The sequence below is a fragment of the Nicotiana tabacum genome, chromosome 24, assembly GCF_000715075.1.
Source record: "Nicotiana tabacum cultivar K326 chromosome 24, ASM71507v2, whole genome shotgun sequence".
In the NCBI taxonomy this organism is placed as follows: Eukaryota; Viridiplantae; Streptophyta; class Magnoliopsida; order Solanales; family Solanaceae; genus Nicotiana; species Nicotiana tabacum.
This window is the reverse complement of record NC_134103.1, coordinates 7,800,964-7,873,052: the sequence shown is the minus strand read 5'-3', so window position 1 is coordinate 7,873,052 and position 72,089 is coordinate 7,800,964. Positions and strand designations below refer to the sequence as shown.

The following is a 72,089-nucleotide window of genomic DNA, read 5'->3' as shown; positions in this document are numbered from 1 at the left end:
GAGAATACTCTTGACCCCATATCACCCCGAGTCCTCCAATAGGTCAATACTAAACATCATGAAGAAGAAGCTCGAAGACGCCAAGGGACTGTGGCCGGAAATACTGCCAGAAGTATTATGGGCCTACCGAATAACTCCATAAATGAACACAGGAGAGACGCCCTACTCTTTGGTCAACGGAACCGAGGCAGTAATACCAATCAAAGTCGAAGAACCCAACCTAAGATACTCCCACGAAAGCGGCACGAGTAACGACGAGAGCAGAAGGTAGGAATTCGACGAAGTCGACGAACGAGAGATATGGCCTACATAAGAATGGTTGACCAAAAACATCAAGCAGAACGCTATTACAACAAGAAAGCAAGGGTCAGGCCGCTCAAAGTCAGGGACTACGTAGTGAAAGCTAAAACTCAAGCGAGCAAATATCCCAGGGAAGGCAAGCTGGGAACAAATTGTGATGGTCCGTACAAAATCACAAAAATCAAATAAGGGTTCGTTCCAACTAGAGACAATGGAAGGAAAGCTACTGCCAAACAATTGGAACATCAGCCACCTCAAATACTTCAACTTCTGAGAGAAAAAGTGTCCCCCAAACCGTACTCTTTTTTCCCTCACTTGAGCTTTGTCCCATTTGGGTTTTCTCAAGGAGGTTTTTAACGAGGCAGCGAAGGGAACACTTCGAGTTGAAGTACGCGAAGGTAGGTCCATGGTTACTATTTCATTGCTCAACCTCTCAATACTTTCTAGATCGACCAATGAAGGGACCAGATAGACTGGGACTGGAATGCCAGCTAATACCTAAGAATCTATAAATTTATCGAAGTATGCAACAATGTCAAAGCAATAAACTTTATGTTTATCAGGACACCTTTTTCATATTAAGGTTACATTCGACCCCGTTCGAACAAACACCTATCGGCCCTTGGCCGTAATGTAACAAAAGGTTATGTTCGACCCCGCTCGAACAAATACCTATCGGCCCCCGGCCGTAATTTAACAAAAGGTTATGTTCGACCCCGCTTATACAAACACCTATCGTCCCTCGGCCGCAATTTAACAAAAGGTTTTTGACTCGAAAAAACACTTATCGGTCCACATCCGTAATCTAATGAAAGGTTGTGTTCGACCCCGTTCAAGAAAACACCTATTAGCCCTCGGCCACATCTCAAAAAACAATAATAAACAACGTGTAATCAGCTTCAAGGCCACGACCACCTAAAAGACAACACCAATGAGAGAAAAGAGCAAAACAGCCAAACAATAGAAGCAAAAAACATACAAGGACAGAAAGTAACCATAAGAAGGGAAAACGACGCAGAGAATAACTTTTGATATTTTCATACTTAAACATTTTACAAAAGCCCATGAAGATGCTGGCAAAAATAGAAAAACATTTACAAGGCAAAAATAAAACTACTGATCGCCACCATCGTGATCTTCAGTACCTTCACCACCTTGGCCACTGATGCCCTCGCTATCTCGATCCCCCTCACCATTGCCGCCTTCTCCCTCAGGATAAGCGATATCGTACCGGGCGTCCCCTTCAAGCCAGTTTATGCCCTTATCCTCCCACTCACCGACCCAAGGCGTAGCAGGATCATACTCGCAAGCAACTCGAGATTCACGAGCCTTAACGTGAATACCTTCGAGGGTAGCCTCCGAAACGGATTCCGCCACATACAAATCTCGGAAGACATCCAACTGAGTCTCAGCGTGAATCCATTACTCATATAATTTTCGAGGAACATTGGGAAAATTTGAAGTACGAGAAAAAGGTGGTTGTGAAAGCAGTTGGGCTTTCTCAATTTCCAAAGCGGCCACCCGATCATGAAGGACGGAGTTATCCTTCTCCAGCAGCTCCGATCCTCTCCTCTAGTCTATTTTTTTAGCTTTCGCCGTGGACTGGTCATTCTCCTGCTCGGTCCGAAGAGTCCTGATCACCAACTCAAGCATCTCCGACTTCCTCCGAGCATTCAAACGGGAGGATTCCGCCTTCTCAATCTCACTCTGCTTCTCAAAGACTTCACCATTAAGGGACTCCATCTGAAGATGACATTCTTCTAACTGCCCCCGCAGCTCAACCACTTGTGCTTGAAGGTCACTGCATTGGGCCTCCACGCCCCTACTGACTCAAGCTCCTCCTCCCTACCCCTTAACGTCCCCTCAAGGATACTACACTTCTAGATGGCTTTCACCAGCTCATCGTCATTCTCCTTCAACTCATCGCGAAGGGCCTGCATATCGCCACCTTCATGAAACCGCCTACGAAACTCTCGGTACTTGTCGCGATACTCGATCTACTTATTTTTTAACCTCACAAATATTTCTCTATGCCTTTCCTCCCTCCGGGTGCTCTCAATCTCCAAAATCCCCTTCTGCAATCACAAAAAGAAAAGAAGTAAGTCATAAATGAAAACACCCCAAAAAGAAAAACAAAGACAAAAAAGAGGAAAAGGACAAAACACCAAACACTCACTCTAGAGCAAGACCGGAAATGCTCCTCGACAAAGCTACGTCATCTAACTCTTTGAGGGTCTTACCCTCTATCTCGAAACAAAGAGGATCGAGGGCAGGGACTACGTCCTCGGTGTTCTTCAGTAAGTCACGATCCATAGGGATTGAAATAGTTCTCGTAGAACCTCCAACCTTATCTCAGGTCGGGCAAACACTTCTTTCATCATCTTCAGGTCGTTCGTATCAACGTATGAACCCAATTCATTACCCTACTCTACAACACCTTTACCTCTGTCGTTGGCCGACAAGGAAGAATCAGCAGCCGGTCAAGAAGCCGATGCCTCCTCTCGCCTCAAAGTATCGAAAACGTTAGCGGTCGGCCCTTCTGCCTCCGTCACCATAGAAGGAAGTGGCATATCCATGCCGGCTTTCGCTGAACTCAAAATCTTGGACCCTGACTCGATATCTTCTCCGATGATAATGGTCGTCGCCTTGTGTAGTGAAAAATCACCCTCCATTAAGTCAATGGCCCGGGTGACCCCTCCACCACCATCTACAGACCTTCTTATGAGTCACCAAATCCTAATCTCCATGCAAAGGCCCCTCGTCCTCATCGATAAGACAAAATACCTGAGGAGCCGAGATTTCCGTGGCTGAAGTCTCCACGACCAAAGGAGGGATAGATTTAGAAGTAGCAGCCGTCGAAGAAGGGACTGGATGCCGAATAGAAGTAGACATAGTCGAAGGAGGGGTGGGAGCCGAGGACGTAGCGACTTTCCTCTTTAGGAACACGGGGGCAGGAGCTTTCGACATGCTCGAAGATCCCCTAGCCGAAGCTAGGCAAAACATAGGGAAGGGGGAAGGTGAGTAAAAGTAAACCAAAGGAAAAACATAACTAAGACACCAGTAACAAAGGGAACTTACCAGTCGATGGGAGAGCAGGCCCAAACTTCTTGAAAAAATCGGACCACTCACGGATCCCTACGATGTGAAGGAGGAGCCTACCAACCCAGTCAGAAATGTCTTTGACCAAAGGAGGAGGCGAGGTCTTGGATGCATGAGAAAAAGGCAAGAAGTCAAAGACCACGAGCTAGCACAAACAAAAACAGACACATACATACGAGGAAATTAGGTACTTACGAGTACAATTCCATGTCTCAGGAAAACCGTCGATGTTGTCCACCACGTCCTCGGTTCTGGCGAAGAAGAAGTTGAACCAGAATTGGCAGTTAGCTTTGTCATCCATTTTCACCACCAGACACTTACCTCCTCAGTGGCAAAGGTCCAACATCGTCCCCCTATAAAAGCTAGGGGCGAACAGATGTATTAGATGCCGAAGAGTCAGTTCGACCTCGACAAGCTCGGCAAATTTGGTAATCATCCGTATAAGCTTATAAATGTACAGCACAAGATGAGCTGGGCAAATGCCGTGATAGCGACAGAATTCCTCTGCCAATAGAAGGAGACAGAGAGAGTAGGCGACTTGGAAGGGATAGGCGCAGAAGGCGCAGTATCCAGGACGGTGGACCTTCACCGTATCCCACCAGCTAGGATTAATTCGATGTGATCAGGAAGGCCGAACTTGGCCTTAAGATCTCCCAATTCTTTCTCTGTCATCACTGACCGAAAGGCCCCAGGGTCGGCATCAGGTGATTTGGAGAAGTCAGACCTTGTATCAGGGTTGCGAGGAAATATCTCCTCCACCAACGGGAAACTTCCATCATCGACGGCGACAGAAACATCTCCTCGTGAGGGCGAAACACCATCGCCAAAGGGATCGCATCACTCCCCTCACTAGACTCAGAAGGCATGTTAGACATGTTTTGATGAAATAAAGAGAAGTATCGAACGATGAAGAACTGAGAACGAAGGCAAGTCACTGGAACAGAAAAAATAGGTTTAGAGCAAGGAAAGAGCAAGAGAATAATGTAGGGTTTCAAAATAAAACTTGAAACTTCAAAATCATACCCTAACAGCCCTATTTATAAGGATCTTGGTTCCAGAACCAAAATCGGCTCATCATTACCTGGCACCAGAACCGAATGACGTATGACGTCTTGACGTCACCCTATTTAATCATGACGTATGATGTCACCCTATTCAATCATGACATATGACATCATGACATCACCCTAATTCGTAGACAGCATAACTCCAACAAACCGATCGGGAAAATGGAATCATTTGAAATAAGCGGCCCACATAGGGCCACGTTGCTAGTTTGTCGTAACCACCACGACCTGCATAGCTCTCTTGATTGTTTCGACCCCAACAAATAAAATCCGATCATCGAGCCCGCCTGAAGCCGGCCTCAATAAGAGGAAGGACTAACTGTATGGGTCAAAATCTATCTTTATAATATTTAATCCAAGATAATACTAAGGGAAGAGTTCCCAAGTCGTCGCTTGTCGAGATGGACCAAGAAGCAGCAAAGTATGTGGTCGAAGAGTCAACGAGAGCCGTAGTCGAGGTGTCAACAATGGTCGAGGTCGAGGTCGAGTACCATTGACAGAGCTCTAACGACTAGTTTTCAAGATAGGATATTAAAGAGAATATTCTAGTAGATATTCTCTGCACTTGTACTATTAGAGTTTTTTAGAAACATGCCCCATATAAATAGGAAAAAAAGACAATGATAGGATGCATGTGATATTCATTCGTAAAGAGCACATTTTGACTTAAAGATTCGGCTCTCACTTGCTAAGAAACAAACATCACATTTTTACTAAGATTCTTGTTCATGCTTTTCCAGTAGATCCGAGAATAAGTCGAATATTCAAAGATCTGTCTATCACTCATTGTCAGGAGGAAGATCCACTTATTTCATCTTTTATTGTGTGAATCAGTCACGACCCAAACCGATGGGCCATGACGAGTGCCCGAGTCCTACCTGTCGAACACCCTTAAGCATGCGTCTAAGATACAAACATGAATAACATCTGCTGAATTACAAGAATAACATGCGTGAGGGAAACCCATCCAAAAGACATATATACATATACGTGCGAAATACGTAGGGTGAGCCGATAAGGCTGCTATACATCCAACTATACATCCTGTCTACAGACCTCTAACAGAATATACAATTGTACAAGGACGGTACTGGGCCCCGTCATACCCATATATGTATATAAACATATCGTACCAAAATCAAAAGCATCTCCGGATCAAATGGAGCTCACCAACTCTCGCTGATCAAGGATCCTAAGAAAGGGAACCGAGAAATAGTGCATCAGTATGAATAATGTACTGAGTATGCAAGGTATAAAAATCAGTACATAAGAGACATAGATGAAACATGGAATAAAGAATTCCGCCTGTAAGTCTAAATAACTTTATAAATCCTGAAACATTTATAATGCCATGCACGTGCGTATAAATGTCGTGTCATGCATAAATATAGATGTACATAACATGATCAAGCCTTTGAAGGCATCTCATCATATCATCTCGACCACTGTGGGCAACATCATCAACATATACCAGCGGATCAGGTGGTGGTGCATATATAATGTCGTAACCTTTTTCCATATCCCATATACATATAATATACGCGTATATAATGCCATCCGATTATGTGTTAATATACATGTATAAATGAATGAAATTCATAAAATAAATATGTTAATAAGATCAATATACCTTTCGGATAAACTTTATCACTACGTATTTTTCTGAGACCCATGAACAGGAGATATAATAATATATCACATGGGGAATCAAGAACATAGACACCCCTAGTACTTCTATGAATAGAGTCATTTATGAAAGCTGTGCGTTTTCTCGTTTCATTTGTATCATTTGGATCATACCAAAAAGAAAGAAAGGATAGCCTTAACATACCTTAATTTCTCATAAGAACTCGAGAAGGTCGTAGATAAACATTCAAACTTGGATCATATTCAAAAGAATTATCCTCAAGGCGTTGGCATGAATTCCCAAAATGAATGAGTTAATCCTTAACTAAGGGTGTTGAACGTTTGTTAATTCCTTCTTCACACCAAATGAAGGGTGAATGCTATAATAGCCTTTCCAAAAATGAGAGCAAAAGGTCATTAAACGTCTGGCGTCCACCTGGCCATGTATTAGCGGTGGGAGTCCTACATTTATGACAAATAGTGCTTACTAAGACAAAAGATATATACCATATTCTTATCCCCACATTTAAGTACTTAATGTATATAAATTTCATTTACCTTATTATCCCATATTTAACCAAATAGCCACATAATAATTCCTATGTCTCATTTCACTTAAATACTAGTATACTTCATATACCTTACTATCATGGTCATATGGTATAGCATTAATCCCTAAATACGGGGTATTATAACTTGGACCGTATTTTATCCCAAATTGACCATCTTCAATGGAACTCATTTTCTTTGATATGTTTACCCTTTCACCTTCACGAATTTACTTATCACTTGTTATAAATAGCATAATACTTATACTCTCAAAATAATCTCATTCCCGAACTTACGTCGATTAACTTACGACGAAACTTTACTGTACGAAAATGCTAGATGTAACATCCTTCCCCCCTAGAAACATTCGTCCTCGAATGTTTAACTCCTCGGGATCGATATAAATTTTGGCAGGGTCGCCTTTATAGCAGTAATACTATCAATCCTTCATGTAGAGAACTCAATAATTCAACGCCACATATTGCCACAATCATCAATCACAACAACGGCCCCACATGACTAGTGAAAATAATTAACACAAGAATCCATACTCGTACCTTAAGGCTGTGATGTCTCAGGCGGACCCTTCTATGGAAGAGGAAATAAGTGAGGATACCTAGACATCATGTCTTGTTCGGCTTCCCAAGTCATTTCTTTCACATTATTGTTTCTCCAAAGTACTTTCATCGAAGCTACGTCTTTAGTCCTCAATCTCTGAACCTGTCTATCTAATATAGCAATGGGAGTTTCCTCATATGATAGCTACTCTGTGACCTGAATATCATCAACTAACACGACTCTAGAAGGATCTCCGATACATTTACGAAGCATAGACACATGAAAGACTGGATGTACAGACTCGAAGTCATAAGGCAAGTCTAACTCATATGCTACCCGGCCTACCTTACGCATGATCTTATATGGTCCAATGTACCAAGGGCTAAGTTTTCCTTTCTTTTCGAACCTCATAATCTATGCCCAATCGTCAACCTGAAACTCCAAGTCTCGTCATCGATTATCTGCATAAGACTTCTAGCGGATTTGAGCTGCTAATAGCCTTTCCTGTATAAGCTTAATCTTCTCGATCGCCTGTTGTACCAATTCTGGTCCTACTAACTTAGTTTCTCCAACATCGAACCATCCTATAGGCGACCTACACCTTCGTCCGTAAAGAGCTTCGTATAGAGCCATCTGAATACTGGAATGATAACTATTATTATACGCGAACTCAATAAGCGAAAGATGATCATCCCAGCTTCCCTTGAAGTCTATCACACAAGCCCGTAACATATCCTCAAGTGTCTGAATAGTACGCTCAACCTGTTCGTTTGTCTAGGGATGAAATGCTATACTAAGACTTACCTGAGTCCCCAATCCTTTTTGGAAGGACCTCCAGAAATTAGCTGTAAACTGAGCTCCTCTATCTGAGATAATAGATACAGGGACACCATGAAGTCGTACTATCTCCTTAATGTAAATCCTTGCGTAATCCTCTGCGGAATATATAGTCCTAATAGGCAGAAAATGGGCTGATTTTGTAAGTCTATCAACAATCACCCATATAGAATAAAACTTATGCTGGGTACGAGGTAAACCTACAATGAAATCCATATTGATTACTTCCCACTTCCAAGTCATAATCTCTATAACCTGCAATAATCCACCGGGTTTTTGATGCTCAATCTTAACCTGCTGACAATTAGGGCACTGAGCAACAAACTCTGCTATATCTTTTTTCATTCCGTCCCACCAATATATTTTCATGATATCATGATACATCTTTGTTGCTCCTGGATGGATGGAATAACTAGAATAGTGAGTTTCTCCAATAACCTACCGGCGCAGCCCTACAACATTAGGGACATATAATTGTCCTCGATATCTGAGGACCCCATCTCTTGTAGTTTTAAATGGTGTCTTCTCCTTTAGAGGGGTTGTATCTCTATAATGATCTAACACAGGATCCCCATACTTGCGTTCCTTCACTTCAGTTACTAAAGAGGATGTTGCCGTGTCCTAAATAGTAATTCCGATATCACCTGAATCTAATAATCGAATTCCAAGACTAGCTAGTTGATGAATCTCATGGGCTATTCCCCTCTTCTCTAGCTGTAAATATGACAGGCTACCCATTGATCTACAGCTGAGGGCGTCGGCTACTACATTAGCCTTCCCCGATTGGTATAAAATATCAACGTCAGTCTTTAAGTAGCTCTAACCATCTCCTTTGACGTAAATTCAATTCCTTTTCCTTGAAGATATACTGGAGGCTCTTATGATCCGTATAGATATCAGCATGAATGCCATATAAGTAGTGTCTTCACATCTTTAGTGCATGAATCGCCGCGGCTAACTCTAAATCGTGGGTCGGGTAATTCTTATCGTGTTTTCTTAGCTGTCTAGAAGCATAAGCTACAACCTTACTATGCTGCATCAGTACACAACCCAATCCAACACCCGGAGCATCATAATAGATAACATAACCATCAGTCCCTTCTAGGAGTGTTAGAACCGGTGCTGAAGTTAATTTGTCCTTCAGTGCCTGGAAACTCCGTTTGCAAGTATCAGTCCATTGAAACTTTACTCCCTTCTGAGTCAACTTTGTCAAAGGTGCTAAAAGAGAAGAAAATCCCTCTACAAATCTCCTGTAATAACCTGCCAAACCGAGAAAGCTACGAACCTCCGTCGGTGTCATGGGTCTAGTCCAAGTCTTTACTGCCTCAATCTTTTGTGTATCAACTCGGATACCCTCACCCAAAATAATTTGCCCAAGGAAAGCTACAGAGTTCAACCAGAATTCACATTTAGAGAATTTTGCATACAACTTCCCTTTTTGTAGAACTCTTAGCACCGTACGCAAATGATCTGCATGCTCAGTCTCTGAACGAGAATACACCAAAATATCATCAATAAATACAAACACAAATAGATCTAGAAAGGGTTTGAACAGACGGTTCATTAAGTCCATGAATACTGTTGGGGCATTGGTCAAATCGAATGACATAACGGGAAACTCAAAATGCCCATATCTGGTCCTGAATGTTGTCTTCAGAATATCCTTCTCCTTAACCCTTACCTGATGGTACCCGAACCTCAAGTCTATTTTTGAGAAACAGTTGGCACCTTGCAACTGATCAAATAAATGATCAATCCTCGGGAGTGGGTACATATTCTTGATCGTCACCTTATTCAACTGCCTATAATCAATACACATCCGTAAGGAACCATCTTTCTCCCTCACAAATAACACAGGTGCTCCCCACGGTGATGTACTAGGTCTGATAAAGCCTTTTTCTAGCAAGTCCTTTAGTTGTTCCTTCAATTCTTTTAGCTCTGCGGGTGTTATTCTATAGGGAGGAATAGATATTGATTGAGTGTCTGGTAATATGTCAATAGCAAACTCAATTTCTCGCTCTAGCGGAAGACCCGAAAGCTTATCGGGAAACCTATTAGCCACAGGGATAAATTGAATGGTTGGTGACTCTTCTTTCATATCCTGAACCCGAACTAAGTGATAAATATAGTCCTTTCTAATCATCTTCCTTGCCTTGAGATAGGAAATAAATCTACCTCTTGGCGATGCCGTATTACCTTTCATTCCAAAATAGGCTCCCCTGGAAATTGGAATCGGACCATCTTCGATCTACAATCAACGTTGGCATGACAAGAAGCCAACCAATCCATACCCATTATAACATCAAATTCTACCATATCTAACTCGATTAGGTCTGCTAATGTAGAGCGACCATGAACTACTATTATACAATCTCTATATACCCGCCTAACTATCACTGGGTCCCCAACAGGTGTGGATATCTCAAAAGGTTTAACCAACTCAGGTTTTATTCCAAACTTAGTAGCAACTAACGGAGTAACATATGATAAGGTGGAACCTGGGTCAATCAGTGCATATACATCATATGAGACTGATAATATACTTGTAACAACATCAGGTGATGACTCATGATCCTGTCATCCTGCTAATATATAAATGCAGTTCTGAGGACTGCTCGAGCTAGACTCTCCGCCTCTGCCTCTACTACGACCGATTGATGCTTGTGAACCTTGCCCGGGGGGTGTACTGATGATGACGAACCAACTATAGATCCCGTTGGCTGAGCTATACTTGCATCACCTCTCGTCGGATAATCCCTCATAACGTGGCCTGGTTAACCATAAGTATAACAAATACCCAACCCCATACGGTATTTCCCGGCATGCTGATTACCACACTAAGCACAGCGCGGCAAGGGAATCCTCATCTGACTTGACTCGCCCCTATACTGAGAACTTGAGGCCCTGGAATTCTGACCAGGCCTTGAATATATGGAACAATCAAATCTCTTACCGGGAAACTGAGGGGTGCGCTTGCCGATGGCTGGGCTGGATACCTCGGGTATTATTGTCTCTGACCACCTCGAAACTCACCAGAAGGACCCGAAGACCTCGCTATCTTATTCTGGGCCCTATCATGCTCACGATCTACCCTCTGCTTCTGCTTCTGCTTATGCTCCTCTACAGCCTGAGCATATACCTGAATACGATAAATATCCATGTCTGCCTGAAGTGAGACCGAAATACAATTGTTAAGCAAGTGCGGCTCCAACCCCATCACGAACTGGTGAACACGATACTCCATCTTAGATACAATAGTGAGAGCATACCTAGCCAACGAATCAAACTGAAGATTGTACTCCCAAACACTCATGTTACCCTGCCGAAGGGTCAAGAACCTATCAACTCTAGCCCGTTTAAGCTTTGGTGGCAGATAATGACAAAGAAAAGCTTATGTAAACTCCTTCCATACTGCTGGAGGGGTATCCTCACCTATGGACAAATCCCAAGACTCGTACCAATTAACTGCAATATTCTGAAGTCTATAGGAAGCTAGCTCAACTAACTCAGTCGCAGTGGCCTTCATTACCCTCAAAGTCCTCTGCATTCTATCAATAAATACCTGAGGGTCTTCGTTTGGATCTGCTCCAGTGAATACCGGAGGGTCCAAATTAATGAAATCACGAACCCTCGCACTAACGGACCTATTTGCATGACCAATACCTACATCCTGATGCTGAGCCTGTGCGGCTACTAATCGGGTTAATAGCTGAATAACATCTCTCATCTCCTGACCCGGTGCATCTTGCTGAGGAGCTAGATGTACAGGGGTGGGCGCTGGAGCTGGTGCCCCTCGGAACTCTTTTAGAAAGGGCGGGGTATGTGAAGTCTGAGATGGAATCTCACTATGAGACTCTCCCTGAGCCCTGGCAACTCGTGGCACTCGACTAGTAGTCTTACCAGCTACGGACTTTCCCTTCTAGGCAGCTATAGTCTTTGGAGGCATCACTGAAAATGTAACATATCGTTAGGAACATGAACTCTTATATCGCACGATCTAAGATAAGAAGGGAGGATAACATTCTATATGTCATGTAGCCTCATGTCTATAAGTTTGGTGCACAACACACCCATAAACAAGACTGTACTAGACACGGTCTGTAGACAACCCTAGGATACAACTGCTCTGATACCACTTTTGTCACGACCCAAACCGATGGGCCATGACGAGTGCCCGAGTCCTACCTGTCGAACACCCTTAAGCATGTGCCTAAGATACAAACATGAATAATATCTGCTGAAATACGAGAATAACATGCGTGAGGGAAACCTGACCAAAAGACATATATACATATACGTGCGAAATACGTAGGGTGAGCCGACAAGGCTGCTATACATCCAACTATACATCCTGTCTACAGAACTCTAATAGAATATACAACTGTACAAGGACGGGACTGGGTCCCGTCATACCCATATATGTATACAAACATATCGTACCAAAATCAAAAGCAGTTTTGGATCAAATGGAGCTCACCAACTCTCGCTGATCAAGGATCCTAAGAAGGGGGACCGTCAGCTTGTGTACCTGCACCTACGGGCATGAAATGCAGGCCTCGGGAAATAGGGTGTCAATATGAATAATGTACTGAGTATGTAAGGCATAAAAATTGGTACATAAGAGACATAGATGAAACATGGAATAAAGAATTCCGCCTGTAAGTCTAAATAACTTTGTAAATCCTGAAACATTTATAATGTCATGCACGTGCGTATAAATGTCGTGTCATGCATAAGTATAGGTGTACATAACATCATCAAGCCTCTGAGGGCATCCCATCATATCATCTCGGCCACTGTGGGTAACATCATCAACATATACCAGCTGATCAGGTGGTGGTGCGTATATAACGCCATAACCTTTTTTCCATATCCCATATACATATAATATATGCGTATATAACGCCATCTGGTCATGGGTCAATGTACATGTATAAATGAATAATATTCATAAAAAATATGTTAACAAGATCAATATACCTTTCGGATAAACTTTATCACTACGTATTTTTCTAAGACTCATGAACAGAAGATATAATAATATGTCACATGGGAAATCAAGAACATAGACACCCCTAGTACTTTTATGAATAAAGTCATTTTTGAAAGTTGTGCGTTTTCTCATTTCGTTTGTATCATTTGGATCATGCCAAAAAGAAAGAAGGGATAGCTTTAACATACCGTAATTGCTCATAAAAACTCGAGAAGGCCGTAGATGAACATTCAAACTTGGATCATATTCAAAAGACTTATCCTCAAGGTGTTGGCATGAATTCTCAAAATGAATGAGTTAATCCTTAACTAAGGGTGCCGAACGTTTGTTAATTCCTTCTTCACACCAAATGAAGGGTGAATGTTATAATAACCTTTCCAAAAATGAGAGCGAAAGGTCATTAAATGTTTGGCTTCCACCTGGCCATGTATTGGCGGTGGGAGTCGTACATTTATGACAAATAGTGCTTACTAAGACAAAAGATATATACCATATGCTTATCCTCGCACTTAAGTACTTAATATATATAAAATTTATTTACCTTATTATCCCATATTTAACCAAATAGCCACATAATAATTCCTATGTCTCATTTCACTTAAATACTAGTATACTTCATATACCTTACTATCATGGTCATATGATATAACACTAATCCCTAAATACAGGGTATTATAACTTGGACCGTATTTTATCCCAAATTGACCACCTTCAATGAAACTCATTTTTTTTTGATATGTTTACCCTTTCACCTTCACGAATTTACTTATCACTTGTTAAAAATAGTATAATACTTATAATCTCAAAATAATCTTATTCCCGAATTTACGTCGATTAACTTACAATGAAACTTTAACTTACGAAAATGCGAGATGTAACAGAATCATTCCTCCTATTTACTTAAATGTCATTTATTGTTGTTCATTATTATTGAATGTTACATTATTGCCCCTGATTCCGAAAATATTGATTATATGATATTATCATTGTCCGACGAGATCCACACGATATTCATTGCTTCTTTAAAGAATCTCATCTAAGGATATTATTGTTAGTTAAGATTAACTCGTGTTCACATAAATTTAATTATTTGAACCAAGATCTATATGTTTTGGTCAAACACTTGTCGTGTGAAATGTTGCGAACAAATTCATAGCCGGAGCTAAGATTTAAAATTTATTGACTTTAAATTTGACATCAAATTCATAACTTATTTTAGTTGCTATATTCACATTAAATACTTATAAATATTTAATTAATTTTCTATAAAAATTACTGAATTCGTTCAAATCTGGACATAATACTCTAGCTCATATAGTGTCTCACATGTACTACTATTGTTTTTTCCTCCCTCGGCGGCGGAAATTCCTAGCCAGCAACCAACCACATGTCTCTGACCCCATGCACAACTGATAAGTACTACTTTGTAACCTAATAGCCTATACAAACAGAATAAATAAAAAAAATAAAACTGTTCCTTAATTTGTTATTATTTGCATGTTCCGGTCAATACACGTCTAGTATGATATTACTAATTTACTAAAATTATATTGCTATCTGCTTAGTTGTTTGTTAAGTGTCCTTTTTTTGATTCTTATCTTTTACTTTTATTTATTAACTAATGACGATGTAAGCAAAATTATATTGCTATCTGCTTAGTTTTTCTTTATTCAGGATATACATTGTAGAGAGAATTGCAACAAGAAGATAGCTGAAAACTCGAGGAATTGATTTGAATTAATACCCTTAACTGATAATTTCTGATTATTTGTAAAGGAGGTGAGGGGGACTAGAAGATAGGCAGTTGTTTGTTAAAGTAAGGATCTGACTGTTCTAATTTTTGGATTTTATTTTATATGTACATATATTTTTTGGTATGTAAAACTTTTAATTACCAAACAAAAATATCTACTTCTTATTACAACTCGCCTATATGCAACGGCGGAATCAAAACTCTAACAAGGAATTCAAAAAAAAAAATGCAAACTTGAATGATGAATAAATGAACATTCAACCATCAAGATCTATATTTTTTGGTCAAACACTTGTCATGTGAAATGTTATGAACAATTCATAGCCGGAGCTAAGATTTAAAATTTATCGACTTTAAATTTGGTATCAAATTCATAACTTATTTTAGTTGCTACACTAATCGTGTGAAATGTTATAAACAATTTTAGTTGCTATATTCACATTAAATACTTATAAATATTTTATTAATTTTCTATAAAAATTACTGAATTCGTTCAGCTATATATATATTCCATTGAACCCCTTCAATTGTTCTTAATTTATTAACTCAAAAAACATTAATGTAAAATCGTGTCGGTCTATTATATATAAAAATTATATTACATTATATATAAATATACGCATATTATCTTCTTAAAAATATTAATACATAGATACTTATTGAATATTTTTGACAAAGTAGTGTCTGGTTGGAAGGATAACAAATTAAGTTCCAATAATTTGATGATTATCTTGTTCCAACTTATCTTCAATATTTTAAAACAAAAAGCGTTTGAGTGGTGTAGGATTTTTGCTTATTATATAATATATACGCTTCAAGCAAAGAATAATAATAATGATGTCTTCGGCATGTTTGACTCAGACACTATAATAATGAATCTCATGCAGATATTCCTTTCTTGTTTATTTCTGTCTCAAAATATTTGAACTTTTTGTTTCTGGAATTCAAATTAAGTGCGATTTTTGTGAATATTTAGATTTAAATTTTAACAATTTATTGATTTAGCTAAATAAAAAAAAAATTGAAAAAGTATCAAATATATTGAGAGAAAGAATAAATAATATTTTTCCTTCGAAAAGCAATTAGCTCTATTTGAGAGAGAGAGAACTTTGTTTCATTAAAGGTTGAGGCCACCATCAAAAAGAAAATATATATATATATATATATATATATATATATATAAATCATGCACGGCATCAAACTAGTCGTCGAAATATTGAATTAAGATTTGAGAGTAGGATGGTATAATAAAAAAGTATATAAAATATCCCTACAGGATATAGGTGTAACGGTTGCTATCAATCTCATTCCCCAACACTACGAAGTAGGAGCTGTTAATTATTAATTGGATCATAAATAAGAAAATTTAAAACAAAAACTTGAAAATGGTGAAGAACAAAGAATTAGAGGACAAAAAAAAACGAGTAAATTTAACTTTAACCCCTTGACCTTTAATAGTTGAGCAACACTAAAATTATCTTTGTGTGACCTATATGTTACGAGTTCGAACTATCAAAGTAATCATTAATGTTTATATTACGGTAGACTGTCTACATCACATCCTTAACGATGCGGCATTTCCTCATCCTTTATGTATATATATAAAATACTTTGTGCATACGACTGCCTTTAACAGTTGAGAAGCAATGCTCTTTCCACCTTTTGAAAGAGAATGATACTAGAGCCTAGATATCTAGTCTTAAATGCACCGATTGAGGGAAGGAGGATAAGTGGTAAGTATCTCACATTGGTTGCATTAATATGTTATTATCTAATACCTTCTTATATGATCTTGAATAAACCTTATATACAATGGCGGAGTCAGAATTTTCATTAAGCGGAGTCAAAATATAAAGAAATAAACTCACCAAGAAGTCAAGCGGTGTCATTATATAACATTATACATATTTTAGAAAAGGTTACCAAGCTAACAGTGTAATGTTTTGAGATTGATACCCCTTGGATGCATGTGGCTCCACCATTACGTATATATGAGCTAACATTTGAAGTTAAATCAAGTTAATAATATTAAAATTATTAACATAGATAATCGCGTCTTAACCAATAAAAATGTATCTCAACCACTCAACATTAGATTAAAAATACAATAACAATAAGCTAAGTTTAATCTCACAAATAACCTTTACTTTTGGTAAAGAAGCTGTATCCGACATATCTCAACTTTAGACAAACATAATCACATTAGATAAAAATACATGCTATAAAAAGTATTACAATCCCATTGGCAATAAAATATTTTTTTTTATTATCAGTGTATATAATTTATTAATATTTCATATTTATGGCGATTTTTTTTAAATATTTGTGCAGGAATACGAAAAATCCATTTGTCTTTATTTTACCATTTTGTTAACCGTTACATATCAGTTTCTTTTCACTCCATATATAAACCCAAAAACTCCCCTAAAGCGAAGAACAGTAGGAAAGCAATAGAAAACGAAACGTTAGTAGTCAATTTCAAATCCCTAATAATTAAAACTTCCATTGACTCTTCCTGTTCCTCTCAATCTTTTCAATGTACACTTAATCAAATGAACATTTTACAGATAGATTATTGTTATTATTTATAAAGAAAATTAGTTTTTGTATGAATTTATACAACCAATGTTACTTGTTCTTGTAATTATAGCCGCCAGATCATCATCATCAATTTCTCGATGAGTGATTCTCAGTTCTCTTCTCTTTCTTCCTCCTCCTACGACGGCTCCGCTTCTCCCTCCCCCGCCGCTCCCCCGCCGGTAATCATCTCACTACTCGTTTTTTTATTAATTGTATTTTTTTTGGTAATTTGTAATTTTTTTTAATTACTACTGATCGTTTATTGTATAAGTTTTATTTTATGCCTACTTGTGTAATGGTTTTATGCTTGTGTAAATTGTGTGAATTATGTGATAAAGTTTCAACTTATTTTTTTTTTTTTTTTTGTAGTATGTTTAATCAATTATTTGGAATATTTTTTTCACTGTATCTGTAGATTTTGAGTGTTTGAATAAATCTGAAAGTTAAATTTCTTCAATTTTGGGCAAACTTTATGCTTATAAGTGAATGTTATGGCTGTTAGTGTGCTTGTGATGTAAATTGTGTGAATTATGTGTTGAATTTGCAACCTTTTTATAGAATGTTTAGTCAATATTTTGGAGCTTTTCAGTTTGACGGTCTAAATTTCAAAGTTAAATTGCTTCGAGATTTTGTGTCAAAATTTATAATTACAAGTGAATGTTATGGTTTATTTAGTCGATATTTACTAGTGTGCTTGTGATGTAAACTATATGAATTTGTGTTGTATTTGCAATGTTTAGTCAATTTTCTGGACATTTTTCGATGTGGCAGTAGATTTTGAGTGTTTGGATAAATTTGAAAGTTGAATTGCTTTGATTTTGTGGTAAATTTATGCTTACAAGTGGGTAGATGTAAGAAGCAGATAGGTAGTGTGAGTTGTATGCTGAATTTGATACTCATTTATTGTATTCTCGTGGATATGACGCTGTTGATTGGAACATAATTTAAGATATTAATTTGATTTATTACCATATTGCTGGTAGCGGAAGGAAATATTAAAGAGGTGCTGCGTAAAATTAGTTTAAAAGAGATTATTAGATACAAATTTTAAATTTGATTAGTTAAAGTGAATTTACATTCTTGAATGTTGCGAAAGTTTTATAAAAATGGAAATGCATCATGTATAAATTGGGGCGGCGAGAGTATAATAGTAGAATGTGTACACTCGTGCCTTCACAACTAAATTGGGGCATTACCCCCCGAGTTTCCAACTGTTCGCCACTGGCCATCGGTGATTTGTCGGTTATCAAAGAAAAAAAGTTTAACTTCAACAGTGCTTTAGTTTCCTTATGTGAAGTATGTTTTTCTTAAGACCTTTGTTGCTACCTCCTTTTCAACCTATGTGTTACTTTTCCATTTTGAGACATTTCAAAAGGTTTGACACCATCCCGGTCTATACAATTTTCGTAGCTATCAATAATTCAAACTCATTTAACAACTCAAATTTTAAACTTTGATATAATTTTTTTTGTGTGATATATCAATAAGCATTTAATTTGTATCATAAAAGGCTGATGTTATCCTTACAAAACATTCTGTGGCAATTAAACCTTCATACTCACAAGTAGGTACTTCAATATGCACCAAACATGCAAAAGAAAGGAAAAGTGAACTTCCGACTCTTGTCTAACACACTCTCCATTTTGATGTGATGTTTCTCTATCAAACTCATGTTTCAATCACTCTTTAATATTTCTTCAACTAGCACTAAATATTACTAAAATGAATTTTGCATCTTAAACCCCATCAAAAGCCACCATAATAAATGGAATCAGGGAGTACCAATCGAGTCTTACTTATGCTCTGCAGACATAGAGAAGTTTGAGATTTTATTATTTTCTTTATCTATTTGACTGCAGGATGTGGTGGGGAATGGGTCGAGTGGAGATGCTAATAGATCTCGACAACTGATCACTTCACAAGTTTCACGGCATTGGCGAGATGTGTTCTGGATGGGGGTATTCATGTTGCATCTAGTATTGGTAGGTGTGGCACTTGCTGTATTGGGGTTTAACAGGTTTAGGGAAAAGGATAGGCTCAAAATCGATAGGTTCACGAACATGTTCCTTGAGAATCAGCCTGGTTTGACTGAGGACTTTTGGCCTTTGTATGCCGTGGCTGGCACAGTGGGAACAGTTCTGGCATGGGCTTGGTTGTTGTTGCTTGGTTCAAGTGCTAATAGCATGATGAAATTCTCGGTTCACATCTTAACCACATATCTTGCTGTGATCAGTGTGTTGTGTTTCTGGCAGAAGCAATTTTTCTGGGGTGTTGCATTTGCTGTTGGTGCAGTATTGCAGTTTTTGTACGTAATATCAGTCATAGACAGGTATAGCGGGAAAAAAACATGATTTTGAAAAATAAGAAACAGAAACGAATCTTGGTTTTTCTTTTTATTTAATGTAGTGAAAATGAGCCCGCTATCCATACTTTCTTTCTACCAGCTTGGAGAAAATTGTGGTGTTGTGAGATTGTATAAAATGAGGACTTTACTATTTTTTGCTTTTATATATAAAGAGAAAACTACAGTTTCTACAAAGGGCATTATGTTGGTTGCAAGTCAGTGTTCTCTGGTCATACTATTACTTTCTTCGTTTTTTATATTGTAGGGAAGGAGACCATTATTTCTTTCTTTTCTCTATATGCATGCTCTTGTCATCAATTTTAAAGGTCATCTATCATTTGTTATGTGCATGTCTGCTGGAGCATCTGCAGATTAGTTTTCTTGAAAGAAATCTTATCTGGAGTCAGCCCTGTCATCCTGATTTTAAATGAAATTAGATATACAGTCATGAAGTTCCTTGGATAGAAAGTCATCCTACCATTTGAAAGGAGGTTGCTCTCCCTGTATAAAAAAATTCTAGTTAGTGCAAAGTTACATTCGACAGATTTGTAAGTTTACCTCTCCAAAATAAAATGCCACATCATGCGAACCTCCTTTTTAGTTTGTTACAAGCATGAAGTTCTAGGATAGTTTAGATTGGAGTTAAAATATTTGACAAGTTTGATCCTTGTCGCAAACAAAAGCATGGTATTTAAGTGAAGGGTAGAGGGGCTGGCCATTTGTCCTCCAAATTTCCTTTCACCACTAGCCCTTGGGGATTTCTCGGTTATCAAAAAAAGTTTGATGGTGTCATAAGCTTTTTAATATTTTAAACAAATTTAATGGAGAGGTTTGTGTAAATTTTCCTAAAGCTTAGAAAGCATATAAATACAGAAGTCAAGATTTTTTTGAATAAGGACACTGTTGAGTAAGTCTTGGTTTTTGTGAAAAAATTTCTTTTTCCCCAATTTCGCAGACTTCCATTTACCATGTTGGTGTTACAAAGAGGTGTGAAGATGGTGTGGAGCCTTCCTGAAGTTGTGGGAGTCTCATGTGCATTCATGCTAGTCATGCTTTCATGGCTAGTACTTTGGTCTTTTGGAGTAGCTGGTGTTGTAGCGCTTAGTATTGGTGATGGTGGACGCTGGTGGCTTCTTGTGGTGAGCTGGCAAGTTTGTGCTCTTCATTTGATCTGGTTTTAGTGTTTAGTCACTATCAAATTTATACTGGTTGTGCTACCAAGCACCATGAGCTGTTGATTGCTTGTGTTATGTACAGGTGTTCTGTGTGAGTCTATTTTGGACTGGTGCAGTACTGTGTAACATTATTCATGTAATAGTGTCGGGCATGGTGTTTCTAGTTCTCATTAATGGTGGTCGGCAAGCAGCCTCAATGCCTCCCAAACCAGTGATGAGATCCTTACGCTATGCTGTTACAACCTCGTTTGGCAGCATCTGCTATGGTTCACTTTTTACAGCTGCGATCCGGACATTACGGTGGAAGGTTGGTCAATCTGTTCTTATCTAATTGTCTGTTATATTAACTTCTCATATGAAGGGTAAGATTTGCACTTACATATTGTTTAACTGAACGTATGAACATTTTTGATTGACTAGTTTCGTGTATGTGCAGATTAGAGGAGTCAGATCAAAGATTGGCAAGAATGAGTGTTTGCTTTGCTGCGTTGATTTCCTCTTTCATTTGGTTGAGACCTTAGTCCGTTTCTTCAATAAATATGCTTATGTCCAGGTACTTCGTTAATATTTCCGTTCTTCAAGTCATGGTTGATTTTTTCAATATATTTGTAAATTATGTCCCTAAAATGGATTCTTTTATGAAGGGTCTTACTTCACCTTCCAACTGCTGACCACCTTTTATAGATAAACTCCAGATCCACAACTCTCTTTTTCTCCTTGATAGCCCATCCATGGATCTTGCTTTGGTACCCTCTTAAGTCTTGCAAGGGCACTACTTACTAAACAAGTAGAAGTTCCTTATCAAAAACTAAACGATTAGCAGTTCAACACCTTGTCACCTCCCAGAAAGCAGCTTCGGGCAATCCCTGATAACATATAAAAAGAAGATGATAATGACAATCTAGTTAACGGTATACCTCAACAAACTTAGATAATGACAGAGTTGCCCGGTACCTGTGTTGGTGGGAGATAGTAGGTACCTCGTGGAATTAGTAGAGGTGTGCGTAAGCTGGTCTGGACACCAGGGTTATCACAAAAAAAGAGTAACTGCTGCTTTGATATTGATGTCTCCACTGAGCTTGGTTATTTGAGTTGTCCCGAAAGGGATGACCAAGTAGTTGAGGCATAGGATTAATGAACCTGCACATCCCGCGGTCACATCCTAGCTACAACACTCATCATGAGCCCATCTGCTCTATTCTTGAGGAGCAGAACCAACACCTATACCTGTGGATTATGGCAGGCTGCCTGTATTAATTGAGGTGTGCGCAGGTTGGTTCGGATACCACACAACAACAGCAATTACGCCTCACTTCCGCTCAACTCATGCCATCAATATACAAATAAAATATAAGTTAAATATAGTTTCACACCTATTGGCCGATGCATCTGTAGGTCAACGCATGACATGACCAAACCATCTCAAGCGACCTTCTCTCATCCATGCATGCTACTTACACCTTCTGGCGAATGTGGTCATTTTTAATCTTATCTATTCTTGTATGACTGCAGATCCATCTTAGCATCCACATCTCTGCAACACATATCTTGTAGATATGTTGGACTTTAGCGGCCCAACATTCACTACCGTACAACGTTCTTGGTCTTCTAACTGTTCTCTAGAGTATTTCAGTAATAGTATTTGGTCGTAGTCTAGGATTTATCAACTACTGACATACACAATGTGCTCAGCTCTTTATTAATCTTCTTTGCTTCATTTATGAAATTATTTTTGGTTGTAGTCTAGGATTTGTCAACTAGACAACGTACATGCCAAATGTGTGCCAACCCCTCGATAATCTTCTTTATCTGATCCTCTTTCCCATCTGTTTGTGTTTAGCATGATGCACTTATATTTGTGCAATTTAACAGATGACGAGCTAGTTATAAGTTTTGAGCAAGTGTGATATTCTGGCAACTAGGTGTGTAAGTATTCCATGCATGGATGCTGATGAATCTTTGGAGTAGCTAGAGTGTGGCCCGGCTATAAGTTATATCTCAGTCTTTGTCCCACTTCAGGATGGGACACGGATTTTAAGGAAATATGTGATGTAAATTGCCACATGCACTAATCAGTTACTCCCTCCGATCCAATTTCTGTGATGGTATTTGACTGGGCGTTGAGTTTAAGAAAAAAAGAAAGACTTTTCAAACTTGTGGTCTAAAACAAGCCATAGATATTTGTATCGCTATAAATCATCTGCTTAAGGATAAAATAGAAATTTTAGAGTTAAATTATTTCTAAATATAGAAAGATGTCATTATCTGTAGACAAGCTAAAAAGGAAATACCATCCATCACAAAAATTGGGACGGAAGGAGTATTTCTTTTGAGTAATTAATTCGTGTTGGTGTTGGGCTATTGCTAGCCATAACATGTAGCTTCCAGGCTCGAGTCACAACAGAACAAAGAAGGGCCGCTAATGCTGCATGAAAAGGATGCTGAAAAGCATAGTCTGTATTTTTTATTTATATGTAGATATTTAAGGTTGTTGGCAGTGGCCTTGCATTTGGATTGCCATTAAAGCTATTGCCAAACAGTTTATCTTTCTAGGTAGATGGATTGATTTTCAGCAAACAACCTTAAATATCTACATATAATGCTTTGATTTTCGAGAATGAGCAAGATCTGAGATGGGAAGGGTCCTTTGGAGCAAACCATTCATATATCTTACTTTGAACGTTTCATTATATTTCCTGTACTTTAGGTACTCTTTGTATCTTATTTGATGATGATGGTGTTCTTATAATATAAGTAGCACTTTGGAAGAAATTTTGCATTGTAGTGAATTTTTAAAAATTTTACCAGAACCAGATCTCAATTAGTTAGTGAATTTGATGTCATATTTCAAACATAATCCTTCGCAGATTGCAGTTTATGGTAAAAACTTTAATCGCTCGGCAAGAGATGCCTGGGAGTTATTCCAATCAACGGGGGTTGAAGCACTTATTGCCTATGACTGCTCAGGTGCTGTTATATTGATGGGAACTCTTGTGGGTGGGCTGGTAGCCGGAACTTGTGCAGGAATTTGGACAAGGATCAAGCATCCTGACAGAGTGATGATGGTGGGTTCTACTTCCTTGTTGATGGGAATGATCTTGGTAAGTTATAGTTATCAAATCCTAGCTCCCATCTTACTTTTATTGTCTGAAAGTGTATGCCCCTTTTGTCTTCCCTCACTTCCGTTTTTATCCTTACCTGATATTAGGGCCCAAATTCATTCAATCTTCTCTTTTCAATTGCTTTCTGTTCATGATGTTTGTCTTTAAATGGTCCTCAAGTTCTTTAATGATCTAATTGAACAACTATTCAGTTTGATTATGTGATGTTAAGTAAAGATAAATGGAAGATGAAAGAAATAATTATGAAGAATAGCGACTATACTTATTTCTTTAAGACGATAACCTTCACCAGCCTTCTCCATTTTTTCCTGCCAATCCACCATGTACTCACTCACGGCCTTATTGCCCACATGTGCGTCCCTCTCAAGTATTGCCAAAGTCAGAGTTCAATCTGAATAAGCTTGAGGAACTTCTAAATATAAATACTGTTAACTGAGGATTCAGCACACAAGAATAGGTCATGCTGAGATGCTGCACCTGGTGTCACACTTTTAAGCTGGCGGAATAAATATCAACTTTTATCGGGATTCACAGTTATGAACTTTGGTTGAACCTTGTGATATGCGATCAATTGATGATCCATTCATATAACCTAATCTATTCTTTCTTGATTTTCAAAGTGCATAGGCATTCAACATCATCACAAAACCATATGAGTCTTATGTCCGGGGTATGTGATTATTAGTGGTAGAAGTGGGTGAAAATAATGGTTGAACAAGGTTCGAATCCCAGTAGAGACAAATGACAAGTGATTTTTTTCATCTGGCTAAGCCTTGGTAGATAGAGCTATCCGATACTTATGCTGTGGGAGGTACATGCACTCGATAGAATAGTCGAGCTGCGATACCATAGCACCACCTTTATAAAATAACTGTGATTATTAGTCACTAAGATAGTTGCCTTTGGGATCACCATTACACACTATTTGAAACTTGAGCTTGTTTACAGTAACATGGTCGATGCCAAAAATGTAGGATATCATAATGACTTATCCTCTTCTTCTATGACTCTCAGTCTTCCTTATTATTTGACATTGTATATCGATTTTCAGGTTGGACTGGCTACAGTTGTGGTGGAAAGCGCGGTAACATCCATATATATCTGTTATGCCGAAGATCCTGTGTTAATACAAAGATGGGATGCGGAGTTTTTCAACAAGATGTCAGAGATGCTACACCAGCGATTACAACATAGAAGTGCTCGGGCAACTCAAGTATTGACCAGCAGATTTGACAGCCAAATGCAAGAAACTGCTGCCGTCTGAATTCCCCACATTTTTTACATTCATCTTTAAGCTCCTTGTCTTCCTGTACTAGTTTTTTATTTTGTCAATAGGTCTGTAGATAGATAAAATCCATTCCGGTCTATTTCCCATCTCAAAGGGAAGGGAAAGCCTCAGTTTGAGATTATTCCAAATAGCTTGTATTTTTTTTAATTTTATTTTTGGTTTTTGGTTATATAAGTATCTTAGGTTTTAGAATGGATGGGAAGAGAACTTTTGAAGTTTCTGATCTTAATATGTATAATTAAGACAGTTTGTTATCTTAGCATCTGGATTTATGTAGTTTGTCTTTATTTAACAGTTAATAAATGTAAAATTTAAATAAAATAATTAAGTAAATATTATACCCACAAAATATTCAAAAGATATCGTAAAAATTATTTGAACAATGTTAAAACTAGCAGCGGCGGTAGCGGACAACGATGATAGTCCGCGATGTGGCTTATGAGGTGCTGGTTGTGGTGATGGATGTGGTGGTCCACCGATGATAGCTAATGGAGGTGGCTGGTGGTGAAAGTGGTAGGTGATGGTACCCAACGGTATGCGGTGAAAGTAAGCCTGTTAATCAGGCCGGGCCAGTCGAATCACAGCCTGATTCGACCCGGGTCAGCCCGGTACGCTAGGGGTGGGGCGGGAACGCACATATTTTGGTAACCGGTGCCCCGGAACCCGGTTACCCTTTACCGGGCTACAACCCGGTCTACCCCGGTTACCGTTGTAAAATTATTATTTTTTTTTAAATTTTTTTTGACTATTGCCATCGGTCAAATTCAAAAATGACCGTTGGCAACGACCATTTTTGCAAAAAATAGCCATTTCGGCCTACCCCTTAAGAAAATAGACCCCCCACCCCTAATAATTGATAAATTATAATTTTAACCTTTTAAAAACTATAAATAGCCCCTCCCCCCCCCCCCTTTCTCTTTCATTTTTTTTCTCACAATTTACTCTCTTACTAGTCTAATTCTCTCTCAATTCTCTCTTGATAATATTGCTTATTGCTCTTAAATTCTCAATTATTTATTATTTCAAGTTTCATCAAATATTTACTTTAGTCACTACAAAATTATAATTATCAAATATCAAATATTCAAGTGAAGTGTGGTATCAATATTCAATATCATCAAATATCAAGTATCAATCTATCAACTGAAGTTTGATATTAAATTTAGTGCGGCATCCGGAATCCGGTTACACTCATTCCATCTCATTCTCTTCTTTGGTGTATATTTTTATTTTATTATTTAGAATTATTAATTTAATTTCTTAATTTAATATACATAATGGATATAGTTAGAGCAGCCAAAAAAGCGTGTATTAGTAGGGGTGGTAGTAGTACGAGTAAAATTTCTAAAAAATCAAAAGGTGGTGCTGGTTCTTCTAGTAGCTTTACACATATTTCTGAAAGTTCACCTGAAAATTTAAATATAGATTATGAGCAATTTCAAGAAAATTATGGTATAGATGATAATTTAGATGATATTCAATCACCTAATAATCTTGAAACACCACCGGCTACACCTGGTAATGCTAGCCAAACTCAAAATATTAGAGGTGGAGGTCGTGGTAATACAGGTAGGCCTCCCCTCCCTATTAAGAGGAATCGAAGATTGAGAAGTAAGTGTTGGAATTTTTTTTTTGAAAGACTAGAAGAAGATAAAAATTATGTAAGATATCAAATTTGTAAGGAAGTTTATAAACATGAGACCGGAGGTAAGGCAGGGGAAACGGGTCAACTTCGTAGGTACATGGTAGATAACCACCCTATTGCATGGGGTGCTGATGAGGAAGGTGTGCAACAAAAACTTAAGCCGGGGTACTGGCGGTTTAATGGGTAAAATACGATATAGCGAAAGATCGGGAAGAATTAGCTAAAGTGATTGTTTTAGGTTGTTTACCTTTTAGTTTTGCTGCTTCACCATATCTCGTTACTTATATATAAAGAATTTATAACTCTTTGTTTTAAGGTATTCCTAGAAGTACTTGTATAACTTATATCTTTAGGCTTTTTAGACAATATCAAACATATATCCGTTATTTGTTCGCCAGTCTTTCTTGTAGAGTTTTTCTTACTTCTGATATTGGTCGTGCTGTTAATGAAAATAATTATTTGACTGTTACATGCCATTGGATAGATTAGGAGTGTCAATGGATATTTAAAAATCGACTAAACCGGCCGAATCATACCGTACCGAACTGATTTTAGGTTTCTTTTAATAAAACCGTAGGTTTTTATATAAATCTATAATTGTACCTATAATTAGGGTAGGTTTTTTATTTTATAAAAATAAATCAAAAAAATACCGAACCGTACCGAATAAATTTATAATATATAAAATATATTTATATATTAAGTTTAAAAATATTAAAGCATTAAATTTTTTCTTGGGCCTTGGAATTATGAAACAGTTACGAGCCAACAAGTAATTAAACTCAAAATCCTAATTCTCAATCCTATTATGCTACTCTGATTGAAACTAAATTATTTCCAGCATATTCACTATCAAGACACAAGATATTGTAGCGATTATGAGTAGCAAATTACAATGTATTGAATATGTTTCCTTTCGTATGATTTAGATTTATCTTTTTTAATATTTAATCTTCTATAGATTTTATTCTTGAGTCCCAGCTTGGTTAATATCTTTCGTATTTGCTTAGTTTCTTTTAAGTTGTTGTAGAATAATTGATGAATCTATACTCTAGCCATCTTTCATGTTTTCTTAATTCATCGTCACCTTTTAAACTGTAAAAATGTCTAGAGAGTTTTGCCAAGTCTTATAAAAGTACATATGTTATTGCATTATACTTTTACTAGTGACTTTTACATGACATTTAAAAAAATAACCGAAAATTAACCGAACAGTACCGATACCGAAGAGAAACCGACATGATTGGGACGGTTTCGAAAAGTCTAATTTTGGTTATATATAATATAATAACCGAAAAATTAGTATGGTACAAATTTTATAAAATAACTGGCCGAACCGAACCGTTGACACCCCTAGGATAGATGATAATTTTTGTATGCAAAAACATATTATTGCTTTTAAATATGATGAAGATCAAAGTCATACTTGTGCATTTATAAGTAATAATATCCATGAACTTGCTATATTTTACAATCTTTGAGAAAAAGTTTTATGTATGTCATTTGATAATGTTTCTAACAACAATGTTGCTATTACAATATTAAAATTGCATATACACCCCACTTCTTAAAATATTTCATGTTAGGTGTGCATGTCATATTTATAATTTAATTGTGAAGAGTGGCTTTGAATTATTTAGAGATGAGATCACTTTAGTTAGAAGAGTTGTTGGTGTAATTCAAGAAAAACTTAGAAGTGCTAGATTAAATGCATTTAAGAAAAAATGTGTACAATATGGACTAAAACCAAGACTCATGCCTGAAGAAATAGTTACTAGGTGGAATTATACTCATTTATTCTTAAGATGTTGTATAAATATAAAATGCCCATAACTGAAGTTGCTAATTCTCATTGTACCGATCCTAACTGTTTGTTAACATCTAGAACTTGGGATGTCATTGAAGATGTTGTAAAAATTTTACAAAAATTTTATGTGGCTACACTTGAGTTTTCTGGAGTTTATTATCCTACTATTGTAAATGGTTTAGTTCATATTGCTGAAAATTCTCTTTTACTCCATAATTTGAAGAAGAAAGAAGGATATACTCTTGTTGTTGAATCTATGCTAGATAAATTTAAGAAATATTTCTACCCAATTTGCCCTATTTACCTAATTGGTACTATTTTAAACCCTTCTATCAAAATGGCCACTTATCGTCAATTAATCATTGTTTTATATGTTTATATGGATATTGGACCAACTGAAACCCCTGATATTGAAACTTGTATTTCTGATCTACACAAACATTTACAAACTTTATATAATTATTATGTTAACATTGTTGATACTTCTGCTGATGTAGATGCAAATATTCCTTCAAGTTCAGTTTCAACATCTGGGACCGGTGCTTTGGAGGATAATGATGGTGTTGAAGATTATTTGATTTGGTCTACTCTAGGAGAGCATCAACAAACCAGTAGCAGAAATATTGATGAACTCCAATTCTACTTGCAAAAGTCACCAGAGACCCACACAAAGGAATTTCTACCGCTGGGTTGGTGGAGGAGCAACTCAAATCCATTTTCTGTTCTTTCGGCCATGGCTTGAGACATGCTAAATGTGTCGATTTCAACAGTCGCATCAGAGAGCACATTTAGCCAAGCAAGGCAATAATTAGGAGATACCCGTCATTCATTGGACAACAATGCTTTGAAAAATCTAGTGTGCTTAAGAAATTGGATAACATCAGAACGGCGAAATCAAGGGTATGAAGAGGTAGATGAAACAGAGGACCAAGAAATTGGAGATATAATGGTTTATGGTTCCGATTCAAGCAATGCCGGAAACCAAGAATCTCATGTTGACATGGATGAACTTACAAAAATGATGCAAAGTATGTGATGTACTCTATCTTATTTTTTATAATTGTTGTAAACTTTTAATTTGCAAGTTCAAAAATAAAAAAATCAAAATAGAACTTGCAAATTATTTTAAAGTATTATTTATTATTCAATAAAAATATAAAACGAAAGCCTTCGGAGTTTGATCCTTACATATTGTTCATTGGTCTTATTAAATAATTTTTTATAGCCACTTACTTTCAAGTTTCAATTTTAAAATTTTAAAATTCAAATTTTAAATTTAAAACTTTAAACTTTAAAGTTTAAAGTTTAATTCTAAGCCTTAATTCTATGTCTTAAAAGTTGCAAACACTTAAGTACCAGTAACATTGAATAAGAAAAATAAAATATACTATAAAAAAATAATTAGGTAACCCGATCCGGTCCGAACCCATTAAGCCCGAATCCGGACGGGCCCTAATTAGACCAGAATTTCCCAACCCGTTTATCTAGCCCACTAACCAGCCGGGAACAATAACCGGACGGGCTGTTTCTTTTAATATTCGGTGTTTATACCAAAACAAACCAATTAACCATGAAAATCACAAATTACAGTGTAGATATATATCACCTAACTATAATTAAGTAATAAATGAGTTATATGTAGGACAAATATTATGCATGTATTTGCTTGGTGTAACTATCGAATGCAGGTAAGTTTTTACTATCGCATTTGCAAGAATCTTAAAACGAATAGTGTTTTAATGATATTGTGTAAGATCTTAATGAATTAGGCCTCAAACAAAATAAGTGATTGTAAAAGAAAGAAGAAAAACAAATACACTATGAGGGGTTCGGCTCTGCTCTCGTGAGCTTCGCTCAAGTAAATCTCATCGGTTGTTTGAATTAGGGACTGAAAAATAATAACTGAAAAATAATAACTATATTAATGGTAATAATAACTGAAAAATATATATTTTTAAAAATCTACTTTTAGTCACCGAGTCTTGAATGTCTTTGTCAATTGTTAAACATACTATGAAAATGATTGTTTTCTGTTTCTTCAAACAACAATCTTTTTTAGTTTTATTTTCCTTTTTGGTTTGACTTTTATAATTCGAGGATTTTATCATAATAATAATGTGTGACACGTTAATATTACATCGAAATTGAGTTCTAAGGTATATATAGAACCAGTATTATAAGACAAAACTAAAATTATTTCTTCTTACATATTTGCTATACAAGTCAGCTATACTATTATCACTTTTAAATTCAAATCCAAATTTAAGCTCAAAAACAAGAAATGATAATTAAAAGACCAAACAAACATATTTACCAGATGAAGTTCAAATAAAATACGATTAATAGTCTCAATATTGTCTCCAGAGTAATTAATACATAGAACATATTCAAGGTTACTGAAATTAAATAATACCACACAAATATATTGTAAATGAAAAGGAAGAAGGCGCACTTTGGAAGTCAATGCTAAGCTTTTACAGTACTTCTTTCCTGGAAAGAGAGAAAATAATATAATTGTTGGAAATTTTATTATATCTTTTTCAGTTATTGCCATTAATATAAACAAATCTTAACCTTTGGAATGAAGAAGGACACATGTCGATAATCCAAACAACCATTGTTTTTTATCATATCTCCATGAGAACGAAACAATCGGGGCCTAAATCTTTGGATTTGATTTTGATCAATTTCAAAAAATATCTGGGATCCTCAATTTGATTATATGGTACCTCGCGTTTTTGGGATCTTTGGAGAAATAGTCCGCCTAATTTATTATTTACTTTTTCTAGGCGGAATACATAGATTATACATTGATTATATATGGTTATACACATATTATACATAGATTAAATATATGTTTACCCGTAAAATGTTACAGTTGAATTTATACGTGGTTTCTAGATAAGTGAATTAATTCGACCCTAAAATAATAAAAGAATTGAATAAATATGCAATACTTAGCCTTGAGATAAAGATGAAATAGCAGAAACAGTAGTTCCAAGAGCAGGGCTTCCGGGCACAACAATAATAAAATCAAAAAACAAGAAGATAAAATTGTATAAAGCTTTGAATAGATTGTAGCGTAAGTTTGCTCGAAAATTCGTGTCATTTACAATGATAATAGAGCTCACTATTTATAGCTGCATCTAGGGAACAAAGTCCTAGGATCACGCCCCTATTTAATGTCAATTATGAGGGTCATTGAAGAATGTGTAACGGCGGGTATGAATAACAAATTCTTTATAACGGGCAGTGTACTAAATGCTATAGAATATTCTCCATTAATTGCTACCAGGTGGTAGGCATTTATTGCATCTTTATGAGCATTATCCTTTCCGGTAACAGATGGAACAGTTGTCTTCGGTTTTAGCTATCATCTGTCTTCGGCTCTACGTGTCACTCCCTTATGCATAGCATATTTTACCCTATACAGATACTCTCCCTGCTTTCCGGTGACATAACTTTGTGTCACTGGAAAGTTGGTAGAAACATTCTTTTTGGCGGGAATTTTACTGACCCCCACGGAAAAGCTTCTGACGATTGATTAGACGCACGTCTCTTCCCATTTAATGCCTCGAACACGTGTCATCCCACAATTCAACATAACTTTTACTGGCTATCGAGGTAATTATGGCCACGAGTTTACCAGCCTAAACCTTTACTTATACGCATCAACCTCCTTTATTCACACCTCATAATTCTCCAAACTCTCTCAAACTCTCTTCATTCAACTTGTACTCTGTTCTTCAACTCTTTAATTCTCTTCATAAGAGAAAAGCTTTTTCTTCTTCTCTAACATAGAATGGCTTCTTCTTTAAAAAATCTCACTTCCTTGAAGAACAAAAACAAAGCCGATGAAGCTGCTCCTTCTACAGTGAGCACCATCATCCCCAGAAGTCTTGTCACAACTAAAGACTTCGAAGAGAAATTTCCTTCTGCTAACTCTTGTACATGGGCCGTTGGCAGATATCCTTCTTTCTTCCGTCCTTCCTGTATTCCTGCTGTGAAGGAAGATTGTCATTGCCAGAATTTAGACATTATCGCTCCTGATCTGGCAGAGCGGGTAATCTTACCCAAGAAAGGTTTTACGTACTTCTATATGTATCCCTTCACTTTGGGGACATTTTCTTTGAGTGGAAAACTTGACTCTATTATCGTAGAGTTTTGCCTTCGCTACCAGGTATGTTTGGCACATATGAGTCCCTCCGTGTGGAGGACGATTGCTTGTTTTCGGCGCATGTGCTAGGAAACAGGGGATGAGCTATCCCTAGCTCATGTGATGAACCTTTATTCCCCCAAGATCTTCCGTGGGGGATGATTAACTTCAGCAATCGAGGCCACCATGCACTGCTATCCAGCATGGATGATGATAACAACCGTGGATGGATGGAATGGTTTGTTTTGGTTTCCACCAGTGACATCATCCCGGCCTCAGCGCCGTCTTTCCCGGAATTGAGGAACCGCATTCGTAAGTATATAGTTTGCTTATACTTTCGTTAAAGACCATTCCTCGTCATTATTAACTTTTCTTCCTTTACTTGTCGCAGCGACTCGGTGGGTTCCCCCTAGGATTGAGGGATTGGACCAATGGGTTCAGATACTTTTGGACATTAGTACACCCGAAACCCGCACGTGGAAAGAGTTGTCCTTGAAATATGGGTGGAAGGCCAAAAATCATGCTAAGTTGAACTCATCCCGTCTTTACCATTTCTTCTGAGAAAGTTGTCTGATTTTTCTCTCCTATTAAATATAGGCCTACGGCATGGCTCAGTTGTCGTCCCCGAGGAGGACGTCTTGGCTGATCCTGTTGAGGTGGCGAGGCTGCTGCAGAAGGCTTTTTCACAGACAGACATCTCCGGGCCAGCTTCTGGTGCGAGAGCTTCTTCTCGGAGTCCCCGACCTGAGAACAAGTAGCAAAAAAGAAGGCGTTCCTCCACGACCGGGGAAAGAATATGAGGGCGAAGAATGCTGCCCCTGAGTCATCTCCGAAAGTCGTGGTGATGAGCCCTCCACCCGGGCCGCCCATAGATACCATGATGATTGACGATGATGGAGAAACCAGCGAGTAGGGAGATTCTTTACATAGAAGACGACGACCTTCCTCAACTCAACAGACCGCTCAATCTGTTGAGTTAGTTACACCAATCGAGGACGATGCCTCGGCGCTCTGGGGGAGTTTGAAATGGTGAAAGATGCCAACTCTTGTTTTCGGATCCCAGTCGATGCGCCTGATATTATGGGGCTGAGTACCGGGTCCATAGCATCTTCGGTTGACGAGCAACTAACAACCAGCATTGCGTTTGTCATTGTTGCTTCTCACCCTTCAACACCATCAGCTCCATTTCCTTCTTCACCAACTCTTCCACTAGCAACTGCTACATCATCTCCACCGGCCGTATCTGTCCGAGAAGAGGATGTTTCTCTCCCCCAGTCCCCAGTTCATGAGAATTTGGGGCAAAATTATGCTGCCACCTCAGAAGATCCGCAAAGGAGGAGGAGTGTTACTCTCTCGGTCTCCACCGTATATAATTTGTTGTCCCGGTCGATGGAACTTGCTAACTATCTGAAGCCTTTAGCTTCATAAAAAGATTGGGAAAAGACACAGGCTCTTGAGAGAGAGAGTGCTTGTTGAACAATGCCATGCACAACACCACAACGGTACACTCTTCATTTCCTTTGTTATTTCTCCTATCTTTGATTTAGTAATAATTTGAGTTCGCCTTTCTTGTTTCGCAGGGAAATTTTCTTGCTTCCGAGGGCCTCCAGAGGTTGATTCGGGAAAAAGAAGAACTTACCTCCGGGCGGGATCAACCTTTGGCCGAGTGGGACTAAAATGTTGCTGCCTCTCAGAATTGGAAGCCAAAGTTGTTGAGGCCATTGTGTTGGAGGCTCGTTTGCAGCAAAACGAGCAAGAATTGGAGACCCTTAGCCAAGAGATCTTCCCGCTGAGGGTTCAATTTGAAGAGGCAGGGTCAAATGGGCTGAAGTTTATAATGTCGTTTTTGCTGCATCCGACTGCGAGGCTGCTTCCACTGAAAAATTTACCAACTTGGAGGCAACCTTGAACTCTAAAACTGAAGAGCTTGCTGCTGTCGGGGTGAAATATGCCCAATTGGAGGAGAAGTATAAGAAGACTATTGAGCATAACATAGTTTTCTGCTCTAGTGTATGCAACTTCGACATCAGCCTTAAGTCCATTAGATCCGCCCGGGAAAACCTTTCTACCGAGATTAACCAACTTAAAGAAGAACTTAAGAGCCGAGCGGCTTCCCTCGTTGTTGAAACAATATATGTTATGTACAACATGAGGAGAAAAACATTGGAAGAGGCTAAAGCGGGTGTCAATGAATTTGATGCCGAAATTGCTAAAGCCCATAAGCTAGAGTCAGCTGCTAAAAGAGGCCTCCCAGTAGGGCCTGATGCTTCCGGTTCCGAATCCTCGGGAACTGAAGAGGAACCGGAGGGCAAGGATGTTGAAGGCCAAACTGATGAGGGTCAAGATATTGAGCCAATGGCAGATCTACCCACTTCCCCTGGGGGCGCAGATACTTCTCTTCCTCCGGGCTCCGGAGATGCAGCAGTTTAGCTTTTCCTTTCTTTTTCTAACTTTTGTAGATGTGCCGTTTTGGCACATTTATTGTGAATAAAAACGTTTTTTGCTCAAGTATTGCATGAGTCTTTCTGCATTCTTTTGTTTGAACATTTATGCAAGTTTTAATCTTTGCGTTCTTTCTTGCTTAAGTGTTTTTGCGCAAGTTTTACTATTTGCTATGATTATGCAAGGCTTTGGGTGTATTTTCCCCCGAAACCATTTGGATTTCGGGCACAAGTTCTTCCGAAATCAACCCTTTATCATGATGGTTTTTATAAGAGAGGGCCCTCTTATGTTTTCGGTGCTCTTGAAGAGGACGTCTCCTGTTCATTACGATACTAGCATTTGAAGTACTTGTTTAACTTTCAAATGACAAAATCAATTCATCGTTGAGACAAGAAACAAGATAGAAATAAAAGGATTTTACTTTACTCCTTCCATTTTCAAAAAGTACATAAGTATTTGTTAAGCTAAAAAGAAATTGCCATTTCTTGTGGCTAATTTGTACAACTTGTTTCTACATCTATGTTTCCCGGTCCCGATGATACAACTATGTTTCTGATTTTCATATTCCGATGGACGTGGCAGTCATTGTTGCTGTATCCTCATATCATTCCTCCCAGTGTTCGAATGCTAAGAATGCGAATTGGAACACCGAAAGTTTTTCACTTTCGAGGATTCCACTAATGAATTGCTAGATAGTCTTCAGTTCGGTAACAAACTTCACTTCCCCTTAGGAATTTATGCTATCGAGCCAAAGACTATATTACAATCCCCTAGTGGTTTGCACTTGTGAACAGCCGGGTAACCTTTTCTTGATAGCAAACTTAATTTTTCGGTGGAAATTTTGCTATCGAGCCAAAGATTATCTAACCGCTCCAAAGTAGTTCTTCGCTTGTGTGCCTTGCTATTAAAAGGTCTTATTGTTGCTGTTGAAACTTTCTTCGTAGTATGCTTTCCGTGGCTGCCTCGTTAAAAACCTTGCCAAAAAACCCAATTGGGACAAAAACTAGATGAAAGGAAACATAGTGTAGCACATACTTTCAATACAAGTGATGTTCATCAGCAATAATATCTCTTGAGGTGTCCCACATTCCAGTTGCTTGGCAACTTTTCTCCATCCTGATTCTTCAACTCGTATGAACCTTTCCCGGTGACAGTTGAAACCTGGTAGAGGCCTTCCCATATTGGACCTAGCTTCCCTGCATTGAGTTCCCCGGTATTTTGAGTTACTTTCCTTAGAACCAAGTCTCCCACTTTGAAATAACGGAGGTTGGATCTTCGATTATAATATCTTTCTATTCTTTGCTTTTGGGCTGCCATTCTTATATGCGCCAAGTCCCTGCACTCATCGAGTAGCTCCAAGTTGACTAATAGTGCTTCGTTGTTTCCCTCTTCACTTGCCTGGAAATATCTCAAGGTAGGCTCTCGTACTTCCACTGGGATAAAGGCTTCTGCTCCATACACAAGAGAGAAAGGAGTTTCTCCTGTGCTTGATTTGGCCTTTGTTCGGTATGCCTATAACACTCATGGCAGTTCCTCAGGTCATTTACCTTTAGCCGCTTCCAAGCTCTTTTTGAGATTTTATATAATCACTTTGTTCCTTTATTCCTCTTGACTATTTGCGCTCGGATGATATGGCGAAGATGTGATTCTTTTGATTTTTAAGTCTTCAAGAAATTTTGTGATCTTTGCGCCTATAAACTATGGCCCGTTATCGCAGGCTATCTTTTTTGGTATTCTAAATATGTAAATTATGTTCTCCCACAAGAAATCCACCACCTCACATTCGCAGATTTTCTGATAAGGACCTGTTTCAACCTACTTAGAAAAATAGTCAGTTATAATTTAAAGAAATCTTACCTTACTAGGGGCCGACGTCAGTGGTCCGACGATATCCATTCCACACTTCATGAATTGCCATGGAGATATAACTGAGTGCAATGGTTCTGCTGGTTGATGTACTAGTGGTGCGTAGCATTGACACTTATCGTAGTTTTGCACGAAAGCTTTGGCATCTTGTTCCATTCAGGACAGTAGTATCCTGCCCTTACTAGTTTTAGTACTAAGAAGTCTGCGCCCGAATGATTTCCACATATCCCTTTGTGCACTTCTCGCATAAAATTATTAGCTTCGGAGGCTCCCAAGCATCGGGCCAGCGGGCCTTGGAAAAGTTTCCTGTACAGTTGGCCTCCTTTGAAGCTATATCGTGCTGATTTGGTACGCAGTGCCCGGGATACCTTGGAGTCTTCGGGAAACTTCCCGTGTTCGAGATAATTAATAATTTCATTCCTCCAGTCCCAGACCAAATTAGTCGTATTCACCTAATAGTAGCTATTTGCGTCCAGAACCGAGTGCATGAGCTGTACTATTATCCCGGAATCTGATCCCTTTATTTCGGTAGATGAATCGAGGTTAGCTAATGCATCCGCTTGTGCATTTTCTTCCCTCGGGATATGCGTAATTGATGACTCCTGGAATCAAGCAAGCAGAGCCTGAACCTTCACTACGTATTGTTGCATGCACTCCTCTTTGTTTTCGAAGATCCCGTAGACCTGATTTACCACCAGCTGGGAGTCACATTTGATTTCTATGACCTCGAAATCTAGTCCCCGGGCCAATTCGAGTCCTGCAATCAAAGTTTCATACTCTTCTTCGTTGTAGTCAGAGGGACCATTTTTATGGTCTGTCTTAGGGTTTCTCCCAAATGCGTGGTTAACACTATGCCAAGCCCGAACCCCATTACATTGGAATCTATGTCCATAAATAAGGTCCAAACTACCGATGTCGATTCTGATACCATCACTGCTTCTCCGGTTGCCAGAGGCAGCAATCCCGGACTGAAATCGGCCACAAAGTCATCCAAAACTTGCGACTTAATCATAGTCCTAGGTTTATACTATATGTCAAATTCACTCATTTCGACGGCCCATTTAGCTATCTTACCCGAGAGTTCAGGTTTATGAAGGATATTCTGCAGGGGAAAGGTGGTCATCATAGCTATCTGGTGGCATTGGAAGTAAGGCCTCAGCTTCCGAATAACGACTACGAGAGATAAGGCCAGCTTCTCCAAATGCGGGTAGCGAGTTTTTGCTCCCGTTAAAATTCTATTAACGTAATAAATGGGAGATTACGTACCTTCATCCTCACGGACTAAAACGGCGCTTACCGCTACCTCCGAGACTGCTAGGTTAATTAATAATTTTTTACCTTCCTCCGACTTTGATAATAACAGAGGGCTTGACAAGTACCTTTTCAAATCTCTCAAAGCATGCTGGCATTCCGGGGTCCATTCAAAGTTGTTTTTCTTTTTGAGCAGCGCGAAGAAACTGTAGCATTTCTCTGATGACCGGGAAATGAACCTGCTCAAAGCGGCCAATCTCCATGTGAGCCTTTGAACCTCTTTTACACTTGATAGCTGATCCAGAATGTCTTCTATGGCTTTGATCTTATCGAGGTTTACCTCAATCCCCCTTTATGATACCAGAAATCTTAGGAATTTGACAGAGCTAACCCCGAACGCGCACTTCTCGGGGTTAAGCTTCATGTTATGCTTCCTTAGGATGTCAAAAGTTTCTTGCAAATACTTAAGATGATCACCTGCGTGCAAATACTTTACAAGCATATCGTCTATAAACTTTCATGGTTTTCCCTATCTGGTTTTCAAACATCTTGTTTACGAGCCGCTGATAAGTGGCTTCGGCGTTCTTTAGCCCGATGGGTATCGTATTATACCAATATGTCCCAAAATTCATTATGAACAAAGTTTTTTCCTGATCCTCTGGGTTCATCTTAATTTGGTTGTACCAGAAATAAGCATCGAGGAAACTCATTAACTCTTGCTCGGCCGTTACATCAATCATTTGATCGATATTTGGCAGTGGGAATGAGTTTTATAGGCACGCCTTATTCAATTACTTATAGTCTATGCACATGCAAAATTTATTGTTCTTCTTAGGAACTACTACTACGTTAGCTAGCGAGTCTAGATACTTTACCTCTCGGATCGAACCGATATCGAGTAAGCGAGTTACCTCTTCTTTGACGAATTTATTTCTGGCCTTGGCAATAGGACGTTTCTTTCGCCTTATCGGAAGAATGCCGGGATCCAAGCTTAGCTTTTGTACGGCCATTTCCGTCGGGATACCTTTCATATCCGCATGAGACTACGTAAAACAGTCGACATTAAACTTAAGAAATTCAATAAATCCATACTTGAGCTCGGGGTGCAGTCCTGTCCCCAAGTGGAATTTCCTCTCCAAGAACTTTTCAAACAATGCGACTTGCTCAAGCTCTTCCACCGTGGACTTCGTTATGCCCGTCTCTTCTGGGACCTGGAAATATCTTGGCACCTGATAAGACTCTGATGCTTCTTCCACCTGGTTAAATTCATTTGATTCGGGAGCAGGCGTCGGTTTCTATAATTGCTATGCCGAATGCTCCTTCCCTTTGCTATTGGAGACCGAAATCGCATTCATCTCCCTTGCCGCCAGTTGGTCGCCTTTTATCTGTTTAATCCCCTCGATAGTTGGGAATTTCAGCAACTGATGATACTTTGATGGTACGGCTCTCATCTCGTGCAACCACGATCTTCCCAGAATAATGTTGTAACCCATATCACCATCCACGACCTTGAAAAGGGTTGTATTCATCACCCCCTCGGCATTTGTGGGCAGCAGGATCTCTCTTCGGGTCGTTACGTTTGCAAGGTTGAACCCGGTGATGAGTTTTGTTGCCGAAATGATGCTTCCGGTAAGCTTGGCTTGGTCCGTACCCTTCATTGTATGATATTGGCCGAACTTCCTCCACCAGAACACGTTTGATTTTAAAATCTAATACATTTAAAGAAATTACCAATGCGTCGTTGTGTGGTAGCAACAATCTATCTGCGTCTTCCTCCGTGAAAGTGATGTCGTCCTCAGCGACTTACCGGAGCCTTTTGCCGTGGGTTACTATTACTTTCATCTTTTTTGCTGCCAAGAAGGTAACCCCGTTAATCTCGTTCCCCCCGAGAATCATGTTGATCGTCTGGCGCGGGAGGTCTTCTCCTGTTTTCGAGGGCTCCGCATTATCACGGTTCCGACCATAATTTTTCTTGGCCCAATCACTTAAGAATTCCCTAATATGGCCATTTTTCAGTAGTGTCGCCATATCTTCACGCAGATGTCGGCAGTCCCCAGTCCGGTGGCCATTCGTCCTGTGGTATTCGCACCACAAATTAGGGTCCCTCTGGCTCGGATCAGACCTTATCAGCTTCAGGAACCGTGCTTCTTTAATATTCCTCATAGCCGATACCAACTCTACTACATTGATGTTGAAGTTGTATTCTAAAAGTCTAGGATAGGAAGGATCTCAGAAACTAGATGCTTCCTTGTTATGTAGCGATCTGTTATTTTGGCCGCTATCAATTCTTCTATAGGTAGCGAACCTGTCAGCCATCCGGAAACCTCTGCCGCACCCTTTAGCCTGTTCATAAGGCAAAACCCAGCCTCTCAAAGATCGTCTATCTGTGTCAAAGCCATCTTTTGATTTCTCTTTATTCTTCTCCCGACCTTTAACCGACGCCGGGAAGCCAATATGATCATCTTCAATCCTTATCTTGGACTTGTACCGATTGTAAACATCTGCCCAAGTCGTCGCTTGGACCTCAAGCAAGCTTTTCTTCAATTTTCGGGAAGCATCAGAACTTCTCTGATTCAAAGCCTTGGTGAACGCTTCAGCCGCTCACTCATCCGGGACAACCGGGAGCAACATCCTTTCCTTCTAGAATCGGGTTACGAATTCCCGCAGCAACTCGGACTCTCCTTGTGCAATTCTGAATATGTCAGCCTTCTGGGCCTGCATCTTTCTGGCCTCGGCATGGGCCTTAATGAAAGAATCTGCGAGCATCTCAACGGAATCTATCGAATGCTCGAAAAATAGCGAATACCACGTCAAGGCTCCCCTCGTGAGAGTCTTTCCAAATTTCCTTAGCAAAACCGATTCAATCTCGTGGGGAGCCAAATGGTTCCTCTTCACCGCCGTTGTATAGGTGGTAATATGCTCTTAAGGGTCTGAAGTCCCATCATATTTTGGCACATCGAGCATTTTAAACCGCTTCAGTATCAATTCTGGTGCCGCGCTCGGTTTGTATGGCAGTTGGGTATACTTTTTTGAGTCCGTTCCTTTCAGTACCAGTGGTGCACCCGGGATTTGTTCCACGCGGGCGTTCACTTCCCTAATAAATCGTAAGAGTTCGCTTTTGAAGGGATCACTCTTGTTGTTTTGATCGGATCCGCTCCCCCCGGCCCCATCGAGTTGCCTCCCAAATATGTCGTGAGTATCGCCTGCCTTGGACCGGCGTGACATTGTTTCCCTCATTGCTGGTATTACTGATTGAATCATCATGCTGAGGCTGGTCTCCTTGGGCCTCAAGATTGTGTGTGTTGTTAACACCATTATCTGCTTTTTTTGTGATTTTTGCTAAGAACAAATAATCAAAATACGTTAGTAAAAGAGGCAAGGATAGGGGTGGCATGTGGGCCGGTTAGGACCGGGACCGGCCCAGGACCGCAAGCCCACATGGGCGATGGGCCTAAACGGTCCTAACCGGATAGGACCGGGACCGTGGGGTGGTGGGCCGGTTTCATAGGGGAGGCCCGCGAGACCGGGACCGTTTAGGACCGGGACCGGCTCAGAAGTGGGCCGGTTCAAGCGGTCCTAAACGAGCCCAACGGATAATTTTTTTTTTAAAAAAAATTTGACCGTTTGGCCATTTAAAAACTAGCCGTTTGGTCTGCCAAAATAGTCATTGGCTATTTGTAAAATAGCCATTTAACCCTCCAAATTTTATTTTAACCCCAAACTTTTTATAATTATACTTTTTTCCTATTTTCAACTATAAATACCCCCTCGTTCTTTTATTTTTCTCACAAAATCATCAATCTCTCTCAATCTCTCTCTAATATTCTTCTATAATTGCTTACTTAATTGTTACAATTTGTGCAAAATTGTGAAGTTGGTGAATTGAAGTCTTCAAGTCTTCAACGATAATTATTTTTTAACAAGTTGTTCGTCAATTCGGTAAACTCGTTCCAACTCTTAAGTTTTAATATTATAGTTTTGTTTGTTTTATTTACTTTGCTTGATTAATTAAGATGGCTTATTCCCTAAAAAAAATATTACTAAAAATAAGGAAAAATCTAAGAGTGGTGAATCTAGTGGCCAATCTGTTCCTCCTCCACTTCCCCCGGCTCCCCGACCGAAACCCGTTACCCGTCCTACACCTGCTATTCTTGATAGCGATAATAGTTTATTACAATTTACCGAGAGTCAATTTTGCCATAATATTGCCCCCGGTGAACAATTAAACCATGAATATATGAATGCTCTTTATGGTAATCCAACTATTGATGAAAATGATGATGAAGAAATAGATTTTGATAAAACGCAACCGGATGACGATACACCCACTAGTCCTGCTCCTGAAGTTAACCCAACTAATAATAATCCAAATGATCCCCCGTCTGACCCTCCTGTTACTGCCCCTACTTTTTCTAGATAACCTTCTAAACGGGCAGAAACATCTCTTGTTTGGCCATTTTTTACTCAACTAAGAGGAAAAAATAGGGCTAAGTGTAAAATTTATGGCAAAGAGTTAGTTTTTAAATATGTTGGAAGTCGGGAGGGGAGGGGAGGGGGGGGGGAAGTTTGACTAGACACATATTGCTACACCCTCAAGATAAAGCTAGATATTTTCGTGTGAAAACTTTGGCCGAGGGGACAAGTGCACCTAGTCTAGCTGACCTTAGTACCGGGTCAAATCAATTTCAATCAGGAATTAACACTGTTACCGGTGGTATTTTATATTATGATCCAAAAAAATATCGGGAAGAATTGGCAAAAATGGTTATTGTTATGTGCTTACCCTATAGTTTTCCTTCTAACCCTCACTTTGTGCATTATATTAGAAAAGTTTATAATCCTACTTATAAAGGTTTTTCTCGCACAACCGTAAAGAGTGATATTTATAAATATAAATATGAATATGAACAATATTTACGCTATTTATTTACTCATATAAATTGTCGTGTTGCTATTACAACTGATATTGGTAGAAGTGGTAATGACTGTGATTACCTTACTGTTACCAGTCATTGGATTGATGAGGATTGGATAATGCAAAAGCGCATTATTGCTTATAGAATAATTAATTCACGTCACACAGAGCAGTTTATTTCTAGCACGATTACGGATATTTGTAGATATTTTTACATTAGTGATAAAATAATGTCAGTTACAATGGATAATGCTACTAGTAACACAAATGTTGTAGCCTTGCTTACCACTACACTAAGTCCGGCATTTAGTAACATTTTTCATGTTAGATGTAATTTGTCATATTTACCATTTAATTGTGGGTGATGGTATGCGAATTTTAAATGTTGAAATTGAAAAGGTTAAAATGGCTCTTAATTGACTTTTTTATTCAAACCGTAGAAGTAGACTTAGAGAATATTTTAAAAGATGCGATGAATTTGGCCTAAGAGAAAGAAAGGTTCCTAAATCTTGTCCAACTAAATGGAATTACATGTATGAAAGTTTAGTTGCTGCATATGAATATAGAAATCTCATAAACTCAACGTTTAATGCTCATGTAAGTGATGATGATGAGCACCTTACAAATGCGGATTGGGCTAATGTTAAAATGCTTATAGATTTTTTATATTGTTACAAATGAATTTTCTGGGCAATATTATCCTACTATTTCTAACTGTTTAGTTTATCTTGCAGAACTTGCAAATTTGTTTGATCATTTTTCAGAGGGTGGGGAAATTTATCAACTTGCTATTGATTCCATGAGAAAAAAATTTAAAAAATATTTTTTCCCTATTTCCCCTATTTATGGTATTGCTGCATTGTTAAATCCTACTATGAAATTAGGAGGTCCTCAATTTTGGTATGAAACTGTTTATAATGGTTTAGCACTTGAAGATGAGGAGTTGTCTATACTTGCGGACGCAATAGCCTCAATTAAAATAAATATTCAAACTATTTATAATGCTTATCAAGTTGCATTAGATCATGCTAGACCAAATGTTCCAACTCTTTCTTCTTTTAGTTCTCAATCATCTAAAAGAACTGCGGGAGTAAGAGCACTTAGTGCTTGGGCAGGGTTCAGGGGTTCTCAAGGTTCTAGTACTAGTAATTTTTTACAACTAAATAAGCTTGAAGTTTATTTGTCACAGGGAATTGAGGAAGTGAATCCCGACGGCTCCTTTAATATTTTGGAATGGTGGAAGGACAAAGAAAAACACTTTCCGATTCTTTCAAGGATGGCCCGAGACATTTTAACTATTCAAGCTTCAACAGTGGCATCAGAGAGCGCTTTCAGTCAAGCAAGACTTTAACTCGGTGATTATAGAGCGTCTATGAGGGAGAGCTTGAAAAAATCAGTACTTTTTAGAGATTGGATCCGTTCGGAAAGAAGAAATTTTGAACTTGCTGAATCACAACCAGAGGTAGACGAAGCTTATGAAGAAATGCTAGCTGAACTTGCGGAGGATGATACTTCGCCTGGAAGAGGTGATGACCAAGCTTCATTTCCGCCACCACTAACGGAAATTTCTCCGAACCTTGAAGGATTTATGAAATTTGTAAGAGATACCATGTAAATTAATATGTAACTTATATTTTGGCACATCTTGATTAGTTTCTTTTTCTTCTCAATGGTGGTATTAGTACCTTGTTGTGCTCATTCCATAGGGGGAGGAAGACTAAGAAAGATATTGCCATGATTTTTTAATGCTATAATAAAAATATAACGCATTGCTTTGAATATCTCTTTACAATATTTTTGTTTTTTATATATCTTAAGCTATACATATAGTATAATATAGTATATACTATACTATATATATATATATACTATACTATATATACATTTTAAGAGATATATATATATATATATATATATATATATATATATACATCTTACTATATACATAGTATATAAGCCATATTCGATAGTATACATCTTACGATATACTATATATACATCTTAATATAGTAAGATGTATATATATATATATCTTACTATATTAAGATGTATATATAGTATATCGTAAGATGTATACTATCGAATATGACTTATATACTATGTATATAGTATATATATATATATATATATATACATCTTACTATATACATAGTATATAAGCCATATTCGATAGTATACATCTTACGATATACTATATATACATCTTAATATAGTATATATATAGTAATGTATAAATAGTATATAAGCCATATTCGATAGTTATATATATATATATATATATATATATATACATCTTACTATATACATAGTATATAAGCCATATTCGATAGTATACATCTTACGATATACTATATATACATCTTAATATAGTAAGATGTATATATAGTATATATATATATATATATATCATAATACGTAACCGATCGATTTCTCTTATCTCTCTCTCTCTCTCTCTCTCTATATATATATATATATATATATATATATATATATATATATATCTTAAGATGTATATATAGTATATAAATCGAATATTAATGTATAAATCTTAAGATGTATATATAGTAAATCGAATATAACTTATATATTTTAAGATGTATATATAGTATAGTATAGTATATATATTATAACGCATTGCTTTGAATATCTCTTTACAATATTTTTGTCTTTAAATTTGAATTAAAAAATTTAGGTGACAATTCTATAATATAATTTACTAAGAATTGCGTTAGTTATTTTTATTACCATTTTTTTTCTCTAACTTGTCTAAAAATAATTTAAAAAATAAAAAGTTTCCGTTGGGCCCACTTGGGCCCGCTTAGGCCCGGGTTCGGCCCGCTTAACACGGGACAGCTAGTTCGTGGTTCGGGTCCCGGACCGGTTTCAACGAGAAACCCGCAAAGTCCGGGACCGCTTAGGACCGGTCCTCCTAGGACCGGGCCCGCGAAGCTCACTTAGGATCGAGCCCGGCCCACATGTCACCCCTAGGCAAGGATCAACTTAATTACACGAATGTCTAGGCCTCACGGTGGGCACCAAACTATTTACCTATAAAACGGTACCATTGAATTTATACGTGATTACTAGACAAGTGAATTAATTCGATCCTGAAATAATAAAATAATTGAATAAATATGCAATACTTAGCCTTGAGATGAAGATGGAATAACAGAAATAGTAGTTCCGGGAGCAGGGCTTCCGGGCACAATAGTAATGAAATCAAAAAGCAAGAAGATAAAATTATATAAAGTTTTGAATAGATTGTAGCGTAAGTTTGCTAGAAAATTCGTGCAATTTACAATGATAATAGAGATCACCATTTATAGTTGCACATAGGAAACAAGGTCCTAGGGAAACAAGGTCCTAGGATCATTCCCCTCTTTAATGTCAATTATGAGGGTCATTGAAAAATGTGTAACGACGGACATGAATGACAAATTCTTTATAATAGACAGTATTCTAAATGCTATATAATATTCTCCATTAAATGCTACCGGGTGGTAGGCATTTATTGCTTCTTTATGAGCACCATCATTTCCAGTAACAGATGGAATAGTTGTCTTCGATTTTAACTATCATCTGCCTTCGACACCACATGTAACTCCCCTATGCATAGCATATTTTACCTCATACAATATATTATATGTCTGTCCGGTTTTTTTATTAAGAAGTTTGGTAGGCATAACAACTACTAATAGTAGAGTGAAAATAATTTTTGATTTGATTTCACGTGAAACGAATCCCTCGCTATGAAATGTTAGATTAATTCTTCTTGTTAGTTATAGTATAACCTTTGACCCTGTCAACACTAAGTACATGGGTCCAATCTATCGAATCAAGAAGTTCCATTGAACCATTGTTTTAGCAGATTCGTACAAATGTCTTCTATTTTACGACTCAAATTAAATATGAGAACTTACCGATTAGGACAAAAAGAAAAAGGTTGAGTTTTAGCTACTTTATCGTCTACTGGTAATAAAGAAATATACAGATTTGTTATATGGTTATTATCTAAAATGAATACTAGTTTTAATTTTAGGTGGGGACTGAGTATTAAAGAATTTATCCTTGTTCAACCCCTGCGAGAAAGGAAAGAGGAGCAGCTAATGGGCACTCTATCCATTTCAATTTATCAGAATTTCTTTGACTGAGCGCCAAGTTTAAAATAGAATTGATAAATTTTGTGATTTGTAAAAGTTTTGTTAAAAATAAAACGGGGAGTTTAAATTAAACTATGTTCAAATTTAAAAAAGAGTCAATCTCATGTCCGAACAAACTAAAAATAAAATAAATTTACTTAAATTGAAACTGAATGAGTAAACCTGCTTAAGCTTAAGCTTCTCTCGAAAATATGCTTTCAACTAAACCCAGGAAGCATGAAAATATAATAAGTATTGGATAAGGACAGCGGATAATAAGGACACGTTCATTAAGTTAAGTATGTTTACGAGGATTAGTTCAGGGTTTAGCAATACTGCAAAAACTAAATTAAGCTAAGGATGTTTGCTAATGTATGTCAATCAGGGGAGGATGTAACTTATTAGCAATGAATAAATTAAACTGAATCAAGTATTTTCGACATGAAATATGAATATATATCTGAAAAATACTTAAATTTTAATAATAATATTATATTCTGAAATCATAATTTCACAATGACAACAAATTTAGTTATAAAACTTTAGAACGGAACTTAATCAAATTCAAATCCTGAATCTGCCTCTCACTAGGGTTGTCAAAGGGAGGTACTGGGTTCTTTAGGGTTTAGGGTACGTGGAAAGTAAGGGTAAGGGCAGGGTTCCTTAAGAGTACTTTTCTTAAGGTGATTTAAGGGTACGGAGTAAGGGTGCATTTACTCGTACCCTACCAGTATCCCTACCGGTCCTAAGAATGCGGTACTTAAGGGTGCGGTACCGGTACTTAGGGGTAAAAATTATATTTAAATACAAAAATTATATATATATTTGTACATACAAACTTTAATGGATGAAAAATATTCAAGGCTATGAAGTGGATTTTATTTTATCCAATGTAAACATTACATTTCTAATAAGTATTTATTTGTATTTCAGAATAAATATTATATTCTGAAGTGAGTAATTTCACACACACACACACACACACACACACACACACACACACACACATATATATATATATATATATATATATGTGTGTGTGTGTGTGTGTGTGTGTGTGTGTACATACAAACTTTAATGGATGAAAAATATTCAAGGCTATGAAGTGGATTTTATTTTATCCAATGTAAACATTACATTTCTAATAAGTATTTATTTGTATTTCAGAATAAATATTATATTCTGAAGTCATAATTTCACAACGACAACAAATTCAGTTCTAAAAACTTTAGAACTGAACCTCATCAAATTCAAATCCTGAATTTGCCTCTGATTATATACAAAGGGAGGTACTGGGTTCTTTAGGGTTTAGGGTAAGGGTAAGGGTAGGGTTCCTTATGGGTACTTTTCTTAAAAGAATTTAAGGGGACGAGGTAAGTGTACTTTTACTGGTACCCTTCCAGTACCCCAACCGGTCCTAAGGGTGTGACAAGGCGGGATATATATATATATATATATATATATATATATATATATATATATATATATATATATAGGGTGAGAATGAGACAAGGGATAATTTTAAATTAAAAATTATATATATATTTGTACATACAAACTTTAATGGATGAAAAATATTCAAGGCTATGAAGTGGATTTTATTTTATCCAATGTAAACATTACATTTCTAATAAGTATTTATTTGTATTTCAACACTTGTAAAAATAAAATTACGTATTTCTTTTCAACGATTTACTTAATTGTTCAATAATGTTTTGTGGCTCTTCGCTTGGAATTGGTAGCACTTGTTCGTCTGCGTCTCCGCCATCTCCGGCAGGTAGTATTTCATTATATGTATTGTTACGACCCAAAATCTATTAAAGGTCGTGATGGTGCCGTACACCGCTGTCAGGAAAGCCAACCATAAATACTCAATTTGGTTCTATTTATAATATTTTGAAATCATATTTTTTTCCTTCCATTAAACAGTAGAAGATGACATTTACAGAGTAAATGATAATATTTTTAACAAATTTCAATACAAAACAACTCATAGTCACCCGAAAATCTGGTGTCACAAGTACATGAGCATCAACTAGGAATGTAAAATAAAATATAGCATCTGTTCGGAATACAAATTTGGACAAGAGGAATATAAATACTCTGAAGGAGACTCTGTCGGCTGCGGGTCGTAATGTGGAATGCAGCTCACGTAAATCCCAATATGCATTCACGCCTCTGCTCTCACAAGGCCACTAGTCACATATGTACCTGCACAAAAATGTGTAGCAAGTGTAGCATGAGTACGTAAGCAACGTGTACCCAGTAAGTATCTAGCCTAACCCCAGAGAAGTAGTGACGAGGGTCGACATCGACACTCACTAATAGTCCAACAACATAAGGTACAGTAAAGAGGTAGCAAATATAAGACAGAGTAAGTAAGTGAAATAAACAAATATAGATCACGTGGTACAAATCCCCTCTCCTTACGAGGAACTCAAGCTCTTCATTAGAAATTCCCTCCTTAATCGGAGCATATATATAGGTATAGTGAAACTCATCAAGTGGCTACCATAATTCAAATTCGGAATTTACAGATACACTGGCTTCTTGCCAAGGTTTTACGCACGGTTTCATGGGAATGTGATATAGGAAATGCCGAGGCGTACGGCCTGATTTAATATAATAATAAAAATATGCACTGCCGAGGTTCAAATGGCCCGAACCATATGATAAATCAATTAACCCACCGAGGCGAACGGCCCGCTCTCATGAGAGTGTGGTACATAAATCCTGCCGAGGCGAACGGCCTGATCCCATAAGAATAAGAAGCTTTGACGGGTCCTTGACCCCACTCACGAATAAACGTGTGAGTTGTAATTTCTTTAACAAAAACCTTTCAATGAAGTATATATATATCACGGAAACATGCCATAGGAGGAGTAAAGTTACTCGATGACTATTCGTGAAATCGTAAAGTCTCTATAATAGCAAGTCTGAACTTAAGTAGTAATGTAAAACAGAGAAATTTAATAGGCGAGAAACTGCTCAAATAATACAGCTATAGCATGATGTTAACCTAAGCCTACCCGGACAATAACATGAGTGTAGCTACGTACGGGCTCTAGTCACCTCGCATGTACGTAGCCCCCAAAACAAGTAGCACGCATCCATATACAACACCTAGGGGTAATTTTCCCCTCATAAAGTTAGACATGAGATATACCTCGCTCCGAAGTTCCATAACCGGCTCCAACGCCGCTCTAGCACCTCAAACCGATGACCTCCGATCCAAAACTAGTCAAAAATGTAACCCAATCAAAATATACTCTAATACTCATAATTAATCAATTTATAACAATTTTCAACTCTGCTCGAAAATTGATAAAGCAAACCCTCGGGCCCACGTGCCCGAATTTAAAAAACATTTGAAGATAAACACTACCCATATCATTACGAACTTCAATATATAATTTATTCTCAATTTCATGCCAAAATTCGTGATTAAATTCCAAGAATACCAATTTCTAGATTTTTTTAAAAAAATCCTAAATTTCTATAAATTTTCATGCTTGAATCCTTGTAAAAATCATGTATTTAACTCACAATGTGAAGAAATCACCTACCCCATTATAGTTGATGAATATGGCATTCCAAAAGTGCTCCAAAATCGGCTCCCATGGACGAAATGAAGTGAAAATGAGCCAAAACCCCGTTTTATAAAACCTCACTGCCCAGCGATCCTCGCACCTGCAGTGCAATAGCCGCTTCTGCGGCTCCGCACCTGCATCTGCGCTTCACCCAACGCTCCTGCATCTGCCCTCCATATAGCGCATCTGCGCTCCATATAGCGCATCTGCGCGTCCGCTTCTGCGGTCCATGCACAGCATCTGCGCCCATCGCCCGCTCCTGCGTTGCCCACTTCGCACTTACGCCTTCGCAGGTACGCCCAAATGTTCTGCACCTGCGGTTGCTGACCAGCCTTCTGTCCTTCGCACCTGCGACTCGTGGCTCGCACCTGCGAGCTTGCACCTGCGGCCCTTTTCACGCAGGTGCGATTGCACCAGGTATTAGTTGCCTCACCATTTCATCCAAGTCCAAACTCGATCCGTTAACTATCCAGAATCCACCCGAGACCCTCGGGACCTCAACCAAATATACAACCAAATCCCAAAATACATCACGAACTTAGTCGAGCCTTTAAATCACATCAAACAACACTAAAAATACGAATCACCCTCCAATTCAAACTTAGTGAACTTTGAAACTTTAACTTCTACAATCGATGCCGAAACCTATCAAATCACGTCCGATTGACCTCAAATTTTGTGCACAAGTCATAATTGATATTACGGACCTATTCCAACTTTCGAAATTAGAATCCGACCCCGATATCAAAAAGTCCACTTTCGGTCAAACTTCTCAAAAACCTTCAAAGTTCCAACTTTCACTAAAAGAGCCTGAAATGACCTACGGACCTCCAAATCCACATCCGGGCATGCTCCTAATACCAGAATCACCATACGGAGCTATTCCCAAACTTAGAAATCCCAAACGGACATCGATAGCATTGAAATGCACTCCAACCCAAATTTATGAAATCTTTCCAAAATGCCAACTTCCAACATAGGCGCCGAAATATTTTCGGATCATCCAAAACCCGATATGGACATACGTTTTGGAACCTAAAAATCCCGATTCTGAGGCCGTTTATTCAAAAATCACCCTTTAGTCAATTCCTCCAACTTAAAGCTTCCGAAATTAGAATTTTCTTTCCAAATTAACTCTGAACTTCCCGAAATTAAATTTCGACCACACGTACAAGTCATAATACCTGAAGTAAAGCTGCTCAGGGTATCAAACCGCTGAATGATACGCTAGAGCTTAAAATGACCAGTCGGGTCGTTACATGCATCATTGATAAAGGGTGAAAAGTGCGTGTTTTAAGTGTGTTTGCATGTTATTTCGTATGTGAGTTGCGGGGGTTCACATCGTGTTGGAAGTAAAAATATGCTCATTACGTATTTCTTATGTGTAGGAACAAACTTGCGCGGAAAAGGATCAAATGGGAGAAAAATTGGTGAAAATAGAGCTGAAGAGAAAAGTACTAGACAGCGAAGGGAGGTTCACTTCGCCAGACCGGGACCAAAGCAGAAGAAATCAGGAAAGTCCCGGACAGTGAAGTGAGGGTCACTTCGCCAGACCGGGACCGGGGCAGAAAAATTCAACTTTTCCAACCCGAATTAGGAGAAGAAATTTCGACCCAACTTAACCCTAAACTATATAAATATGAAAGTTAGCCACTTTTTGAAGGGAGAGAAAACTTTGGAGAGGCAAGAACACACTTGGAGTAAGGAGAAGGATTCAATTTCACGTTTTTCCTCTTTCTTCCTAATTTTCCATTATTGTGAATTCTAATCTTGTATTCGTGCAAACAAATATGAGTAGCTAAATTCTCATCTAGGATTTGATGGAACCTATTGATGGATGATTTTTCCACCGCGTTTAATATAAATTTGCCATTTACTTTTCTCTACTTGTTCAACTATATTATTACTGTTGTTGGTTGAAGGGCCCTCAATTGACTGTGCCTATTTAGTATATATTGCTTAAAAAAAAGGTACACATTTAGGTAGTTGTTGACCAACATCACTCCTAACGTATATTGAGAATCAATACGAAGGGTTTAACGGTGGGATTAGGAATAACGAAACCTTGGTGCGATCTTAGTGAGCGGTAAACTAGTGTCAGATAGCGTAGTTCGAAAGAATACATCTAGTAAATTGTTATATTTGCTCGGAAGAGAATTACGACACCTAGATTACTCATGATCGATAGAGAATATCTAGGCGAATTTATATGAGACGTAGCGGGGGAGATTATGACAACAAGGGAAATCAAAACCCTAGACTTTTCCAATCTTGTCTACAACATTCGCTTTGTTAGTATTAAAATTACAGCTTTTTAATTACCTTGCTTTTAGTTAGTAAACAATCAACTCATTATTCAATATTTCTTAAGGTTGATTACTTGAATTCTTGCGAAATTAGTGATTGTGATTAGTAGGTTAATTTCCTGTGGGATTCGACTCCGGACTTATAAACCAGATTATATTTGCAACGACCGCTAGACCTCTTAGGAGGCATAGTTGGACGTGATCAAATTTTGGCGCAGTTGCCGGAGAATTAACGGTGTTATTAATTACGTCTAGAAGAATATCTAAAATTCGTAGTTTAGTCAACTTTCTCGACTTGGAATTCATTATATTGAAAGTCTAACATTTGTAGTCTTGTGTATTACAGGTGCATGCCTAGAAACTCCTCAAGAACTGGTAAATTGTACAAAGCATTACCAGACCCTGAGAAAGCTTTCAAGGCACTAAATCGAGCAATCAAGATAGACAAACGACAACAGAACTCAACGGAACGAATCGAACTATACATGGGTGACGTAATAAACAACCAAAAGAATGTGAATGACCCAAACAATCAGGGTGTCACACCTCTTATACCAAAAGCGGCTTATTATGATTTGGCATAACCCACCACTAAAGATTTGGCAACCGCTATTGCAGTCCCTCAGATACAAGCGGGGTCATTTCAAATTACAAACAAAATACTACATTAGCTGTAGAACAAGGGAATGTTCTCCGGGTCTTACATTGAAGATCCTCAGCAGCATCTGAAAACATTCCTGTTAATTTGTGATACGCAAAGGCAACCAAATTAGGGGTGGGCATAATACCGGCCGAACCGAAAAAATTGACCTAACCATAAATTTCGGTTTTTTGGTGTCGGTTTAATCGGTTATTCGGTTGGTGTGCGATTTATAAATTATTGAATTTTGGTATTCGGTGCGGTTAACGATTTTGGTGTTTCGATTTTCTGTTAAACCGAAAAATCGAAGTTTTGATTTCAAGAATGGAGATTTAAAGGAAAAATCATTGCTTTCAATTCGATCAGTTCTTGAAACAATAATGGAAAATATTAAAGAAGAGAATGAGAGGAAACCAATCATTCATTTGGGCCGCGGTGACCCTTCTGCAATACCATGCTTTCGAACTTCTCCAGTAGCAGCAGACGCTGTTTTTAGTGTTGTTCGATTTGCTAAGTTTAATGGTTATGCTCCTGCTATTGGTCTTTATTCAGCTCGGAGGTCTATGTGAGTCAACACATAAAAATCTTCCACCGTTAATAACCGAAAAACTAAACCAGAAAAAATCGCACCGAACCGTAAATACTTTGGTTTGGTTTGGTTATTAATATTATAAAACCAAAAACCAATAAACCGAACTATATGGGCAACTATGGAAGCCAGAGACAAGGTGGTCAGACTCGAGGATAGCAGAATCAACAATATAGGCCATCACATCTTGGAGTTGCACGACCACATGGTCAGGATGTGCCTTATCAAAGGAAACAAGGGTATAATTAGCAGAATCAACAACTAGCTTATCAACAACCTCAAGAGCAACAGATAGTGCGAAAGATGATGGGTTGTTTGGATTTAAAGGAATGCTACAACAACTCATTGGGTCTAGAAGGAAAATGGAAGAAAAGGTCCACCAGATGCAAGAAAAGGTAGTATCACACGACTCAGCTATCAAGGGCATTGAGATTCAACTAGGGCAAATATCCATGGCCTTAAACAATCTCCCTCAAGGGACATTACCTGCAGACACACATATTAACCCGAAAGAGCAAGGACCGAAGCAGTTGATGGCTGTGAGTATGAGAAATGATAGAGATCTTGATCTAGAGAAAGAAATTGCTCGTGAAAGCCGACCAACTGAGATACTCGTGCCAGTACCAATTGAGGTAGATGAGTCAACTGAGCTAACAGAAGTAAGAGTTCAGCCAGCTCAGAAGGAAATAAACAAGGAAAAAGAGGTTGCAAAGGATGCTGAGGAAGTGTGAGAGAAGGCATCAGAAAAATTGCCCGAGCAGGATCGAACTCAAGTCACAGGAAAGAAGCGATCGCTAGCACCCTTCCCATAGAGGTTGGCCAAATATCAGAAGGATGAGCAGTATAAGAAATTCATGGAGATATTGAAGCAGATTCAGGTGAACATTCCACTGATTTATGCCTTGAGGGAGATGCCCGGTTATGCAAAAATGATGACTTGATGTCTCGCAAGTTTGACTTTCAAGACTTGGGAACTATGACATTGACTCAGACCTGTAGTATTGTAGTGACAAAACCTATAGCGAAGAAGTTATACGACCCAGGGAGTTTCATAATTTCGTGCACTATAGGCAGCTATGCTTTTGCCAAAGCATTGCGTGATTTGGGGGCGAGCATAAACCTGATGCCCTTGTCTATCTATAAAAGGTTAGGCATTAGAAGGGTAAGACCCACATCCATGTTACTACAGCTAGCCGATCGAACTGTGAAGAGGCCTTCAGGTATACTTAATGATGTACTTGTACAGGTTGGAAAGTTTGTGTTTCCGGCAGATTTTGTCATTCTGGACTGCCAAGTTGATAAAGAGATTCCCATAATTTTTGGGAGGCCATTCTTGGCCACAGGGAGAGCTCTGATTGATTGTAAAACTGGGGAGCTAAAAATGATACTAAACAATGAAGAAATAATGTTCAATGTCCAGAAGTCTATGCGGCGACCCAGTGAGCTTGTTAATTGCTCTCTAATTGAAGTTGTGGATGTGATTCTGGAGAAGGAAGATGAGGCACTGGACGCAAATTACCTCTTAGCAGCCTGTCTCTTGAACTTAGAAGAGGTAGATGGTGAGGACTTGGCGGAGTGGGTTTTGGCTCTTAAAGGCCAAGGGTACTAGAAAAGAGAGATCGAATTCATGTCTTTACACTTAGAAGAAAGAAAGACCCCTCCAGCTAAGCCATCAATTGAAGAGCCACCACAGTTGGAGCTAAAACTGTTACCGTCTCACCTTAGGTATGCTTTCTTAGGACCTAGTTCGATATTACCTGTTATTATCTCATCCGGTTTGTTAAATATGCAGGTAGAACAACTTTTGCAGGTTCTGAAGAAGTGTAAGACTGTAATTGGGTGGACCATTGCAGATATAAAGGGTATCAGCCCAATATTTTATATGCATAAGATTTTACTGGAAGATGGGCACAAACCTTCTAGAAAACATCAAATAAGGTTGAACCCTAACATGAAAGGAGTGGTAAATAAAGAAGTGATCAAGTGGTTAGATGCTGGAATCATCTTCCCTATCTCTGACAGCAACTAGGTCAGCCCAGTTCAGTGTGTGCCAAAGAAGGGTGGAATGACGGTAGTACAAAATGAGAAAAACGAGTTGATCTTAACAAGAACAGTCACAGGATGGCGAATCTGTATGGATTACATAAGGTTGAATAAGGCCACCCGAAAAGACCATTTCCTACTTCCATTCATTGATCATATATTAGATAGATTGGCGGGGAGGTCCCACTTTTGCTTCCTGGATGGATACTTGGGGTATAACCAAATCTATATTGCCCCGGAGTATAGAGAGAAAATGCCGTTCACTTGTCCGTATGGCATCTATGCCTTCAGAGAATACCGTTTGGCCTATGAAATGCACCTGCCACATTCCAAAGGTGCATGATGGCCATATTCACAGATATGGTAGAGGAGATAATGGAGGTTTTCATGGATGACTTCTCAGTGGTGGGGAACTCATTCGATGATTGCCTTATGAACTTGAAAAGAGTATTGAAGAGGTGTATGGAGACTAATCTAGTATGCTGAACTGGGAAAAGTGTCATTTCATGGTACGGGAAGGTATAGTCATAGGACAACTAGTATCAAGTAAGGGCATTGAGGTGGACCGTGCTAAGGTTGATGTAATTGAGAAGTTACCTCCACCTACTTCTGTAAAATCCATAAGAAGTTTCCTTGGTCACGTCGGCTTATATAGGCAGTTTATAAAAGATTTTTCTAAAATTGCTAACCATTTATGTAAATTGCTTGAAAAAGATCAACCCTTTGTGTTTTCTAATGGCTGCAGGGTAGCTTTTAAGGACTTAAAAAAGAAGCTGGTGACTGCACCAATCATAGTGGTACCTGACTGGGAGCAACCTTTTGAGTTGATGTGTGATGCAAGAGACTATGTTGTGGGAGCAGTTCTTGGGCAGCGAAAAGATAAAGTCATTCATCCAATCTACTATGCAAGTAAAACCTTAAGTGGGGCCCAACTAAATTACACAGTGACCGAGAAGGAGATGTTAGCAGTAGTGTTCGCATTTGACAAATTCAGGTCATACCTGATAGGCTCAAAGGTAATTTTTTATACTGACCATGCTGCTTTCAGGTACCTGATTGAAAAGAAGGAGTCAAAGTCGTGCATGATTCGATGGGTTCTACTGCTGCAAGAATTTGACTTGGAAATCTGTGACCGAAAGGCAACGGAGAACCAAGTGGCTGATCACTTGTCTAGGCTGGAAGGAGCAGAGAAGAAGGTTGAGGCGGAAGAGATTATGGATACTTTCCCTGATGAACAACTTTTGGCTACAATCCTTGAGGTAGCGCCATGGTATGCAAACATTGTAAACTACCTGGCGAGTGGTATTGTCCCCTTACGACCTCTCCTCTGTCCAAAAGAAAAAATTCTCTCATGATTGTCACATATATTATTGGGATGAGCCTTATCTGTTCAGGATTTGTGTTGATAACATGATCGGGAGATGTATCCCCGAGATAGACCAATCTTCTGTTTTGCAGGCTTGTCATGTATCATCATATGGTGGACACTTCGGGGGAGTAAGGACCGTTGCGAAAGTGTTGGAATCAGGCTTCTACTGGCTGACAGTGTTCAAAGATACACACTTATGGGCGAAAGGTTGTCACGAATGCCAACAAAATAGGAATATTTCTCGCCGACATAACATGCCTATGATCCCAATTCAAGAGGTAGAAGTGGTTGACGTGTGGGGAATCGATTTCATGGGGCCCTTCGTCAGCTCATATGGAAACAAGTACATACTTGTAGCTGTGGACTATGTCAAAATGGGTGAAAGCTGTGGCAGTCCCTTCAAATGATGCAAAGGGAGTCATTGGTTTTTTGATAAAGAATATATTCACCCGGTTTGGCACTCCAAGGGCAATAATCAGTGATCGAGGCACTCACTTCTGCAATCGAGCTTTCGCAAAGTTGTTAAAAACATTTGGTGTTCGACACAAGGTTTCCACCCCATATCATCCAAAAATAAGCGGGCAAGTGGAAGTGTCGAATAGAGAAATATAGAGTGTGTTGACAATGAACGTGAATGCTACAAGAACGGATTGGGCAAGAAAGTTAGATGATGCACTTTGGGCCTATCGTACCGCTTTTAAAACACCAATTGACATGTCTCCATATAAACTGGTGTTTGGAAAAGTGTGTCACTTACCCATGAAGTTGGAGCATATAGCTTTATAGGCATTAAGGCAGCTGAATCTCGACATGGAAATAGCAGGTACACGTAGAATCACAGAGTTGCACGAGCTTGATGAGTTCCGCTACCATAATTTTGAGAGTACAAATCTATATAAGGAGATAATGAAGATGATAAATGACAAAAATATTCTTGAGCGAAATTTTAAACCTGGAGATGTGGTATTGTTATACAATTCGAGATTGAAGTAGTTTCCGGGCAAATTGAAGTCAAGATGGTCAGGACTATTTCGTGTGGTAGAGATGCATCCTGCCGGAGCCATAAAAATTATATCAGAAGATGGCTCCCGCAAGTTCAAAGTTAACTGGCAAAGGCTAAAACATTATCAAGGCATAGTTGAGGAAGATAAAGTGATCTCAACCATGTACTTGAAGGATCCTTGATAAGGGATAGCCGAGTCATGCCGCGACATTAAATCAGGCGCTTCGTGTGAGGCAACCCATTGTAATGTTGTAAATTCGTCGTCCTGCGATGTTAAATCAAGCACTTGTTGAGAGGCAACCCAATTTTCTTGTTTTCGTCTAGTTGTCATTTGGTAAAAAAAAAACACAGGGGGCAGCGAAGCGAAGCTAGCTTTGCGAGACCGAGAACAAGAATATTGCAGAGCAAAACTGTTTGGGACAGCGAAGTGTGCCTCGCTTCGCGATACCGGGACCAAAAAAGAAAAAAAAATAGAAGAGGGGTCAGCGAAGTATGCCTCGCTTCGCGAGACCTAGCTGAACCAGGTAAAGGGGTGCATCTCCATGTCGCATGTCGCGTGGTCCTGGCGCGACCCCGAGTATTTTTTTTAATTATTAATTTTTTTATTTGTTCTGTTTTAATAAATAAGCAAATAAATAAATAAATGGAGGAGAAAAGAACCAAAATCAAAAAGAATAAATTAACCCTTCCTTTATTTTTATCCCTTTCACCAGTGCCCAACCTACCCCTCCCACCCTTCTCTTTTCCCGTTTTCCCCAGCAAGTCCTTCTCCAGGTAAGCCCCCCCCCCCCCCTCCCCCCCTCCTCTCTCTTCTTTCTTTTGTCTTCTTCTCTTTGTCGGTCGGCTCCAGTTATTTTTCTTAGGTTAGTTATTTTTTTTTTCTCAGCCGGTCTTTCTATCTCCCTCTCTCTCTCTCTCTCTCTCTCTCTCTCTCTCTCTCTCTCTCTCTCTCTCTCTCTCTCTCTAGTTGTGTTGTTATTTAGGTGGTAGGATGATTAATGGGTTTTTTTGAATGGTGGAGCATATTTTGCTCCCAAATTTATTGGTGGTTATACAAAGTGAGATGGAAAACTACAATTCCCACTACCTCAATCTAATTGGGAGGGTACACTATTAGCAAACTGCACCAATGAAGCTTAACAAAAGTTGTGCACATAAAGTGTTCGATGAAGTGCCCGAATAAAATTTTTGGTGAGGTTTCGGGAATTCTGAGTAGCTAACATACCTCAATTAGCAATACGAACATATCTTAAGTGTGGAGTAGCCGTGGGGTGTCCTATGAACTAAATTGTGTTCTTTCTAAGACAGGTGTCATCCGCGGCCAACTTAGGCATATAGTGAACTAATGTTGTTTCTTGGCCCTTTCCAGGTACTATGACCACCTACAAGTTACTATGGTAAGGGTAAGCTACCCTCAAAGAAACCTTCCAATAAAACCGGGGCACAGTTTAAACATGCTACTGAGCTTCGAACAAAGACAAGGAACGATAGGGATACACGGGAAATTTCTGAAGCAATACCACATAAAGTGCCACACACACGCCCGTCTAGGTCGAGAGAAGTACCACTCCTAATTCGTGAAGGAGCTTCAAGGACACCCAAGGCTAAGAGGCGCAAGTTGGTTGTTGTGCAAGGGCGAGGCAAAGATGTAGTCGATACGAAACCTGAGTCTGAAGAGGATCAGTCCGATGACGAGGAGTATGTAGAGTGTGTGTTCTTGGTATACGCATTGATGGCGAATATACCCGTGAATCTTGGGGAAGTGATGCGGAGTCAGATACGCCGAACACGAGGTAACCAACAACTCAGCCTTTACTTTGTGCACACCTTGACCGCACTCTTGGCCAAATATAAGTTAGCAAGACCTGAAGATGATATTAGAGTTGGAACTAAAGGAGCATTGCATGATATCTATGATGTGTCGGACCCAAATGAGGAGCGGGTCCAGAGGATCAGTAAGGATATGCAGTTCATAACAATAGAGAGTGAGATACACTAGTTGAGACTAGAGTTAGAGGCTCGAGATCGCGCACTGGCTGATGCAGCAGAGTCCAGGGAGAAGAGGATGCAGTCTCATTTTGCACACTTGATTGTTGTCTTTAAAGGTACCTTGCCGACCCGTTCTATTGAGGTGCAGACTGATGCAGATGGGCCCCACATCGTTGAGTTGAGTGCTACTGATAGCACTATTACGGATGAGCCAGGACTGGCCGTTGTGACTGTAGTGGGAGTGGGGAATGATGAGATTGAGGTTCCTCAAACTGCGGAGGGCGTGCTGAGTGATACAGTTGACATGCCTAGTGTCGCCTTAGAGGATCCAACACTTCTAAGGGCCGAGGTCCACACTCGGCCCTCACCTCGACCCGGGTGATTTTAAGGGAGTTTCTGACACCCACTCTACTTTTGCTCTTGCTTATTCGTATTTCTGTGATATTGTGCAACTGACGACAGTGCACATTCTTAAGTGTGGGGTGAGGTGTGAGGCTTTAATTTTTATGGCATGTGCTTAATTGCTAGTGATACATTTTTAACTGCACGATCACTCTTATGGCCATTGTAATTGTATAATTGTAGTAGTATTTTTTTGTAGTGGCTTAATCCGAGGTTTTCTTTAAACCATGGCTCTTTCCCGAGGATGCCAGTTTCTTGAACCGGGTAGTTTTAGGTAGATTTTTCTCAAGCTTTGTAAAGAATTGTGGACTTTTCCCGACGATGGATTACCTAGATAGTTTTCTTAAGGAACTAAAGACTAGAAAAAAATACAAAAAGATTTTTTGTTTCTCTTTTATTTTATTTTCTAGTTGAACTGACAGTGGAATTAGAAGAAGCTTGAGGAATTTGTGCTTTTGACATGTTTTATATCGAGGCTTAGGTCTGTAGCATTTGAACTAAGTACTTTCTTTATGATCTCTATAATGACATGTGTTGATAATATGTGTGGCTTTATTTTGATACCGAGGCTCATCTCTAGACTCGTGTGATTAATTTCTGTGTGCTGAAAGTTTATGATGACTATGCTAGTTGCTTTAACTCGAGTATCAGGTTCGAGCCATCCTAAGTGAGTCATGTACATTGTGTGAGATGAGAATTTAGTGTACTCTGTGTCATCCTTGCTAGTCTAGAACTTGCCCCGTGTATGAGTCAAAGCCAAATGATTAAGTCTTGTAAGTTTGGGAAGTGATAGAGGCTTTCTTTGATTGAATTTAGCTTATTTGCCTACTAGTGCTAATATTATCCGTAGTTAACCTTTTTAAGCCTGTAGACCTTTTATTTGGCAACCACATTACAAGCCGAATCGCTTTTGTTCTTAATCAAATCTTATTGGACCTTTACCTCCGAAAGCACTTAAGTAGCTAGAAGAATAAAGAAAGAGAGTTGGCAGCTTTTGAGTGGAACCATAAAAAGGCCGTAAAGGTGCACTTGTGTATAAAAAAAAAATACTAGCTAGAAGTACCAAATTGAAGAGAGTGAAAAAAAAAAGAATAACACCTCTCATATCTTTGTCTGGGTTAGTAAGTATCTATACGTTGATGTGCTTAATGAAGAAGGGCCTAAATGTGTTTGGTTTCATGGCAAGACATCGAATTGGTCAAGACAAGAAGGTGCTTAAAAGTGAACTGTAGTGTATTAAAGTGCTTTGGAGGATTAGTCACTATTTTCTCAAATATATCCTACCCGTCCCTTAGCCTACATTATAACCTATAAATTCCTACTTAATCCTAGACTTTACGAGCTTAAATTAGTAGAGACTTACACTACGGGCAAGCCTATGGTACTAACGTGGGTGGCATAAGAGTTTCTTTGTGAGAGTGAGCGAATTCTTTCTATAATTGAGTCCTTAAACTATACTTGAACTTATATTGAGTGTGTGGGCTACTTTCTCTCTGTGGTTTGTTAGTGAGGGCTAGGGGTATACAAACCGAACCGGAAAACCGCACCAAATCGAAAAATCAAACCAAATCGATTAAAAAACCCGACTAGGTTTGGGTTGATTTGTTTTGGTATTGAGTAAAAAAACCCAAACCAAACCAACATATGAATATATAATTTTTTATATATAATTTTAATACTTTATATAGAATTTTATTTAAAAGATGTCTAGAAATATTTGAGATCCTCTATGGGATATAATATTTAATAGAACTATAAAGTGCATTCATTTTTATTTACTTTAAATAATAGATTATATCACTTTCTTATTATGTGTTATTGAAATAAGTCAATCATCTCTTTGTTCTTTCATATCCATATGTCAAGATTTATTATATGTTTTTCAAATTTGAAGTGGTATTTCGATAATCTAAAATTACATAGAACATATCACTATTTAGATATCATATAGATTTTTATGTTTAATTATTAAATTTGGTTAACCCTGAAAGCGTACATCAACCAAAAATTATTGATAGACGACTAAGAAAATAAACTATTATGTGTTACTAAAAAAAGTTCTCCCATAAGATCACTTTAATAGATCATATGTTTGTTATATTTTTTTTAGTAAACATATATTCACTTATCAAAATTTCATCTATAACTTTAATAATGTAAGATTGAAATAATATTCATGTAACAAAAAAAACCCGAAAAATCCAAAAAATCTGACAAAACCGAACTAATCCAAACCGATATAATTGGTTTGGTTTGATTTTGATAAAATTCGAACCAACCTGGTCCATGTACACCCCTAGTGAGGGCACATGATTTGAAAAGGATTGGTAGAGACCTTGATTTCTGAGTTGGCACAAGGAGCGAGTCATAGTGTGGAATGCATTACAGTCAAGTTTTGAGGCGAGAATATTAGAAAAAGCCACACGAATATTTTAAATAATCTTGGCATGAGTTTAAAACTTGAGGAAAGGTATGAAGAGTGCATATGCTGGGATCTAAGCATTGAAATAAACCATTGTCATTGGTGTAATGCTTGCGTATGTTTTGAAAGGTGTTTCGTGCTTATGTGCCTACTTTTAAGTTGGTCGAGGACGAGCAAGAGTTTAAGTGTGGGGTGGTGATAAAGGGTGAAAAGTGCATGTTTTGAGTATGTTTACATATTATTTCGTATGTGAGTTGCGGGAGTTCACATCGTATTTGAAGTAAAAATTTACGTGTTTCTTATGTGTAGGAACAAACTTGCGCGGAAAAGGATCAAATGGAAGAAAAATTGGTGAAAAAAGAGCTGAAGAGAAAAGTACCGGATAGCGAAGCGAGGTTCACTTCGACAGACCGGGACCGAAGCAGAAAAAATCAGGAAAGTCCCGGACAACGAAGTGAGTGTCACTTCGCCAAACCGGGACCGGGGCAGAAAAATTCAACTTTTTCAACCCGAAATAAGAGAAGCAATTTCGACCCAACTCGACCCCAAACCATATAAATATGAAAGTTAGCAACTTTTTGAAGGGAGAGAAGACTTTGGAGAGGCAAGAACACACTTGGAGCAAGGAGAAGGATTCAACTTCACGTTTTTCCTCTTTCTTCCTAATTTTCCATTATTATGAATTCTAATCTTGTATTCGTGCAAACAAATATGAGTAGCTAAATTCTCATCTAGGGTTTGATGAAACCTATTTAAGGATGATTTTTTCACCGCATTTAATATAAATTTGCCATTTACTTTTCTCTACTTGTTCAACTATATTATTATTGATGTTGGTTGAAGGGCCGCCCTCAATTGACTGTGCATATTTAGTATGTATTGCTTGGAAAAGGGTACATATTTAGGTAGTTGTTGACCAACATCACTCCTAACGTATATGAGGAATCAATAAAAAGGGTTTAGTAGTAGTATTAGGAATAACGAAATATTGGTGCGATCTTAGTGAGCGGTAAACTAGTGCCAGTTAGCGTAGTTCGAAAAAATACGTCTAGTAAATTATTGTATTTGCTCGGAAGAGAATTACGATACCTAGAGTACTCATGATCGGTAGAGAATATCTAGGCGAATTTATGTGAGATGTATCGGGGAAATTCCTACAATAGGGAAAATCAAAACCCTAGACTTTTCCAATCTTGTCTACAACATTTGCTTTGTTAGTATTAAAATTATAGCTTTTTAATTACCTTGCTTTTAGTTAGTAAACAATCAACTCATTATTCAATATTTTTAAAGGTTGATTACTTGAATTCTTGTAAAATTAGTGGTTATGATTAGTAAGTTAATTCCCTGTGGGATTCGACTCCGGACTTATAAATCGGATTATATTTGCAGCGACCGCTAGACCTCTTAGGAGGTATAGTTGGGTGTGATCAATCGTTCTCTTCTTGAATTATTTCAGGAAAGCTAAAATTTCTTCTCTCCGCTTTAATCCAATTTCTGAATAAAAAGGTAGTCTCCAAATTGTCTTCTGCCAATGAGTGTTTGTAGTCTCTAAATGAAATCATGTTGCTCTTAAAGCGCTTTCGGAAGCTACTGATGAAGCATGAATAGTTAGCACATCTCGGACCATTCTTTATAGAATCGGAAATATTTGTTCGTTCGTTCTCTAATATTTTAGCAAGTCTTCGTTCCCTTCATCATCACAAATATCAATAATTCCTGCAAGTAAATAAACACAAGCCAAAGTGTATTTGAACAAACTTAAAGGTTAAAAATATAAATTAGGGGTAGGGGGGATGTTGGGTAGGTAGGGAGGTAAAAATAGCCATTTTTGGCCATTGCCGCCGTTGGCTAACGGTACTAAAACAGCCAGATTTTCAAAAAAAAAAAAAAAAAGAGTAAGAGTAATCGTTTCGGTACCGTTTTGGTATCTTAAGGGTACCAACCAGACTGGTACTAGAGGTATTTTTTCTAGTACCCTACCATTACTCTTACCCTTTACCAAAATTTCTCACCCCTACCCCCAATTTGAACCCTTTCCCTATCCTTACCCCTTACCCTTAGCCCTTAAGAACCCAGTACCTCCCCTTAGACAGCCCTACTCAGGACCCAAAGAATTCTCGTTTGGCTATTCTCAGATCCGGTTGATCTTTGGGGAAAAACCATTGATGCTTTAGCGGAAATTGTTGTTTAAGATTCTGTTATGAAATTTTAGGATCAAGATTAGAGTTGATCTTATCCTATTTGTAATGTTACTTAGATCCAATGTATTCTAATTAACTCGTTAGTCTGACTAGTCGAATTCGCAACTCATTAAAGAAAAAGCGCTACTAAAAATAAGGGATACCATCTATTTTGCCACAAACTTATACGTTAGTTATATTTTAGAATACAATCTTTATCAAATAGTTAAGGCCAAAATCATTATTTCTCATTTAGTAATATAACATTCATTACATGGATTAATTAAAATCCTCCAATAATTTGCAAGGGAATGTACAGTGAATTCGTCAAGCCATAAATCACTTCTTGAATATGTGATTTTTGATGTAATCGAGAATATAGAACGCTAGGATAAAGACATCGAACTTGTTTTTGTGGAATTTATTTAAGCAGAGTAATAGAAAAGCCAAAAATGAGATTCATTCTAGTGTACCCACGAGCCCAATGTCATATTTACTGATGATGTTGTATGAAGAGGAGCATTGGAACAACAGTAAAGTTGGCTCTGTATGATTTATAGGTCAATGGTTCAAGCTGCGAAAGTAGTTACTAATGGTTAATTAGGATAAGTTGTCTATATATCACCCTTAGGTCATGAGTTTAAGCCATAGAACCATCCAAAAATACTTGTATTAGGGTTGACTGTCTGCATCATATCCCTTAGGATGTTGCCCTTCTCCTGACCCTTGTGAACGCGAGATGCTTCATGCACTTAATGGTTGTTTGGTAGAGTGCATTAGAGAAAATAATGCATGCATTACCTTTGTGTATTTGTAAAACCTTGTTTGGTATACTTTTTCAACCTATGTATAACTAATACAAGCATTAGTTATACACTCTATTTGGTATTATCCTATGTATAGCTAATGCATAACAAACCATGGCATTAGCAATACCAAGGCTATTAATGCATGCATTAGCATGGTTAAAGATAAAATTATTCTTAAAGTCCATCAAAGCTAAATAATATAGAGGATATTTTTGTAAACAAATAATTTTCTTAAAAACTATGCAATGGATTTTAATTTTTAATACACCACACCAAACAATGGATAAGAAATGATCTCTGCATAGCTAATGTTTGTATTACTAACTCGTACATTACTAATACACCTTATTCAACATTATTCTTATGCACCCGACCAAACAACTATCTTAACTTTCTTTTTTAATATTGTATGTTTTGAGTTACGAGTAACTTTTATTTCGAAATAATTGCACCATCCAATTTTCACAAAAGAAAAAAAAAAGGTATGAAAAAAATTTGAAGAGGTAAAGTGATGTTATCTTCTTGCAGTTGCAGTGGAATAGGTATAGGAGTAAAGACAAGATAAAGCCAAAGTAGAGAAAAGATTCACAATCCAGAAAAAGGGCCGTATCAAATGCGTCAGTTTTATTTGCAGCAAATAAGGCGGGCCCGTACATAACATACACCTTTGTCACTTCTCTTTCCCTATCCCAACTTGCTGCACATTGCAGATGGCTTGCTTCCAAGCAAAGCCTTTTATTTATTGCCTTCCTATCCTTTATTTAATTCTCCAACTCCCACACATTAACACACTTATATGGCTCACACACGTGTTGTTGTGATGAATATGATTTTTATCAAATCCTCCATACGAATATCGCACTAGGCGAAAAAGTCTCCACTGTTAACCAAATATCTTAATTTTATTTGAAAATTTAAAAAATCTTGTTGAAAAGCGCCTTCCCCTTACTATTAAGCGATCCATATTATAGCTTATTTGGTCAAGCTTCTCCAAAGTCAAAAGCAGTTCCTAAAAAAATATTATTTTTTTAAAGTTGAAGTGTTTGGCCAAACTTTTAGAAAAATATATATTTTTGAGTAGAATCCAAAAAAGTAGCTTCTCTCTAGAAGCACTTTTTGAAAAGTATTTTTGAAAAAAATACACTTAGAAACAGTTTTTAAAAGTTTGGCCAAACACTAAGGACCCGTTTGGCCATAGATTTTGCCAAAATAAATTTGGATTTTATTTGGCAAATACATGTTCGACCATAGATTTTGCCTACATTTTGGCAAAATCCCAAATCCCAAAACCCAAAACCAGTTGGTTTTGGACCAAAATATCACTATTACATTTTTTAAAAATTATCCCAAACTTTTGTATTTTATAAAAGAGCTCACAATTTATTATTTTATAACAATGTTGTTTCGTTTTCTCGGTCACCTGATAGTGTATCATGTACTTCATTATAAAAATGATAATTTTGTATCAAATTTGTTTATGTTCAAAACTACTGTTTGCGATAATATAATGAATGTTATTGATAATGGTACTGTGGAGTATTTGTGATAGTTTTTAAAACTTGTAGGTATAAGTCATATTTCGTGTTTTTCCAAAATAAATTTGGGAAATATGTTTAAAAACTGATTTACAAACACATTTTCATCTTCAAACCAAATTTCACCCAAATTAGATTTTTCAGAATAAATTTGAGAATCTATGGCCAAACGCTAGCTAATTGCTGCTCAGAAATGCTTTTCAAATTAATTAGCCAAACACAAACTGTTTTTCACCAAAAGTACTTTTAAAATAAAAAATATTTTTAAAAAATATATATTTTTTAAAATAAGCTAATTTTTACAGCTTGACCAAACAGACCGTTAGTCGGGCCCTAATACGAGTAGCAGACAGGATAAAAAATAACATAGAGTTTATTCTAGAATTAAACTAAAAGGAAATTCTCATTCCACAGCCCTGGGTTTTCAATCACATCACCATCACATCATCTTTTGTGTCCTAAGTATTCTGATAATATTAGTCACGTCACTATTCCCAATATTATAATTGTACTTTTTAACACACTATTTAAGAACGCCTACACACCTTCCCAAGACCTAGTATTCATAAAAACCCGAAAAATCAAATCAAACCAACCAAAAAAATCGATATTTTTAGGTTTGATTTGGTTTTGGTTTTAAATTTTAAAAACCAATCAAATTTGGTTTGGTTTTGGTTTTAATAAAAAAAAAAATCGAACCAAACCGACTATAAAAGTAACTATTTAAATTTATTATTACACCTATATATATATATGTATATTTTTATATAAAGTTTCTAAAATTTTATGGTACATATTAGTCATTTGTATTTTTAGTCTAGTTCTTTGCTATTATAATAATCTAATTCTTTGCTTTCTAGTTTGATTGGTAGTTTTCTTTCATTAAGTACAAGAATTTATTTCATGTTAAAAAAAATCGATTTTTAATTGAGTACTTAAGTTATTCATCACTATTTGAGTCAATTATCATCAATATATCTTGGTAAATGATAGATTTCTCAAATAGCAATTGGTTTGATAGCGTTACGTTGAAAATGTACTCGCCGGAATATGCGTTTGGTAGTGTATGTCTCATATTTAAGAAAAAACCGACAAAAAATCAAAAAAAACGAAAAACCGACAAAAATCGAATCGATAAAAAACCGACTTAATTGGTTTGGTTTGGTTCCAATATTTGAAAAACCGACTTACTTGATTTGGTTTCTTTTTAGGAAAAAATCGACCCAAACCGAACCATGAACACCCCTACCTACTAGTACTACTCAGCTACTACTAACAAATTTCAATTGCATGAATGAACAACTCAATTAAATTCTACTAGTGGAGTGGGGTTTAGGGAGGATAGTGTGTATGCAGATCTTATTCCTATGATCACTTAATTTTTGATTATATTTGAATTTTTACCCTACCCCTATCCCAAGGAGGTAGAAACACCCTCGACTCAAAAAAACGAAGAGATGCAATATATCAGTACCATCAAAAGAAACCATGAAATAAATAATAGCATTATCAGAACTAGAAAATAGATCAACAACAAAACAACATGCAGTAGATACAACTCGGCACTAAGAAGAACAAAAAAATAGTGTGACTCAATATTAACCACTAACAGTGTGCGCATAGAAATATGCACAACTACCTCCTACCGTACAACCTTAATGTTCGACCTCCACAACTTCCTGTCTAGGGTCATGTCCTCGGTAATCTGAAGCCACGTCATGTCCTGCCTGATCTGCTCTCTCCAATACTTCTTAGGCCGCCCTCTACCTCTCCTCGTACCTACCAAAGCCAGCCGCTCACACCTCCTCATCAGCTCATCTGGACTTCTCGCAACTTGTCATCCATGGGAGTCACACCCACCTTATTTAACTACTTAAGTAAACAAAAAAATATTGATAAAATTGTATAATAAATTACTACTCCTATCTTGTAATACAGTATAAAATATTGCATTACTGATGTATATTGTCTAATAACTAATACTCCATCCATTTTAATTTATGTTAACTCATTTGACTGGATACGTAGTTTAAGAAATAAGAAAAGACTTTTGAACTTGTAGTGTAAAATAAAGTACATATATTTTTTGTGGCAATAAATCATTATATAAAGATAAATTATTTTCAAATATGAAAATAGATCATTCTTTTTTGCTCGGATTAAAAAAGAAATAAGTTCATATAAATTGAAAGGGACGGAGTACTAGTTTTTATATATATATATATATATATATATATATATATATATAAGAGATATAATCTTTGAAGAAGATATATAACCTAATAAGTTTCTAAAAATTGAGTGCACAAGACACTTTAATCGAACTTCATGACCTTTTAGATAATGTTGGGGCAAAGCTTAATTGGTACATTGGCAGTAGGGTATGTACAACATTCACGTCGGCAAATGTTATATCTATAATGAAGCAAAACTATTGTGGCTCGTTTTAGAGCGCGTTTGGACATAAGAATTTTTTTACTTTTTTTGAATTTTTTTTGATTTTTTTTTTTGTAAATTAGTGTTTGGCCATAAAATTTCAAATTAGTGTTTGGCCATAAAGCTCCAAAAAACTGTTTTTCAAAATTTTCACTCAGATCACTCACAAAAATTCAAAACTAACCCAAAATTATATTCATGTCCAAACAAATTTCAAATTTTCAAATATCATTTTCACTCAATTTTTTTTTTAACTATATTTTGGAATTTTACAATTCTTTTAGAGTCGAATCCGCCTCTTTTATTGTTTACTAGGTTAGCCCGACCTATTTTAGTTTAAGCCTTAGAATGAACTCGCTTAAACTTTGCAAACTCCAAAAAGCCAGTATCACGTAGGAATGTGGTGGAATGAATAAGACCTCTTCAACTTTAATTAGAATTTTCGAGTTCGAACTTTAAACTGAAGAATTTCCTGATAGGAAAAACGCCACTCTTTAATTGTCTCTATACGACACGAATCTAATCAGATAAGTGAGTATCAAATAACGAATATTGAATGGTTAAATAAAAAAAAATGAAATTGGGCAGATTCAATTGCCAGTGAAGGCATTACAGTCTCATTTAATCTAAATTCTATTTCCATGTAAACTCAATTTTTTTGTCATAACATTGATTTAAAAAAATATGGTAAATTAATTATCAGTGTAAAATTAGTGAACTTACTGAATTCTCGTCACATTGAATACTTATAATTGCACTAAAAGTTAGCCGAGTGTTTATATTACATAGAAAACATCAAAAGAGTTATATCCAAGAATCAAAAATATTAAATATTAGGGAATACATTTTACATAGAGTAAACTAATAGATCTTCCCATAAGGTAATATACTTGAAAAAGACAGGAAAAGAGAAAAGGAAGAGTAAGGTGATACACATTTGTTTTATCGGCACAGAAAAAGACAAGCATTACTTGCATCCAGCATCTAATATATTAACCTACCGTATATTCTTTTACTGTATAGTACATAGGGATTTTAGTGTTTTTAGTTTTTCACCGAGTATTTGATATCGGCTATATAGTGTAAGGTCCATTTTTTAGATTTCTAATATTACTTCTTTTTTTTCGCCTTTTCAAAATAAGAGTAAGGTATACTTACTCACTATCTTTCTCATATCCCACTTATGAGACTGTATTGAGTATATTATTGTTGTATTGTGTAAGGTCCATTAGATGAGTTTCTAATAAGGGTGTGTTTGGTA

At 37.7% G+C, this 72,089-nt stretch overlaps 1 protein-coding gene across 2 annotated transcripts; it reads left to right on the top strand.

The window, feature by feature from the left end:
* The first annotated feature begins 17,216 nt into the window (after positions 1-17,216).
* LOC107778805 (uncharacterized) lies at positions 17,217-25,547 on the top strand. Of its 2 annotated transcripts, none has more exons than XM_016599116.2 (7): positions 17,217-17,541; positions 19,222-19,691; positions 20,662-20,845; positions 20,964-21,188; positions 21,318-21,434; positions 23,749-23,982; positions 25,055-25,547. In XM_016599116.2, the coding sequence occupies exons 1-7, from the start codon at positions 17,461-17,463 to the stop codon at positions 25,265-25,267; spliced, it is 1,524 nt and encodes a 507-aa protein (XP_016454602.1). In that variant the 5' UTR covers positions 17,217-17,460; the 3' UTR covers positions 25,268-25,547. The 2 variants fall into 2 exon arrangements, with proteins under 2 accessions (XP_016454602.1, XP_016454601.1); XM_016599115.2 differs by having other exon boundaries at positions 17,219-17,541; positions 20,662-20,857.
* The last annotated feature ends 46,542 nt before the right edge of the window (positions 25,548-72,089 follow it).

Excerpts from the sequence above, each read along its gene's own strand:
- LOC107778805 (XM_016599115.2), top strand. The coding sequence starts at position 17,461 with ATGAGTGATTCTCAGTTCTCTTCTCTTTCTTCCTCCTCCTACGACGGC. Across the intron at positions 19,692-20,661 it reads GTAATATCAGTCATAGACAG|ACTTCCATTTACCATGTTGG; the intron begins GTATAGCGGGAA and ends CCAATTTCGCAG. Across the intron at positions 20,858-20,963 it reads TTCTTGTGGTGAGCTGGCAA|GTGTTCTGTGTGAGTCTATT; the intron begins GTTTGTGCTCTT and ends TGTTATGTACAG.